Source organism: Brienomyrus brachyistius, unplaced genomic scaffold (assembly GCF_023856365.1).
Source record: "Brienomyrus brachyistius isolate T26 unplaced genomic scaffold, BBRACH_0.4 scaffold100, whole genome shotgun sequence".
NCBI lineage: Eukaryota > Metazoa > Chordata > Actinopteri > Osteoglossiformes > Mormyridae > Brienomyrus > Brienomyrus brachyistius.
In genome coordinates, this window is record NW_026042375.1 from 341,570 (window position 1) to 399,548 (window position 57,979).

General features: G+C 48.1%; 3 protein-coding genes and 1 non-coding gene across 9 annotated transcripts in view; 1 reads left to right on the forward strand and 3 right to left on the reverse strand.

The window, feature by feature from the left end:
• Nucleotides 1-935, reverse strand: part of dyrk3 (dual specificity tyrosine phosphorylation regulated kinase 3) — an 8,655-nt gene extending 7,720 nt beyond the window's left edge. The window contains 1 exon segment of the mRNA XM_049004317.1: nucleotides 1-935. This exon segment is cut by the window's left edge and continues 64 nt beyond it. The gene's annotated coding sequence lies outside the window, so the exon portion shown is untranslated.
• Nucleotides 936-5,283: 4,348 nt separating this feature from the next.
• Nucleotides 5,284-37,175, reverse strand: rassf5 (Ras association domain family member 5). 3 transcript variants are annotated; one of them, XM_049004314.1, is made up of 6 exons: nucleotides 36,531-37,175; nucleotides 22,386-22,507; nucleotides 8,556-8,657; nucleotides 7,966-8,218; nucleotides 7,633-7,748; nucleotides 5,284-7,095 (listed from the first exon to the last, which is right to left on the reverse strand). In XM_049004314.1, the coding sequence occupies exons 1-6, from the start codon at nucleotides 37,066-37,068 to the stop codon at nucleotides 6,952-6,954; spliced, it is 1,275 nt and encodes a 424-aa protein (XP_048860271.1). In that variant the 5' UTR covers nucleotides 37,069-37,175; the 3' UTR covers nucleotides 5,284-6,951. The 3 variants fall into 3 exon arrangements, with proteins under 3 accessions (XP_048860271.1, XP_048860272.1, XP_048860273.1); XM_049004315.1 differs by lacking the exon at nucleotides 36,531-37,175 and adding an exon at nucleotides 30,371-30,918; XM_049004316.1 differs by lacking the exons at nucleotides 22,386-22,507; nucleotides 36,531-37,175 and adding an exon at nucleotides 17,137-18,007.
• A 1,029-nt stretch (nucleotides 37,176-38,204) lies between these two features.
• Nucleotides 38,205-55,968, reverse strand: ikbke (inhibitor of nuclear factor kappa B kinase subunit epsilon). Of its 4 annotated transcripts, none has more exons than XM_049004275.1 (21): nucleotides 55,718-55,968; nucleotides 52,442-52,538; nucleotides 52,199-52,336; nucleotides 50,405-50,540; nucleotides 49,262-49,443; nucleotides 48,237-48,397; nucleotides 47,741-47,851; nucleotides 47,466-47,645; nucleotides 44,781-44,977; nucleotides 44,490-44,548; nucleotides 44,160-44,251; nucleotides 43,527-43,628; nucleotides 42,686-42,743; nucleotides 42,439-42,551; nucleotides 41,800-41,876; nucleotides 41,408-41,447; nucleotides 41,205-41,306; nucleotides 41,004-41,100; nucleotides 40,285-40,376; nucleotides 39,716-39,787; nucleotides 38,205-39,196 (listed from the first exon to the last, which is right to left on the reverse strand). In XM_049004275.1, exons 2-21 carry the CDS (start codon nucleotides 52,529-52,531, stop codon nucleotides 39,163-39,165), a joined length of 2,133 nt encoding a protein of 710 aa, XP_048860232.1. In that variant the 5' UTR covers nucleotides 52,532-52,538; nucleotides 55,718-55,968; the 3' UTR covers nucleotides 38,205-39,162. The 4 variants fall into 4 exon arrangements, with proteins under 4 accessions (XP_048860232.1, XP_048860230.1, XP_048860233.1 ...); XM_049004273.1 differs by having other exon boundaries at nucleotides 52,442-52,551; XM_049004276.1 differs by lacking the exon at nucleotides 55,718-55,968 and adding an exon at nucleotides 54,160-54,377.
• trnaa-ugc (transfer RNA alanine (anticodon UGC)) lies at nucleotides 46,940-47,011 on the forward strand. Its single transcript has one exon. It is a non-coding gene; the product is annotated as a tRNA-Ala (tRNA).
• Nucleotides 55,969-57,979: the final 2,011 nt, after the last annotated feature.

A 57,979-nucleotide genomic window follows, 5' to 3' on the forward strand; every position in this document is an offset into this window, starting at 1 on the left:
CGACGATCCAGCAAAAAAATCATCTAAAAGTCCAAAACAAAGCCCCCCCGGAACAGACAGCATTTAACCGGCTTTAGAAAGACCCTTTGGGTGCTAAATTATTGTCCCAGATCTGCAAAACGGCACCTGGGTCCACCGTATTTCCAAAGAAAAAACGTCCAAAGCCGGGGCAGATGTGGCTGCAGACACCTTCGACGATTTTAGGATTTAAACGGCTGCGGGGAGGCGCGATGGCCGGGAAGCCCCCCGACACAAAATGCGGGTTATGTATAGAGGCATTAAGGGCTGCTCTTCGCTAATCGGTAACGCGAAGAGCGGATACCGACCGCGGATTGAGCTATCTGCCGGCCGCCTGCGGTCGAGCCCCACCGTGTCGCCTGCTCGGACCGACGCTTCTTTTCCTTCTCATACGGCCAAAGTTCGGGCCGATCGCAGGCTGGGTCCCTGTCGGCAAGCAGCGCAGAAAACACACGCCGCCCCCCACCCGCCGGCTCCTGTCCAAAAAAAGTTTTACGTCCAGAATCTGCAGCGATATTGGCTCCGGGCGGTCCTCACATTCCGCAACTTTTCCTCTAATTTGGGAACCATCCCCGCAGACATACACATGCGGATTATCGTGCGGACACCAGCTCCCCGCTCCCCTCGCTTCCCGACACCTAGCAGGGATTCGCCCCTCTTCCGGACCCAGAAAGAGTTGATCCCCAAAACAAAAGCATGGGCTGGGACCTCGCGCCACTCCTTTACAGGCTGTCCATCCGTCACCGTTGCTTAAAGCATCTCCGGTCACATCTTGCTGCAAGAAACAGCAGATTTAATCCATCCCTCAGGAAATGCGTCGGTTGCAAATAACTCGCGATTCGGGTGCCAGTTGCTAAGAGCGACTTCGGGTTGTTTGGAGCGTCACCAGTCCCAAAAATATGGGAGGACGGAACGAACGACTAGGGCGTGGAAAGGGCGCCATTTTGGTTCGAACACGCAGAACTTCCGGTTTACTTCTATTGCAAATTACAGTCTTTCGCCTAAAACTACACGCAGTAAGGAGAGCCGTCATGGCGAATAGAGAGGGCGTGGAGATGAACATCCCATCCGAGCCCATTTGTAAGAATAGTAGACAGCTAACGACATAAAATACTCAAATGTTGTTTACATTATCTGCCCTCTTAAAACCTGAAAGAACATTTTTCCCCCCAAAAAATACTTAAGAATAATGCATAACCTTAACCTTAACAGGATCTTAGGATAAAACTATTTATAAATATGAAATGGCAATATGTAATCGTAGCTTTACACATTACTGTTTAGAAGCAGCTCATAAATCACTGACTTAGAGTAAATGACAGGTTATAATATCAACCGTGAGAAACCATGAGAAATTCATTGACTTGACTCATATGTGCAAATGTGTTTTAACGAGTTCAAACATCCCTTGCTAGAGTTAATATGCTATGTTGTGCTAAAGATAACTGTAACTGAACTATTTGACATTATGTTTGGGTGTTGCCGTGACAGACAATCTCAAGATCTGATCTGAATCAACGCCTTGGCCGCATGAAGGCCTCATGCGAGACAGATGGTTGGAGTTTGGCAGTTCACCCTGGCAGACGGGCACCGCGAGATTACTCCGTGCCCCCCTCCACGTGGGAGAAAGGCCGTGGCACCTCAGGCGGCGACATGTAACAGCTGCATCTTAGCCAATTTCAGTTCAAGTATCTCAAAACAAGGCAGTAAATCAAAATCAAATACATCCATGACAGACATACATGAACATACAGGACCACATCTGTAGCAATATTATTCCACCAAAAAAACTCAAAGCACAATCATACTACTGACCTATTGTAAACCCCATACTTAAACTGATAATTAAAATATGGAATGATTAGTGCACCCATTGTAACTATGACAGTGTATGCCCAAAACAAAACCAAATGTAAACCATCAATATTGGTGTATACATTTTTTGTAATGAAACACACAACTAAGCATTATCACATAGCAGACATAAATGATATATATGATGACCAATTTGGTTCTTTTTGGATATTTCATAGATACTCACATTTCTCTTTCACTTAACTTATATCTGCTAGTCTGATAGCACTGTTCTTATGGGAAGTGAGATTCGTTTCTAGCTTAGCAATAAAATCATGGACAATAGAACAAATGAAAATGGCTGGGTGACTATAACCACTCAAATGTTTACAAAAGTTTATGAAGGTACACTAAAATTAAAGCTAGGATTATATTTCCCTTGTGTCTAAATATAGAAAAACTTTGTGAGCTAAACTGCGAGGAGTATTGGAAAACTCCATATTTAAATAAACTTGGCTAATTCTGGCATCTTCGCTCCTCGATTGAGAGGGTAGTGGATGCTAATCTTAGTACTTCTTAAGAGGAGGAAAAGAAGCGCTTGCATTTATAAATAACTCAAAGGATCCCTTTTGGGCTGTGACCCTTGATGGGATTATCATTGTAAAATAAGTGGCGGAGAGATTCCTTGTCTGAAAAACAAAGAACAGAATGCCTCTACTGAATTTGGTCCTTAACATTATAATACAAATACTGAAGTTGTGTCACGGAAATTCTCCTTCAACACTAAATTGTTTCTGAGCTTGGTTTTTATAATCCACGTGACCTTGGTGACGGACATTGAACTGTACTGGCCCATACACTGAATCCGTGCCTTTCTTCTGTTCTTTTAAGGTTGGAACGGTGCTGCCCTCTGGTGGAATTCATTAATTAAAACGCTTTGTATTTCCTCAAAACCTGCAGCGATGTACTGCGTATACACAAGCTGAAAACTGTATTTGAGGTTCCTACATTGTGGATACGTATATAATTCAAGTTTGAAGCTAACCAAATTCTTTTTGTTGACGTAGTAACAACAAACGTTGTGCAGTCCCTTCCTGTCAATGTAATTTTCGGGAAATGATGCCCCGGAAATGTTATTGGAAAATTCCAGAATAGCATTGCTTTTTAAAATATCACCAATATACCTTATAATTTTAGAAATAATTTAGATTTGCCTTAAGATTGCGTGAGTGTGAATTCATGTCAGATGCCTGACAGTTGGCAACCATTCTGAAAACCCTCTACATACGAACGTTCAAGATGCAAAGTTTAAAAGATGTGAACGTGCATGTCCAAGAGATTAAAAATTGTAAAAAAAAAAAAAAATTAAAATTGTGCCAGAATCTCGAATTTCGTGGCAGCGCGTAAGTTCGTAAGTTAGTTCTCATCTCATGATACAGTTAAGTAGGCTCGCTCGCTATCGGTAACCAAGAAAATGAACTCAGTTGTTGATTGTTAAAATACACAGAATTCAACAACAGAAATAGAAACATTCACTTTTAAACGCATTATTTTATGTAAACATTTATATAGGAGTTGAGGATAGAGAGGTAGGCTAGTTCGATAATTGTAAACAGCGACACCTGCTGACGGAAAACAATGGAAATAAAAAATAATTCTCAATTGTTTCTTGTTAAGTGCGCGGTTATAGAAAATTAGGCAGCCAATCATATTTGAAAATTCAACAGCGCCGTAGCGGTAAACATGTCCGCTCATTTTCTGTGTTTTCCTCCACAATAGGCTGCATAGCCTAACTGATGGAACTTTGTGCAGGCAGGTCTGATAATCATGATAAGTGGGTAATCAAACACAGTTCTCCAATGGGAAAAATGTGCATGAAGGCAAAATGGATCACTTGAACTTGACCAAAATGATACTCCATAATACGTAATTACAATATCAAGATACTTTTTCAGGTTAAGTAATAGATATGCCTAGAGACCAGCTTTAAGTGGATGTAATGATTACATCACAGGAAATTGTGTTTGCAAGGCAGTGGCAGAAAAACAGAAGAAACGAACAGAGGCAAATGGGCAAAGACTCAAAATTAAGAAATAAAAGGTTGTGTTGTGCTGTTGGTTGCCAAAATAGAAATTCAAAAAGCAACAAGCTTCATTTTTACAGAATACTGCAGAAAAGAGGTCTAATACGGTATACTGAAGTAGCCCTACAGTATCCATCCATCCATTTTCCAAACCGCTTATCCTTCTGGGTTGCAGGGGGTCCGGAGCCTATTCTGGAAGCAATGGGCACGAGGCAGGGAACAACCCAGGATGGGGGGCCAGCCCATCGCAGGGCACAGTCACGCACACATGCACACCTATTGGCAATTTAGCAACTCCAATTAGCCTTAGTATGTTTTTGGACTGTGGGGGGAAACCAGAGGTTTCAACAGTGCTAACCACTGTACCACCATGCCCTAGCCCTGCAGTATAAAATAATATTTAACCCTATAAACAACCTACATTTTTACATAGACATTTTAACATTTTTATACATCCTTATAATATAATATATTGTAATGTTTATTTTTAATTAATCGTCAATTCTTACTGCTCTTACTGTAAACTACCAGTATTTCTTTTGGGATCAATGACACCTCTATCATCCTATCTATCTATCTAGAAATTATAAGGACAGCAGTAGTGGTTGTAGTCATGAATGGAAAAATACTCACCCAAGCATGCAGTACGCAGTCAGCATATAATTGTTTGATTTGTTAATGACAGCCCACATTTTGTAAAGTTGGGTTTTATGTCCTTGCCGCTGGCTAGGTAGTACGTCAGTCTGTAGTACACAAGTAATCGGACAAATCTCTATTCAAGGATCTGGACATAACCACAAAGCATGAAATCATAGGCCTTCAGTTTTCTGTTTGTGTACATGCTTGGTTTTTCGACCAGATAAATGATAAATGTCCGGTCGCTGTAACTTGGACCATTTAGTTGAGTCCTTGACCCACTGATCCAACAGTGGATCAAGGACACGCCATTGATAAACATTAGGTCTAATTTATTAATGTAACATAATTTATCTTTTGTTGGTAACGCATTAAATTAACTGGAGAAGTTGTCCGGATTATTTATATGATTTCGGCGCCCACACCTAAATACTGCTAGTTCTGATCTGTCTCTTTCTGCCACCACTTACACTCCGGCCACAAAACACATCATCTTTCTTGGCAAGCATTGGTATGATCAGGTACTTACCTTAAAGATGTATAAGCTCAAAGTAAAAGCTTTTGGGTGAAAAATCCGATCCACTGTGGGCAGAATTCTATAAAGCATATGGATAATGATTTTCATGGAGAAAAAAGATTAAATGGGTGGGCCAGTCTCACTCGATTTATCGCCACTAAAATACCTGGACCAAAAACATTTGGAGGTAGAAGCAAAAACAAGAAAAATATATTCACAAACCTCGCCAAGGCACTTATAAAAGGACTGACATTTTTATTTCATTTTAAACTTATACATCTTAACAGGTACATTTGTACACATCCAATTCCCAAAAACACGAAGGCAGCAGGGTCTGACTACCCACATCACCATGCTAAGAGTGAGATGGATAAATTACACCTCAATCTCTCCCTAGGTGGCTGGAAAGGGAAGGTCAGGATTGTCAGCTCATGATGACTGCCCCCGTCATCCTACCCCCGCAAAGCAGAAGGTGGACGTTGGGGAGTGATGTGTGGGCCCTGGTTTGTATAGACAGCACACATCCACACACTCACATCAGCAGTAGTGCAGAGTAGCACGCAGAGAAGCCTCCAGAAAGCTCAGGGGGGGGGGGGGGCACAGAGTATGATGAGAGACCCCAGAGCAAGCAGATGTGCCATAAAGGTTTCAGTACATCAACAGGCCACATCAGTCAACTTTATCTTCGAGCATTCTTGGGATTTCAATGTCTAGCCTTTCCTGCAATATGTACTGTTATACTGTATATGTGTATGCAAGGAATCATTAGCTTAATTCGTCTTCTACATGGTTCACAAAAATCCAGTTACATCACACACCCACTATTTGGAAATACTGTATATACTGGCCAACATCCCAGTTCTGTCTGTCAATGGGAGATGGGGTTAGCTTTGGTGCAATTTCCATCCGGTGTCATTCTGCTTCAGTGGGATTCGAACCGCAGTCTCCGTTACCGCCGGCGTGAAAGGCGTGTTTTCCTCCGCTCTATTCTGCGCGTAAACCACGCGCGACCACGGCGACCCGTAACACGGGCCTGCATCAGGCCACGGCACCCTGTCTAGGAGAATGAGAGGCACTGGCACCTAGTGAAGATGACGGGAGCCACGCTGAAGCTGTCATACGACACCAGGAGGAAGCGAGATGTTCTCAAGGTTATCTACAACACCCCTGAACAGTCAGCGTCTTACACCGATTGGTGCTCCCACACTGCAAGGGCACTAAGCAGGAAATGCAAATACAGCAACATTTATATTATATTCAAAATGCAAGACTCTGCAAAACTCATATTCATACGTCCGTCTGCATCCTGACAAATGTCAACATCTCAAAGGGTAAAATGAGTGCATCCATTGTTATATCGTTGCTATTAGGATTTAATGAAGTCATTTTTTTTTCAGTGCATCAGAGTGAAACAGAAAGCAGGTTGTGTTAATGGGTGCGTATCTTTGCTTTTTTTTTGGGGGGGGGGGGGGGGGGGGGGGGGGACGGTCCCCTGTGAGTTACTTCATGCCTTGTATTCCTGGAAAAGTTCTTGAGAGTGAAACGTGGCTAAAGATGCACACTGTCTTCCCTGCTTCTGCCGCTGTCGCCCCCATGCAGCGCAGGTCGGGAGGAGGCGTGGGCTGTACAGCCAGCAGCAAGAGCCGGTCGCAGGAGCAGCAGATTCGTAACGGGGGGAATGTCGGTCTGCAGCTCCGAGCAAACTCCAGTGTGCATTTTTAACTGCGGAGACATGCCTTCATTGGCATCCTGTCTCCTCCTCCTCTATCGGTGCCCCAACCAGTGACCTAGGAAGGGGCCAACCGAAAGTGTCCTGAGTAGATTGCTCCACTGCTATTTTCTTCCTCGGTGGAGCGTCACCTCAATGCCTTGCTGGGAGCTGCGTGCAGGGGAGGGGAGGGGCTTAGCCCAGCTTGCCATTCAGTGCCTCCTGAAGCTTCTCCCGGTACTCCCCGTACTTCTTCTGCACCTGTCGCACACGTTCTTCTTCCTCCCTTTCCAGGATCACCAGGAAGTTGTGTAGCTCAGGCACCGAGAAGGCGTGCCACTGCAGGCCAGAAAGAGGGAGGGGCAGGGCACAGGTGTCACTCAGGGTCTCTCCTCAAATGGGATGCTGACTACGAATGCCTCACATCGATCCTGCCATTCATTGGTCGCCATAATCACACAATCGCATGAGCCTTGGAACAGCTCATAACTCATTGTCATAAATCGTCATGACAAATACGGTACACAAAACACCAGTCGTTTGAGAACACGGACGTTTGTCATGATTGGTCTTTTAAGAACATATCAAGTCCCATAATTACTTTACATCGCATCTATTTAGCAGACGCTCTTTCGTCCAGAGTGACGTACATGTGAGGCAGATAGTACATCACCAGCACACAGCTATCAAAGAGACAACTTAATGTGGCAGTTTGCTTTGTCAAAGTACAAAGAATGTTTGAAGCCACTCTTTAGACAGTAAATCCAACCAAATCAGGATTGCTGTATAAATCCTCTAACCATTGCTGCAGTTGGCCGTGTGATGGAACAGCTCTCTCTCACCGGGCCGAATCTACCCCAGGAGAAGCGTACTGACCTCCACCTCCACCGTCTCATTCTCCTTCAGGACAAAGGTCAGGCACTCAGGGTCCGGGCCGGCAATCAGCCGAAGGTACAGGGGATGCTCTGAAATGGCCAGCTTCTGGAAGAGATCTGATCCCAGAAACCCACCCACAAACAGATGAAAACTCTGCTTGAAGAAAGGGCAGGGATTTAACCCAACATCCTGGAGGTTTGAGGTAGCAGCACTTCTCACCCCACCTCCAAGCCACACGACATGTAATTACTGTGGAATAACTAAGACCCCCTAAAGTTGTAGTCTGGCTTTACCACAACCTATATGAACAGACTGCAGAGAAGAGCGCCTCACCCTGGCCATCGCGGTGCATCTGGCGGTACAGTGCAAACTTGCGCGGGTTGTCTAGCACCATAAACTTGGTCAGCAGGCCCTGAATGACCTCGTCCACTGTGGTGGTGCTGCTGATGTGCAGCTGCTTGACAGCGTCTGACGGTAGGTAGAAGGAGGTCTTTCCCACGGCGTCAGCCCCACCCCCAGGCACGGTCACGGGACGCCGAAGCTTTAGCTGGACCTTGATGAAGCCCGTGTAAACACCCTCTTCATTCTGCAGGGAAGGAAATGCAAAATGGCTACCGGACTGCAGTAGAGCACACTGGGATTGCTAGATATGTGAGAGAGGACTCAAACCCCAAATGGCACGTGACTACTTCATCCTTACAGAAGCATCATTTAAAATATGATACAATAAGAAATGTGGATTCAGAACAAAGGGGGTAAGTGTAATGAACACATCGCACAGCAGACTCCCAACAAAACGCCTGGCAGTATAACCCAGCCCATGACCGTGTGGACATGGTGCTGGTTGGCATTCTGCCAAAGGCAGAGCCACCCCTACAGAGGACGCAATCCATGCAGGCACAGCCATGGAAATGGGATCTTACCAGCTTCATCCCATTCTCAGTTGCCTTGGAGTTGTACTTCTCAATCCTGGACGCAATCTCCGAGACTGACTGTGGTTCATGGTCCTCTTCTTTTCCTTCACTCTGCAATGTGACAAAGATATAAAATCAAAATGGGAAATGCTGGCAAGGACAAGAGGCCAAGAGGCACTGTGGCCATTGGGGACCGGGGGGGTGGGGGGGGTGGGCGCTGCTGAGTGGATCAGCTGCTGAAGGGGCAGTGCTCTTTGACCACAGAAGTTACAGATCTCCAGGGAGATAATCTGATAAAGAAGTCTCAGTACTCTCAGTCATTGCAGCAGAGATATGCAGGGAAGTAGTTCATTTGCACCCAAGAACACAGGGCAGTGCATCGAACATGCAGGTTGTGAACTGGACTGGGTCGGCGGCACAAGAGTCGACACCAACGCCGTGGGATCAAATGCGCTATTTATGTGTGGTGTGTTCCAGGATGGATTAATCAGCCTCGTCAGGAGGGTAGCCCCCCACTTAAAGTACAGGTGAGAGGGTGAGAGCAAACAGAAAAGCTGCCAGAAATCTGACTCGTACCGGTGCTGGCAGAATGGCCACCTGCTGGCAGAGCTGCTCAGTGACGTTACCCTATGACGGGGACAATGGGACCCCACAGAAAAGGACATCTTAGCCACCTGGCCTGTCAATACTGCCATTTAGGGCATCCTGCTTGGACAATTGACTAAATTGCCCCAACAAATCTACTGCCCTACTTACTGGAAGATAATCTCTGCTCCACACACTCAACCATAACCTGAAGGAAATGTTGCATGAATCGTGTGAATAATCCATAATATACAGTGTACAGTATATCATTTGTTCTTGTATACATCAATATTAAAGAATGTCTGACACTTGAACAGTGGACAATGTGAGGTAAGACTATAGCTCACGAAAGAGCTGGGACCACGTTCACCTCGGATATCCAGCCGATAACATGGCCTGATACCCCTCACGGACATCTGCTGTCCAGATATGGACAATAATGATCATTTAAAAATATCAGGGGTCGGACTAAGCTGTTCCTGATTCAGACTCCAGGGGGCAGCAATGCTGCGCTTCGGTTTCAGAAGATCGTTGTGCGATTTCACAGAAACCTGCTCAAACCATTTTCACAGGAACCGCTAGTCCTATACACAGAGCACATGACTAACAAGCGTCCCCGGCAGAAAGGCAACACACTCGTCCATTGAGTGACTGGAGGTCTAGGGTGGCTTTCCTGGAAAGACCCTAGAGTACCACCACCTTTCCGAGAGATTCCTCTTCTCGATTTGCATTTGCCCCTATTCCGTCCGTGATCTTACTTCCCCTTCCTTGTTTTTGCATTTCTTTTCACACCCGGAATCTCCCTCACCAAACAGGGCTGGATTGAGGGCAAACAAGCGGCCGTTGATGGCTGTCGGTATTTCCTCAACCGTTTCACATGACGCAGGTTTAACCAGAAGTTATGGGGTGTCCCAACAAGCAGACCAAAGCCACTCAGTAACAATTCACCTCAATTGCCCAAGGTTTTATCAAAGGTTGATGACATTACTCTCACATCATTGGGTTGATCTAGTCCCTGCTAGAGACTGAAGCTTTTTTTCATCCCCTGCTAGGATTTGGGGGGGGGGGGTGTGAGGTTATGATTTCTGGAATGACTCTCCTTTGCCCTCCCCTCAGGCATGGCAGAGTAACAGAAACAGCTTCTTTTCCAAGAAAAAAAAGATAATGCAGAACGACACAGTTTGACACCAAATGCTGTTAACGAGCCGAAGACCTCATCGGCAATCTGGCTTCGTCTCCAGGGTGCAGCCGAGAGTGAGGCTGTCCGCTGGACCGGAGCGCTCCGTGTCCCTTAGCAACAGGGAATCTGACAGCGAGTATTTTTAGAAGCCAAAAGCATCCCAGGCGACGTACGCCAACCTTCCGCGGGAAAAGCTTGGGAAGGAAATTCCGACAGGATCAGATAGTGTTCACAACCCTTCAGGGGGGGAAAGACCACGAAGGCAGGTCTAAAGTAACAGCTGTCCTTTGGGTGAAGGGGGGCGGGTCCACAGGTTCCTTTTAGGTCTACTGGGTGGTCGTGACCTGAAGAGTATATTTTACTAAATAAAAGATCCGCCGATGCACTTCCCATTACCATTGATACTGCAGGATCATGGTGGAAATAGATGTTTTAAATGCCGCAGTGTTAAAGAAATCGCTCATTGTACTGTATTAGTACTGAAAGAAGTGCTTTTCTGCCCTGTGAATACAGCAACAATTATAAGCTTTATCTCCTGCCATAATTATGTGAGCCTTAGTGGGTATTTAGGAGTAGAATGTGTGCAACCATGACTAAATAAGTAGGAAGGTTAAATGTCACGCTAGCATTGCTAAATGTGTGGAAAAATCATCTTTAATTAGTCAGCCGCTGCAAAATGCCAAACTGTTTTACTGATGAGGTACAACTCAGTGATCTGTGAAGGGCCACGCATGGCTGACATCAACCTCCTCAACTTTCTCTTAGGAAGGACCGGCTGCTGAGGATGGACAGGAATGGTGTTTACAGGTTTCACGTTTACATGAGACCCCTGAGGTTTGGGGGCCCGTTTGCCACAAACAGGCAATACGGGTAGGGGAGGGGGGGAACTGACACCCCTGGCAGTGGTCGAACCCAAAACGGACGTCGGAGTCGATGCACTGGACAGTCTGGTTGTACAGGTGCTGTTGACTGGGACCGCAATGCAATGTGTGGCAAGTTAGATTTTTCAAAGCAGCTGAAAGTCGAAGACCGAAGACCGAAAAGCCGAACAATCAGACACGGATAACGTCAAAATGCCAAGGTGGGAGGTTCACGCTGTCTGTTCCTTTAAAAATGCCCCAAAAACGTAACCATCCCGACTCGAGTCCATCTACTTCCACCTTTGTATTTTTTTTCCTGCTCCCTCTTGAGAAAATAAGCTTCCTCTCTGACAGCAGAAGTTCCGCCTTTGTGGCAGAACAATGCAATGACCTCTACATGCCCAGCTCAGGGAACCAGGCAAACTTCTGCCCAGTTTCCTGGGTGACATTCCTGTGGTTCAAACGGACGCCATAAGCCACACTGCACTGCCAGACTGCAGGACGGGGGCATAACATATGTCCCACCTGGGACGGTCACTGCAGTGACATCCTGTGGTATGGGAGGCGAGAATGCAGCCGCATCACCAGCACTGCGAGTGGAAGGGGTGACAAGGCTTTGGTCACATGGGGCAGTGGAACTTCAACATACGAGTCTGTGCCCTTTGCTCTCAGTAGTTCTTTAAATGAAACTGAAAATGTCTGCACGTCGTGTACCTTCAAGAACCAGCAAAAATCATACCTGCAAACCACTCTGCATGGCAAACAGCTCTAATGCTGAGCCCATGGATGCGAAATACCTTTCAAACTGCTGAGCCAATTCACCTGTTTACAGACAGTAATTGCTCTGTATAACTACAGAGTTGTTAAAAATCTCATGGTCACTCTTCTTCATATTTGGGAGCTTCTGTTGACTACAGTCACCCCAAACGCCATCGGTCGTATAAAAACATTTGTTTTCCGCAACTGATGTTGATGCAGACTGCCGGCTTTGTTCTTGCAGGTTGCTGCGATTGCATTCGGCATGAATTCGACTGCGGCTGAGTTTGCGGCCCGCCTGCTGCCGTTTGTCTGACTGGCACTCCGGGGATGCCGGTGTGGTGGGAGGGAAGGCCTGCCTTCTACGGGGAAGCGCTTTTGATGAAGCAGAGAGTTCTCACCCGCCCTTTGTCTGTCAGCAGACACCCCCCTTTCGGCATCCATGGCCAGACAGGCAGGGGGGCAACTTCAAACACTGCTTGAGCCCCGCCTACAAAGACTGAGGATACAGCATGGAACAAGAAGACCTATCAGCTCTTTTGATCAGTGTGGAGAATGCTGTGGGGCCTCTGAGAGAAGTCCTTCATGTCCAGCCCCTCTGCGTCTCACTAAAACAATCCCAAAACAGAATCAAAACACTTACAAACAGGAGCCACACCAGCAAATGCAGCCGGTATTGACTTACCCTGCCTGCATCTGGACAACCAAACAGACCCCTTTACGAACTCAAGGCCTTTAACACTGATCAAACAGCCTGCGTTTATTTTACTCTTGTACCTGACCTTGGACTGGTCTACATGAGAGGGTAATTCCAGGATTTCAAAAGTTTACAAAAAAGTCCTAATGAAAATAAACGCCGACTGGCATTTTAAAACATTTAATTGAGAATGACGACTGCAGATGAAGGTGTGTCTCAGAAGGTCTCACCATATTACGGGGCTCAGGTTGTATTTCATGACCCCTTGCTTGACCCCAAACTGAGACGTAGCTGGCTGTAAAATAGCTAAACGTGTTGTGTTCCTACAGCCGCGGCCTGCCACACGCTGCACGTCCTCCCACACGAACCAGGCCGGCCAAATGGGGCCTTAATGACCCAAAGATCCGCAAAACAGACGAAGCCGTCCGCTCGGCCCGCTCCGTCCGAAGCCAAAGCGGAACCGCTGCTCTTCTCCTTGGATCCTCCTCCTTCCAGATAGCTGACCAGCTTCCATTTACAGGGTCTTGCCTTCCTGCAGGGAAGGGAAGGTGCCAGCAGCGTGTGCAGTGGGGGGGGGGGGGGGGGGGGATGGTGTCGTGTTCAGGGACTCGCACGTGCTAAAGGATGCGGCACTGTGACTGTGCAGTTCAAAAAGCACAGCTCTTGGCCTAAAATGAACCCCAACCCGACACACTAATGTAATGGCTGAGCACTGCTGCCCTATCACTCCTCACAGGTCTCTACACCATCCGTATCCATTATCCTCCTTATCCATTATCCTCCGTATCCATTATCCTCCTTATCCATTATCCTCCTTATCCATTATCCTCCTTATCCATTATCCTCCTTATCCATTATCCTCCTTATCCATTTGTATGATACTGCTGTTATTTTTGTCTATGGTGTTATTCTTGTTGCCGAATTTGTTTTACACGACCCTACTCACCACCAGGCAGCCCGTCACACACAATCCTGCCGGCGAGTAACATCCCGCGACTGAATCTGGCCTTTCCTGACGGAGCAGCTTTCCCTTGATCTTTCTGCAGATGACCAGCAGGGGGAGGGAGGGGAAAACGATGCACTAGCCCGATCAGGGAAGCGACGTGCACCCTCCGGTAGAGAAAAGTCACCACGTGTCCATTTCTGCTGCCATCGTTTGGCATGGAAAAAAACAGGGAGGAGTTTGAAACGATAAAGAGACGAGGTGGAGGCTCTGAAATCCTGGAACGGAAGCTGGGACACTTTGCCTCATTTCCTGTTACTGGAAGCCTACGTGTAGCGAGAGAGCGTGCGAGTCACACTTTTAAAGACGGAGAAACAGGAAGCTGTGCAAAGAGCAGGGAGGCCTGCCTCGCAGGGCTCAGATCAGCGGCTGCCAAATGACCTCGTTTCGTTAGCTAACGAGCCCCAAAGCTATCCTGCAACAGGAATGTATCTGAAATGCGCAGTTATGCACCCACTGTACTGTGGTCATGAGGCTGCCCTGCCCGTGTTCCCCTCATCGGCGTGCAGATGCTCTTCCTCAGGATCCATTCCTAGTCGCCCCGCCCAGTACCTTACGTTTAAACAAGGAAGCACTTTCCCGCACTGCTTGGATCACTGCACACTGAACCCACAAATACTTGGACGAAACTCACTTCCTCCTGCCGCTAGAGAGACTTCCTTTTTTACTTGTCACCTGCGGACACCCCCCGCCAGCGGTCCGGAACCCGCTGTTTCCATGGTGATGAGCTCGGGTGACGTGGGTGCTGGGACATAGCAGCGCAGACAGAGATAAAAATGCAATGTGTGGGATGCCGTAACCGGCTTTCTCAGTTCAGTGTGCTCGATACAAGAGACCTCTGGGGAGAGGCGGGGCTATTGAGTGCTGCAGTGCTCTGAATGAGCCCCCCCACACACGTCAGTCGCCTGTCAGCCAGCCAGTGTGCAGCATTGCTGTAACTATGTATTAATGGCCATGTCACTCGCTCCAGTTGTTATGCCATGAAAATAGGGCACTAAGACGTCTGAGCTTGTAAGGAGATTATCATCAATAAACTTTGCTTGATCACCCCCCCCCCCTGTAAAAAAATGGCTAAAGAAAGGCGGAGGAGCACATTGCAAATTTGCCTCAGATTCTATCTTGAACCCTCCTGCCTGTAAGATGAACATTGCTAACTAATTCAGAAGCTATCAGATGTAGCAGCTACCTGCACTCATGTGCATTCGTAAGTGAAACACCGTATCCTAAACTGGCATAGGCAGGTGGGCAGCCCTTGGGCTAACTGAAGTAAAAGGGGCTGGTGAGGGTTTATTGGTACTTGGCAATCCCCCAGCTCCACCTAGTCTCACGAAAAACCACCACCCCAAGGCCATCCAGGCATGCCCTGCAGGACAGGGCTCATCAAGACCCTGAGGTCATCCTGGCATTCCCGGCAGGACAAGGCTCATCACAACCCCGAGGCCATCCAGACATGGCTCTGAAGGAGCTACTCCAGACATCTTCCAAAACACCATTCGCTGTGGTCCGTTTACCTCACTTCCCTCTGCCAGTAACCAAGAGAGACTCGTTTTAAAGAAGAAAAAAGCCATCCCACCTCCAGCTCCACCTCCATCCTCACAATGGCCCCCGTTTTCACAGAAATCGGTTTTCAGGATGAAATCTGGAGCCATTTATAACTTTGAAGACAATCTCCTGGGACAAAGGACATGGTGGTGGCTGATATTTAGCCACCTTGAAGGGTGTGCAGAAGGTCAAGCCCAAGCCACAAGACTCTGGTGTGAATAGTCATGGTGACGCAAGATCCCCCTTCTGCTGATTCTCACACAGAGAGAATGTATGCAGCTAAGACCAAACTAATAGCAGATCGTAGAAGAGCTTTGGGTTAAAAGAGAATATATATTATGCCAAATAATTCCAAATTAAATGTTAGGCAGCGTTAATTAAATTATGGCGTTTCACACTTTTGCACTAGTATACATTCCTGCTGATCCCGAAAACATTTTTTTTCTTTTGATTTTAAGGTGAGGGGCTTCCTGCTGCCCCCTGAGTCCCTTCTGATGTTTCAGCTTTTATAGAATGACATTTGCATATTTTTCTATTCACTACAAACTGAAACGTTTTCTTGTTCCTGTAATGAGGTGTGATCCTGTAAATGTGTCCTCTGCGGGGATATTAGCAAAGTGTCACCCCGGGGAATGTTTACAGACGCGTCTTTTGCAATAACTAGCGGCCGCAGGACGGCGCTTCTGGGAACGGTAAAGCGTCCATACAAAACCTGCTCAGCCCCCTCCCAGCCCACGGGACAGTGAGCCGCGTGGCCTGAATTATTCATATGCAGGCCACGGAACACATGGCGTGTTTCCGAAACCGGAGCGAGAGCGTTCGCGGGTGGGGGGCATCACAAAACAGTGACTGGGATGTGGCAGACGCAGATATGCACAAAGCCACGCAAACAAGTGGTGGGACGCACCTGCCTGTAATGCAGAAGGAAGAGAAAGTAAGGGAGTGTCAGACCCTATCTGTCCCAGTCAGCCCTGGTTTCCTTCCTATATTGCATGTGAAGGCAGTGGAGCGGGGCTGGGGGGTGGGGGGGGGGGCGGCGGCGGGAGAAGATTAGGCATCTTGAATGTTGTGTGCATGGGAAAGCCAGTGCCGTGGGAGGGCTGGCATTTTACCAGCGATGGCAGGGTTAGAACAGCCTCCTCCGTCTCGCTCAGCGCCAATTCTCTCACGCCTCCTACGAGAACTGAAGCGAGGCGGCGATCACCTCCAAATGCCGGACAACAACGGGGTGTTACGCAAACGCGCATGCGGTACGTTTGCGAAACGAGGAGCCGGGCCTGCGCAGAGCGCAAGAAGCATCCTAACTCAGAGGCCCAATGACCCCACCGGAAACTGCGTGTCACCACACACAAGATGGCGTGCAGTGCAGGTGGGAACGTCAGGGCAGGGAGACGGACCCCCCCGCCCCCCCCCCCGGCTCTGAACTGGGAGAACAACATGTCAGGCACACCATCATGGTCAACACACTGCTTTTTCCCTCACATGGCCACCGGTATCAGATGCTTATGGGAAGTGGGTGTGGTAGACACAAAATGAGAGTATGTTCTGCTCTGGTGGAGTAACTTAAAGAAACTCTACACATCTCATGTGCTCGCTAAGTGTCAGATGCTTAAGGGAAGAACCCTCTTACCATTAGTAAAGCCAAAATATGAGAAGTTAGATTTATGTCAGAGGAAGCAGTACACAGGCTGCCTGTATCGATCTGAATGTAACGCTATCCAACCTCATCCCCCCATGAACCAGAACAGAATTCATTCATATGTGTAACAAAAATATACACCTGCTTGATAAAAGCCCTAAAATTCCAAAGAGTAACGTCACACAAATACACTGAGCTTCCTGAGCTCGCACTGGATCCTTCCAGAAATGAAGCAGGCGCAGCTAAATTTCAGTTTAAGCGGGAGGCACGGCGAAGCCCGGCCGAGTCGAGACGCGCGGCGTTAGCGTCGCCCTGCACGTCACCGTACCTTGGCCCCCTGTTTTGCCTGCCCTTGCCGGAAGAAGGTGGTCTTGGCGGTGAAAAACGTGAAGTCCTCACTGTCTTCATCCAGACTGCAGTATCCGCTGCTCATGCTGTTGCTCCCGGTCATTTAGACCAAATCCTCGTTGCCCCCCCCGAAGCAGATCGCCTGTCTTCCGCCAGGTCTGTCAGGGCAGCCAGACTCACTGGGATACGGAAGGACCGCTGGGGGAAAACAGGACCAGGAGATGGTGCCACCACTCTGATCAAGGGTTTGTGATGAGCATCAGAAGCGGTGCCAGGGTCTCAAACCGTGTGCAGCTCACGTGCAGCTCCAAGCCTCCCCCACTCCTGAGCCTAGCAGAGGCGTACTCCTGGTTTCCCCTGGCAGAACCAAGCCCCGGGGCAAGCAGTAAGGTCCACCACGGGCTCTCTCAGGACGGCCAGTATGAGCCACAACGCGCAATCTTGGGAAGGCTTAAATGGTCCACAGCGCAGACTCTCCGGATGGCTAGAACGGTCCACAGCGGGCAATCACGGGGACTGTCGGAGCAGCGGCATGTGTGGGAGAGCAGATGATAAACCGCGAATCGCGAGACTGCCGCCGTTTGCCTGCTGCTGGAAGATCCGTGGCTGCAGAGGCTGATCAGATGCAAGCTGCTTCTTCTTCCTGCTTCATAATTAGAGCGAGCCAGGCACAGTGGATGCACCACTCTCTCTCTTTCTCTCGCTCTCTCTCTCTCTCTCTCTCTCTCACTCAATAGCTCCGTTTCTCTCTCTCTCTGCCTCCCTCAGCCATCTGCCTATGAGCAAGCCTGAAAGTTTACACAAATAACCCCCCTGCTTCCTGTATGCGATTGCTTTGAGCTTACCCGTCACCACTTCCTCTTAGATAGACAGTGGGGGGGGGGGGGGGGGGGATGTGGTTCATGCAGACAGACACCTGATACGCGAAGCTCTTGCAGAACGGTAAGAAGACACCATATGCGTGAAACTGGTCTGGAGAAGGGCTCTCTCTCAAGAGAAGGGAGCCTCTCTTGCCCGTTACGGTTTTAACGAACGTACCAAGGTCCGAGGAACTACCTGACTGTCAGTCTCTTTCCTGTTGTGACCACAAGCAAACCAAAAGCTACTGCTCAACAAACCGCTTGTGTAAGGTTTGTATCAGCAGGCCGGTTGCCTGGGTAACATAGAGACAGTCACCAACTGTGAGAAGCGAGTATGAAATGACGTGGCCATATCCCGAAGCGGACCATCCACAGTGCCTCATGCCAGCTACCCGTCCCGAGCGGGAGGGACATCGGCCTGCCATCATTCCCACCCTCCACACGGCCTCCACCTGCCTGCCACTAAGGAGTGACGGAAATATAAATCAGGAGACCAACACCGGCCGTAAACATTACATTAGATGCTTTTATTCAAAGTGAAGTACAATTGAGAAAGCAGCACCGACGAGGTGTCAAACTTCAGTCCTGGGGGGCCGGAGCCCTGTGTAGCTTAGTCCTCTCCCTGTTCCACCACAAATGATTCAGCTCAGGAATCGTGTGGTAATTAGCACAAGGAGTGGAATCTGGTGTGTTAAATGAGGGGAAACCCAAAACTGTGCAGGGCTCTGACCCCCCCAGGACTGGAGTCTGACACCCCTGTTCTAAAGGGATGGAGGATGTGGGCCCGGATCCCAGGAGTGTAGTTTACGCTCGACACCTGAATGACGCGCTTAGCAGTAAAGTGAAGAAGTGCTTAACAAATAGAGTTTAGCTGCAAAAGAATGTTTCTCCGATCAAAACCAGCAGCAGATCAAGCTAAAATTTACCGCCAGTCCAGTATCTGACAGCAAATCATATGCATTTCCAAAGCTTAAAGAGGACATCTAAGCTAAGCTAAGGATCAATATCTACCTGGAGCTCCAGTGACTGTGGCCGTTAGCATAATCGACCAGCGAGGGGAGGGGGAGATGGAGCAGCCCAGCGTTGCTCCCAGGGGGGCGCTGTTCAGGGCCCGGCGGCCAGCTGAGATGCTTGTTCCCAGCATCAATAGCTTCCAGTTAATCAAAGAGAGCTGTGCAGCTGAACCTCAACACCCCATAGGGGGGGTGGAGGCGCCATCCTCCCTGAAAAATGGAGGAATCGATCCCAGCTTAGGCACAGACACTGCGATTTGGAAGAGACAGGGCGACACGAGATGCAGATGCATGTTCCCCAACACATCCAAAGCCTGCCCCAGGCCGAGGGAGGTCTTCTGGTGACCTGCAGATGCAGACCGCTGATCAGGGATGGTAATGTTGTACAAAAGGGTCAAGCTAATCTGGCAAGGGTGTTAGCTGGGGGCTCACAGTCGATCCAAAAAGGCCCATTATACAAACTCCGCTAATCGCTAAGCTCAGATTTGATCATTATTTCTCTTTCAATTCCCCATTGGCTGGTGAGATCGATGGTGGCCAACGGGGGGGGGGATATTGACCAAATAAACAAAAGGTGATGATGATGTCACATCAGTCATAGTCAGAGCTCAGCGAACAGCAAGCCAGATTCGGAGCACAAAAAGGGCGGAGCAGCGAGAGTGGTACCGGTCCTCATGGAGAGTGAGGAAGCAAGCCTCCTCCCAAAGGTCTGACACCTCACGTTTAATTATTAAGACAGTACATCTCTCAGGTAGCTGGTGCGCGTCATTAGCCACGAAAACGCAAGACTTTTAAACTTTAAAATGGGGCAACAAGATCCAGTTGTCTTTTGTTCCATTCTGTCGGCTGGTCCTGGATGCGTTTCATCCAAGGGAAGGGTGACCTATATCAGCGGGGCCCAGGAGGCAGCGGCCTGTCTAATCTTCCAGTGAACAGCAGTGTCATGATCTGCCCACCGACGTGAGACATAGTGAGGCTGTGGTCCGTAAGCAGGCCCAGCTGAGGGCTGTCATCAGCAGAAACTGACATCAGGCTTTTACATGATTTTAGAAAAATCAACTCCTCTTTTAAAAGGGGGACTTCAATAGAATCCAACATCTCCATACTGCTGTATCACACACCTCAGTTTCCTGCTTGTGTTTAGCGTGAAGCTTTTCATCAGCGGACATGTACTTCTGACAAGCTTATGGTCCCTGGCAGTCGTTTAGCTTAGCAGACGTCGAGCGCCAATCACTTAACACACTTCAGTTTTTTATAGCACAGCTGATTCCGGCTCCAAATAGGTTTGTGTAACTATCATAACAAAATCACCCTGTTACATAAACTTTGAACAAAAAGATACTGTCTAAGGTAGCTGATTACCTGAAGCATAACACAGCCTCTGACTGGAATAATGGTTGTATATCTCAGTAGGCTAAGTATCTGTCCCAGGGTTCAGAAGATTGTAGGTTCAAATCCTGTTCCCGGACGTGTAATCATAGCACTTTCAGGTATTTATGCAAATCAATTAGCCTCAATGCTCGAGGAATTATGTACCCTGGCCGACCCTGTGCTCTGACCCAAAACCTTCCTCACTCGTACGTCACTTTGAAAAGTCTCTTATAAACGTAAATGAATAGTAATTTAGACTCTTTGAATAGAATACAACTCTTATCCGACACAGATTCCAATGTAAACAGGAGACCATGCGTCTCCTGAGGATGTCAATGGGTGAAAATGCGCATTCTGTTTCATGGTGTAAGCAGTGTGATTTCCCCTGGATACACAGAATAGTCTAGTTTTGTCTCTGCCTCGCATTAGACAAAAACAGCTGCTAAATGCAAATACAGTAATTAAGCATGTTAACTGAATAACATTTTCCTGATTTGAATCTTTAGAGCAGATCAAATGATAAGTTCCCCTCCAGCATTTTTTTTGATTGAACAGATCTGTGGAGTGCGTTTCGCCTTATGCCTGGTTGAGCTGCAAAATTAATTTAAAAAGATCAGCTTGGCAGCCCCAGGGCATCTGCAAGCATGTTTGAGTCACTTGTTATATGGATGAGTGTGGGCCCCCTGCACCTTCAGGTCCAACGTTAAAAGAAGACCCCCCCCCCCTTCCCTGGGAATGTTTTTAAAGAAATGACTGTTCAAATGCTAACAAGTCAAGGGGGCTTTGTCATACCATGCATGTGCAGGTACACGGTTGCATAAAATAGCGCTCCCCCAGGATAACAGGAAAAGGCAGACAGTGAATGACAGTGGGAGGGTTTTCACAGCACAGTGTGAAACTGCATGGGGGGACACAGGGGTTTATATACATAATTAAATGATTACACGCTGAATAAATGGATATATAACAGTGTTGGTACAGCAGGCCATCTGTACCATGTCCAAGCATGTTTGGCCCCCAAATTCCACTTTGCTTGAATAGTGTGATTGCTCTGTACATGATGTCAATGATGCACCTGGCACAAGCATATGCCTATGTACACGATACATGAACCGGACCCGGAAGGAATGGATTGAGTAGGCTGTACAGATCGGGTAGCATCAAACATTTAAATATGGCGGCAAAGGGATTTCTCTGGTCTATGGGAGAGATGCCGTTTTTGTAGTATTCACTCTGGGGCGGAAGTCATGCGAGTGTGAGCGACACACATGGGCTGGGGAGGGGGTGGGTGGGGGGGGTCAGTGGTGACAGAAGCTTGTTTACTTCTCATGATGCAGATCTAGCCACATGCATAAGCCCCCTACCTCTCGCGCTGTTGCTCGCTGCTCTGTGACCAAGCTGCTAACCTTTATCTGCTGAGTGTCTGACACACACTGTGCTTAAGGGAAAGGGGCTTATCGTCTGGGGGCCTGATATCAGATACGCAGACCAGGTCTCCTCCTCAATGACGGTACACTCAGCCGCTGCTCTGGGTGTGCTCCTCGAGCAGGACACATGCATCACTGCCGATTAGCAAACACTGGCAACCTTTCAAAAGTTCAGACCACCCAATTTCCTTGTGCCGTTTAACACGCAGAGACCTGCCACACTGCCCATTTTTGGCCAACCTGTGGAAAGGCGTCATTCCTGTGGTGTTATGGGGTCTTATTCAGGATGCAGACCCACCTCCCTCAGTCCATGTGGCCGTTGTCAGCAGACAGCCACACTTCACCTTTTTTGGGGGCGCAGAGATGGCTGCCAGTTGAGAATCTGTTACGCTGCCGTTGGCTATAACGCCCACTGCCCCACCAACCTCCGAGTTACCAGGATCCACACCATCAGGGATCCACACCATGGTTTCGTGGAAGCTTTCACCCAAAGCCACATACATGTTTTAGGTTCTGCGACCTACTTAACAGGACAGCAGCTGTGGGGTTCGGTCTCACCTTGTCCTGGGGCTGGGGGGGCGCACGCCGGTGGGGTAAGGAGGCTTCCGATTGTGTGTCGCACTGGTTGCAGTCCAGCTGGATGAGATCTTTGCACTGCAGGTGACAGGTGTAGGTGCAGTCTGAAGGGGGGACAGAGAGGACCAATCAGAGACGTAGAGACAGGCGTGGTTTTCGAAATGCCACGGGCTGGCACAACTTGACCCCATCATCGTTTTTTTTTTGTTTCTTGTTTTTCATATTCCAGCGATTCCAGTAACTCACTTTCTAAATGTTATTCAGCGGCGTGGGGAAGACCCGTGCCTGTTTCCATGGCAACCACCACTCCAATCTGAGCATTACAGCACATTAACCCCCATCATTCAGCTGAGGCAGAGAAGACATTCAGAAACACTGCACAACCACTGTACGGCGCAGTGCCATTTTTTGGGTTGTTATTAAGGTGATTTTGAAAAGATCAATGGTTGGAGGGGGGGGGGGCGCATATCTCAACCAAGCTCATTCCTAGGCTGACTCTGCAGGACACCTAGAGGTGTGCAGGGGGACGTGCCGCTAGTATCATCCCTCAGAAAAGCTGCTTGGCTGGCTGGAATGAGCTTGGGACCCGGTAGCGGGCGCCAAAGGGTTTGCGACGGTATCCGGAGACACCCCAGGGATGAGGTGTGATCTGCTGCCTGGACGGGAACATCTAAGCACACTCACTAAGCACCACTGATGGCACAACACCAAGAAAACCCATCAAATCACACCGAACTGCACCTCGATTTGATTAAAGAGGCCCACGCTCCGAACAGAGCGCCAACACAGGTAAGAAGCACCTCCAGCTACAAGGCACCTCCCCAGATGGATGCCTGACTGCTTCAGATGCTCCTTTGTACCTATGGCCATCCGACTGTTCAGTGCTTCCAGTCTCCATGTTTCTAACTGTACCGGACCACACATGTTCTTGTTATTTGCTTGTTTCTGGGTCCTGGGATCCATTTACTCCTACAATGCTGCTGGACAACAAAGAATTCCTCTTGGGGGTTCAGTATAGCTTCATCATATCAATGTCTCAGATCTTCCCCTAGAGGCCACTTTGCTCTCTGGCTCCATCTTGTGGCGCTTTATGGAAACATCACAATACAAAAAGCTGCCGTTTATTGAAATAAAGCCCGGTACTGGTTCACATCTGTAATTCAGGAAATTTTTTGCTTCTTCTTGTATTTACATAATTTAGCCACTTGATAATCATTCAAATGCCAAATTAGCAAATCAAGCATTTCCATCAGCCGTCTCCTTGGAAATGTGTCTGCAAAATGCCAAACAGCTGCAGAGCGAACAAGTCGGTTTTCAGAAGCAGCTCACCGTGGCCACCTCCGAGGCAAGTGTAAAGTTAAATTGCTAGCTACTTAGTTTCAAATAAATAACTCACCAACAGGGGTCACTGTATTTCCTCCATTGCAATTCTAACGCAGTTCATGGAATTCCAGACGACAAGCACAGTTTTATACAAAACACTAAATGCAAACAAACGTCCCCAAGGTATGTCCTGCAGGCAGTGTACATGAAGAAGACTTTATTTAGACTTCTAACCTCTCAATTTTCCCCTCGGAAGGTTCCAGCGCAGCACACAAGGAAGAATGAAATGAGAAATTCCTCCTCAGGGGAAACCACATCTTCGGTAGAAAAACACAAGGCAGAACCCACCAGGATTATAAGGGAAAGTTTTCCCCACCAAATGCAGGCTCTTTCATATTCTCAGGCCGCCTTTGTCAGAAAAAGCCACATTCGAGGGAGGTTCCACTCCCGAGGGAGCTGACCGTTTTGGAAAAGGGAGACTGCTACCGATATGAGCAGAGGTCAGTCTTTGCATCAGCCTTTCGCGGGTCAGGCGGTCTTTGGGGCAGACGTCCAAACAGAGACAGACACACTGTCCTTTTTGTACGTCCTGGCCCTGCTCCCGACCTGGGTGCTGTAAGGTACAGCGTCTCGCGTGGTTCTGACCTCACGGCCCAGCGTAAGCTGACCCCTGGGGGGTTCTGAGCGAACAAAAGCTTAAATAAATGTTTTAATGTATCGCCTTTCAGAGCGGAGCTGCCCATGAATTTCAGGGACGACCAAGTCACAGGCGGTCTTTAAGAAATTCTGATTTTGGCACTGGAGCTCGGAATTTGCCATGGCGAGAGGGGGGGGGGGGGGGGGGGGGGGGATGGTGGGGTGGAAGCAGGGAGTTGGTTCCGAGAGCGAGTCCAAGTTAAACAGGCGGGCAGGAAACGTGCTCTAAGATGCGTTTACGGCCACAGGATGGAGCGTGTTTGCAAGCCTGCCCTCTGCACCGCCTGAATTCACACCCATCTGCTACCTGGCGATCCCAAACACCCCTGCTGAACAAACACCCCAACCCTGAGCGATGCGGGGGTGGGGCCTGCCGCCACCTGGCACGAGGGCAGGGCACACTGCTAGCAGCTGAGCATGTTTGCCAGGCTCCACAGCATGCCAGGACGCATTCTGCAGGCGCGACGAGCTAAAACCCCAATGCGGCATCATGCCAACAGCATGCGTCACAACCTGACCTACTGCACTTCAGGTACAGCTGGGTGGGGGTGGGTACTAAAGATTCCCCCACGCAGACGTCTATGCAGAATTGACAGGCTTATGGGAAACGCCTGGGCGGGACATGTGGGTGGGCGAAACATCGCCATTTGTCGTTCTGATTCAGCCATGCCCCCAAAATATGGATCATCTTACAGGGTGTGGGTGGGAGTTTCCCCTGAAAGAACTCCCACGACACGATGCCGTCTGATTGGATTTTGTGCCCTACCCCAACCCCGACTTCCAGTTAATGTTTACATACAGTTGGCAGGAATCAAAGAGACAGACGCAACCTGACGAGAATTTTTTTTTATGGTAACAGGACTAAAAGAAGCAAAACCAAAATAGGACTAAAAGAAGCAAAAGCAAATTCTTTTAATCATACTTTTAAACGTATAAATCGACCAGGCGAATGACGGGTTCAGCAAAACCCAGCTTCATCCATGCTTCACCGTAGGGTGGAAAGTACGCGAGTGCGGGCACGTGTGTGTCTCTCGACACGGCGGAACGATGGTTTTGTGATGAGCTGAAGTAGCACTTTTAAAAAGTGACTGTAGAGAGTCACCACATGAGCACTTTCACAGGACAAAGAAGCAGTCATCATCTGAGGTAACTAGAGAGGCGGGAGGGCAGGCCGGAGGAATTTCCCTGTGCTATCGGAAACTACAGGGAGTTTTCTCTTTAGACAAATGCTCATACACGCCACAACTTGTTGCGCCCCGTCCACACAAACTACCTCGTGTGCTTGAATAACACTTCCTCCTTCCAGATTTCAGATCCGCAGAGTCAGGTGCGGCTCGTGACAGCCTGCCCCCTCCGGCCGGCTCTCCGCGAACTCGAACCCTCTCCCCAGGGCTCTCCGTCTTTTCAGCCTTACATGCCTGCCCCCTCCTTCCTGCCATCGCTTAGGCCCCTCGACAGGAAGGACAAAGTCTGAGGGGTTCAGCCAAGGGCAGGTCTTTCGTAAAGGACCCTGACACCCAAAGGAGGTTCTTTATAAAGACCCATCATATGGCACAGCCTGGAATTCCCAGCCGTGGATGAGAGGAGTCAGACTTCAATGTGGGGCTCCAGGACACACCACACTGACACACGGCCACCACCGAACTTATGGTCAGCCTGAGTAAAGCTCAAAAGGGACTCTGCCTGCTCTCACTAAGCGATCCACAACACTTAGAGTTCCCACCAATGGTATCTTTACCTGGGATTTTTTTTTTTTTTTTTTAGAGATGGCCTCAGGGTGAAAATCTTCCACCACGACTTGGGGATTTACTTTCAAACTGTGTGAAGAATTTAGGAAGGCAAGTCAGAACACCTGGAGCGGTTTTGGGACAGGTGGGACTCCACATATAAAAGATTTTTTTTTTTAATGACCTTGCTGGTAAAGCTATTATGAAGCTTTTACAAACTGTACGAATGCTTTCTGTTTAGACGAACAACAGCTTCTCACAGCTGAAAAGCGGATTAAATTCAAGGCTTCATTTAAAAACAAAACCTTCAACAGAGTCTTGAGTAATTTGCCAACAAGCGCCAGAGTATGATGTGGGGAGAAATGCAGAGAAGCTCAAGGACTAGAGGAGGGGAAAACGGGCCGGATCAGGAAGAGCACTGGGCAGCCGCGGAACAAGGCTCTGAAAGGGGGAACCCCGAAACAATACCAGCAGTTGGCCCCCATTCCTCACCAAGCAAAGACACCTGGTAGACTCCCCCAACCCCTTCCCTTTCCAGTCTCATCACAGATTGTGAGCTGGTCCCACTCTGGTCCCAGACCACCTCACACACGGATCTTGACAATCTGGCCGTGAACAAGCCTGCGGAAAAAAAAGGCTGGAAACAGCAGCTGAAGCCAAAGTCAACAGGTCCGGTCTACTCGACCCGATCGGGCAGGCGGCTTGCACACACAGAGGGTCCGCCGGTCGGTCAGCCGGCCACCCAATCCCGGACATCTGGGCTCCCACCCTCACGTGGACCATCTCCTTCCTGCCGCCAGTCATTCTGGAACCTTCCATTCCCAGCTCATGGGAAATTCGGGAGGGGTCCTGATGACACCCACCAGCAGCCAATCACCAAGATACCAAATCCAGCGGCGTTATCTAGCTAAAATAAACAGCCCATGGTGGACAGTCAAACCGCCTGAGAATGCGCTGCAATATCTATCCCAGTGCGTTACAAGAGCCACTGTGTTACATAAGCCACAGTCCAACTCCAGTGCGTGTTTTTTCTTGCGATAATCGCATCTCGCTGTTACCCTCCTGTAGGTGAAACAGCTCAAGTGGACCAAGGCCAAGGACCTTAGAGCATGAGAGCGGCAAAGCGTCCAGAGGCAAGCGTGGAAGCGTACAAAACGGAAGGAACACAGCTCGCCATCACCATGGAAACGGAGTCTGACTGATGACACCGAGCGGGAATCCGTGAGTCGACACTCCGCGATGTGACTGCGATGAGCATCAGATGTGGGCGTGTCACCTCAATCCACATCACCACATCAAACGTCATGAGAATTAGCCTGTACGGAAACCCGGCAGCGGGGGCCACACAGTATGTGAGGTTCACCATGGTAAATCCACTCATCTGATGGATGTTTTACCCTTCTGTGGGCAGCAGAATGTCACCGAGTAGCAGCCGCGTTTCTGGTAACAGGACAACTTGTCCCGTGCTGCCAACCGCTTATCTGGACCGGACTGTGGACGAGTTGGTTTCAGATGTCGGCGCTTATTTAAACATTCCCACTCCATCTCATCCCTGGCGTAGCTGCCGGAGAAACAGAGGTAGAGGAAAAGAGAGGTGGGAAGAGCGACATCACCTCCCGCACCGCGGGGGAAGCCCTGGAGCGTTCAGACATCGTGTTAAGAGAGAAACAATAAAAAAAAACCCTTTCTGTCAGCCGGCAGGTGGTGGTACATCAAACCCAACACAGCAGGGTACAGTACGGACACTGAGCACACGGAGGAACACGGACATCTGAGTGATTCAGCTAAAACGCTGCGTATCCGTTTCCACTGGAAAACCCCGGAATGCTCTTTCCTTTGACAGGGACCAAGAATCCAGAGCATATCTGCTGATGTTTTGTTCTAATTGAAATGTCCAACTTCACTACATGTCAAACATGCTGTTAATGATTAAGACCCATTTGTCTTTAGACTGTACAGCTGAAAGGTACAGTGGGACTCCACAAAGCAGCTACTGACCACAAGTTCTAAAAATATGTCTGTGCTGACGGTGGACGCGTGTGGGACGCGTGAGGGACGCGTGTGGGACGCGTGTGGGACGCGTGAGGGACGCGTGAGGGACGCGTGTGGGACGCGTGTGGGACGCGTGAGGGACGCGTGTGGGACGCGTGTGGGACGCGTGAGGGACGCGTGTGGGACGCGTGAGGGACGCGTGTGGGACGCGTGTGGGACGCGTGTGGGACGCGTGAGGGACGCGTGTGGGACGCGTGTGGGACGCGTGTGGGACGCGTGAGGGACGCGTGTGGGACGCGTGTGGCGCTGTTGGGCATTTCTTTTCAAGAGCAGCCCGTGCCTTCGCCATATGAAAACCCTGAAGGCTAACTGGCCAATACGATCGTCCTCTGCCCTAACTGGCCAATACGATCGTCCTCTGCCCTAACTGGCCAATACGATCGCCCTCTGCCCTAACTGGCCAATACGATCGCCCTCTGCCCTAACTGGCCAATACGATCGTCCTCTGCCCTAACTGGCCAATACGATCGTCCTCTGCCCTAACTGGCCAATACGATCGCCCTCTGCCCTAACTGGCCAATACGATCGTCCTCTGCCCTAACTGGCCAATACGATCGTCCTCTGCCCTAACTGGCACTTTCCACTTGCATGTGGAGCTGTTTCATATGACTCTGGTTTCTTTTTGGAACCACAGAAAGCCAGTCCTGACCAGCGCCGCGAATAGAAAGAAGCCAAGGCCTATATCTGGCCTTATATTTCTCCCATGTTAGAGGAGCAGGGAGGTTGGAACTTCAGCTCAGTCACATGACCAGCGACCTTGAGGCAACGGCCACAGTCACAGAGGAGTTATGGGCCAGCGGTTGGTTGTGCTGGTTGACACTTTGGCTGGCTTCTCAGGTCTGATAGCTGACCCAATGTGATGCTGTAGGAGGATGAATGGCAAGACTAAAAAGCAGCTCTCTGTTTAAAGACAGGGAGAGATGGAACAACTGAACTTGTCCTGAAAAGGACACTTCCTCCAGGTGTCCTTGACACTTGGATCTCCAAGCTCAGGAGATGTTCGGCCACTGAAGAAAGCCTGCTTAAACACTTGAACATCGTTTAAAAGGCTTCTCATACACAGATCTCCCAGTATGTTCGATTCACCATGGCACGGATCCAGTATGTATTGCAGGGTCCCTTGAGGTCTCCACCGAGGAACATGGGAAGGGCAGCCGGTCGGATCTGATGGCTATTTTCATACTACTGGAACGATCTCAGTATGACATGGACACCTCCCCTGATTCTGTGCCTCTCTTTCCTCGCAAATTTTCTACTCGCTCTTACGACGAGCAGAAATCGGGAAGTTCGAGTGCTATTCTGGTCTGAGATCAGTGTAAAAATACCCTAACCTAAATAGGAGTTCTCTTCAAGGGAGCCAGAAAGTCTCCCCGATGATGTAACCACGCTGGTGCCATGCTCACCATACTGATGGCGCTCTCAGGTCCCAGACAGGCAGCAAGCCGTCATCAGCATCTCACTGGATGACACCTCAGGCCTAGGTGAGCCCACCCAGCACTGGCATGTAGCCATGTAACACTGTACACACGTTAACACACGTACACACGTGATGCATATGAGCTGGGCTTAGGGTGAGAGGCTCAGCCCTGGAGCTGGATAGAGGCAGGTGCTCTCTGAGCTCAATAAAATACCCGGCATCTCCCTCTTCCAGCTGCCGTACCGGAAATGGTAACCGATTCCGCGTTCCATTTTTGGTTCCTCCAGGGGATGGAAGCCAGTTTGCGTCAGCTTCCAGCTCGAACCTGAGCTCCACCGGGATGAACTCACAGCTTGCCGATCGATCGCCATTCTCAAGGATGCCACTTGCACTGCAGCCCAACATCCCTCTCTTAGAAATATCGCCTTGCAGTGGCACAACTGTCACCGAAATCAGCATCGGCATGTCGCACAGCATCACTGGTGTTCAATAACAACCCCTCCCAACACGTACGCAGATGCACACATTGGAGCAGAATAAACGTGAAATAAAGGTGGAGGGAGAGACACATCAGGGGCACTGCAGGTCTACAAGATCACTGCCCGGACACGTATCCACGACTACAACCCACCCATCCTAAAGCCTCCATCCTGCTGACAAGTTACAGCCCCCCCCCCCCCGATACTGCAGTGGCCCCCTCCTGACGGCTCACACGGACATGGTATTCATGCACATACACAGTCAGCCCCTACCTGACTGCATCAGCGAGTGGCTGCTGCTGGAGCGGCGAATCAGCCGCAAGCCCTCCGACCACGACCGTGACTTGGGCAGCCGCCGGAGGAGGCGGGTGAAGCGCCGGGAGACGTGGCCGAAGCAGGCGGCGGCAGCGCCCGCCTCGGCGCCCGACTGCTCCAGTGTCATGGTGGGAGGTGCGGCGGCCGCTATCTGCCTTTGGCCGGGGCCATGGTGGAGCTCCGCGGGGGCCGGCCACGCCACGCTCGCGATGGGGTGTGGGCTGCGTGCTCAGGGGTCTCCTCTATGTGCACCATCGCAGGCGGCCGGTGAGTCCGACGGCGCCGCCCCCCCCGGCCCACGCTCGTGCACTCGCACCCTCCCTGCAGCCCGGTGCTCTACCCGTCTGCTGCTCGATCACGCGCACGGCTCACTGCCTCTGCGTCGGCCTGCGCACTGCGGCTCCCACACAAACGCCCGCACGCCCGCGCTCCTTAAAGGCACAGCGGCAGCTGCTCGTCGGCTCCCTCTCCCCCCGTCGCACGGTCTACTGCAGCATCCTGACACACGGTGCCGTGACCGCAATGAGTGACGCGTCCCTCGCAGGCTATAAATAAACACTGACGGGGGGGCCCGCGTGAAGGCCGTAGGCTCCGCCTCCGACCGGGTCCACTGAGCTCCCACAATTCCGTTACAGCTTGCTTCTTCCCTCTTGTTATTTCCACGGTAATTACACACCAAAAGGATGCAGCCCTCCCTTCAGCCTCTCTGTGTTATTTTTGAGTGCAGGGTCTTCAACACAGATATGGGTCACACACAGAGACACACACACACAGGGAAACGAGAGCAGGGCATGGTCCAGAATGACTTGTGTGCACTGGCATCTCACACACACACAGCAGCAGCAGCAGTCAGAGGTTACCTGACACTTTGGGCTGGATGACACCATCAGGAGGCTGAATCACATGACCGAATCTCAATGCAGTACCCCTGCTGCTGTGATCTCACCATGTGCAACAGGACTGCAGCTGTGATCACAGTCAATGCAGATCATCCACTGCCGCTCCCCCCCCATCACGCCCCAACCTGCCTCACTTATGTGCTCCACTGTGGCCTTGTCCACCCTCCCGGCCAGTGTGAGGACAGCCAGGCCACAGGGGGGCCCGTCCACATCCACACACCAACACACGCGCACGGACCTGACCTTTGACTTCCAAGGGGATAATAGGCGGATTGTGACAACGCTGATGTGGAGATAAATCGCCATAACAACACTGCACTGTCCCACATTTTTAGGTGGCAGAAATACACAAGCAGACAAGGCATCACTGCTCCCACAAATCTTGTTGTGCGCAGCCCTCACCTCTCCTCTCTATCATCCCTTCCACTGCCCCCCCCCAGCTTCCTGGTTCCAGTTGGGACAGTCGGGTTCATTGCCGCACCCTGCATCATCCATATCGGGTTCCTTCCGGACAACTCCCACACAACTCCCCTCCTACGGAGGGGGAGGGGGCTCATGCCCCAACTTACAATGTCACCAGTCCCAAGAGGAGCCTGGGAGAAGCAGGAAGTGACATCACTGGGATCCAGGCCCGCCTGGTAGTGTGCCACATATTCGTTCTACTTTGCTGATTTCGCTCGGAGTCAAGGGCTGATGGGAAAACAGGAGGTGCCCTCACTGCTGATCATCAGGCATTTTCAGCCATAAGGTCACTTTGCCTGGAAGACGTTTCCATCAGGGAACATTCCAGAAGGAGCACTGACAGTGGGAATACAGCATGTGGTTCCCCCCCACCGTGACTGAACTCTGCTGCACTATGCAGTGACAGGTACGTGAGCCTGACTTTCTCCCAGTGTCCGGGTCAGGCCTCATTTAGGGGTCAGGTTACAGTCCGGAGTGTAGCAGGCAGAGGTGCAGTGACTCGCTTACAAGTCACGCTCTGGGAGGCAGCATGTGATTACGGTGTTTGTAAATCCCTCACTTAGTCATGTGACAATAAGCATGCTCTTGTTACACGCGTGTGCCACGTCCCCGGAACACCCTGCTGCCCCTGAGCCGGAGCGGTTAGCATGTAGCCTCCCCCCGTGTCACTCAGACCTTTAATTACAGGCTAATCTGACAGCGAATCCACCTGCAGGACGGCCCCCTTGCTGGATTAAAGGCAGAAGAAAAACCACTCCTGATCTGTCTGGGTGGAGTTTAGAGCTGAATTAACAGGATCAGAGCACCGTTTTGACGGCAGGTGAGCCCCCCCGGGGCAGCACCCACCACCCTGTGCCAGGTTTAACGACCAGCCGTGCCAAATGAAAGCCCGCCACAGGTGGCACCCGATCCGCCGGGACACACATGGTCACCTGCTGCCAGGGCAACTGGCCACAGATGACAAGCATGCTGTGAAGAGGAACCCGAACGTGTCATCACTGACCCGCAGCCCCCACGCAAGCCTGAAATTAGCAGCGGCTATCGGGGAAAGAGGAAGTGCTGAAGGTTGCAGCCATAATGCAGCTCGGTCTGGCAAGGTTAGAGAGACAATGCACAACTTCAGCAAGTATTTATATCCTGGGAACTGGGAAGTGCCCCTGGGCGCCGGCAGAGCCAATACAGCCAGCAAACCTGTGAGGCTGTCATTAGTGCCACGTGATGGTGCCCTGTGCTTCGGCAACGCGGGGTTAAAGCTCCAGTCCCTGTGTTTCGTGTACAGAATCATGCAGTGGAGGCCTGTGAAAGGGGGCAGAATTAGTGAGGCGCAGAGAGGGAATGGAAGCTGTGTAACACAGCTCTGTCCCTGTGTCAGCGGCCAGGTGCCCCAGGGACCTCACTCAGCAGAAGGGGGGACAAAGGGCCTCGAGGGATTATGGGGGAAAAGCTCATTAGCGCCAGACGTGTGCCAAGAGATTCCCTGTACCGAGGCCAGGCATAACAGGGACAGCAATGGATGGGCGAAAAAGGGGGGGGCTAAACAGAGCAGGAGGCTCCGCCCCTTTTTAAACAGCGAGGAATCATGCGTCATTTGCGGCGAGAGGTCAAGCTGACAGCAAGGCAAGAGAAGGAAGATGCGACTAAAGGCGGCCATATTAATAATATCACACTCATAAATATTACATGGATGGAAAATGATATGAAAGCAGAGTGTAAGCCACAGCTGTAATTACGACATTAAAATTTAAGTACCGTTCAGTTAATTTAACGTGGCTATTTTGTCTTACCGACAAAATAGCGAGACAACCTAAGAAAGTATTACCTTAAACAGAGGATACAAAATGCCTGTTAATGATGTTATTAAATATATGTATGTATATATATATATATATATATATATATAAATATAAATAAAACTGTCTGAAAAAATGCCGGGAATGTGGGACAGTGGCACAGATCACTCTGCGGACGTCTGTCCAGCATCCTGAGCTGAATCCTGACCGGCCCGTAGCCGGTCTGATGGGGGGGGGAGAGGGGGCTCATGTTAACTGGGACAGTGTAACCGAAGAACCCCTCCCTGCCGAGGGTGTCAGGCAACACCAGCCGAGCCCTGAGCGCCTGATGAACGGCGGGTCAATGAACGGGAAAGTATCGACCCGCCGGCCTTTTCAGAACGTCAGGCGAATCGCGGTGTGTCTGGGCGCAGATATACGGGTCCGTGATCGTGGCAGGCAGGCCCACAAGGTTCTGCCACAACGCTGATGCGCCATATCAGACAATACATACATCCCTCGTTTACGCCTATTTTACTGACACTCCTCTAGGGGGCAGAATTCCCTCCTAGCAGCTGAAGGAGGATCGGAAAGCAAGCAACCCGCTTCATTCTGCAGCGAAAACAGGTTACGTAAAATACTTGCACTTTGACTTTCTCAGGAGGGTGCCAATCTTCTTCCAAAGCGGGGCAGATACTAAACGAGTATGTTTAACAGGGCGGCCGTGAATGGCGGGGGCGGGGGGGTAGGGGTGCTCGTCTCTCTGCGCTCTCACATCTGCTCCTGAAGACCAGAAGTGCCGACCACACCCCCACCTGGCGCCGACGCTTACGGCCAAAGGGGAGGGGCTAAAGCACACCCCCGAGATGGCCCCACACATGCCCACATACACAATCAGAAATATGGAGCTGAGCCAGGCAATCAGGAACACGCCCGTGCTTGTTATCTCAGCCTTCCTCCATATCGCATACGTATAAAAATACAGACATTCAGCAGCTGGCCAGAACAACATTCCCACACGGGCAAGAAACTCATCAGGAGGGCGTCTTTCCCCTTCCAGTAAATTCTGGGGCAAACTGGCATCTCTAAATCGCCCAGAGAGTGTGACTGCCTGTTTTCCCTGCGATGGGCTGGCATCCCATCTAGGACGGCCTCTAGCTCGTGAATCAGGCTCCAGGCTCCGTGTGGATAGATGGCATCCTTGAATGTGAATTAGAACCCAGGGGATATTAAAAGTGTTCAGCAGTCAGGGTAGGATGAAAACTTGACAATCATACACTCCAGTCAGTAAGAAAAAAAACAGACAAAGGACAGCAATTACACGATGTGACATGCTAATGATGTCATCAGTAATGTTACCACCAGCAGCCGTGTTCGGTGACACATCTTGTGACATCAGCACAGTGGGTGCTGTGTGGAAAGCACATCATCGTCAATGATAAAAACCCAACGAGGTCACATTCCCCACCACCAGCCCCTGCCCTGCAGTGACATCCACGGCCCAGCAGGAGAATGCAGCACCAGACTATTACCCTCACTGTTAACCATGAAGACCAAAGTCCTAAGGTGGGCCTCCAGAAAGCCCATCTCCTGAAGCACCATGCACACCACCGAAAGCACCGAATGCAACTGCACTTTTCACACCAGCCACAGCCACAGCCACAACGAAAACAGTAAGTGACTCTACATGAATGACGCCCAAGTAAGAATGATACAGAACACTGACAACCAACCAGAACATTAAAAACCATGGAATTCACTCCCAAAAGTAGATGCCAGTTTTTCAATTTTTCACTACAGAAGAGGGCATTACACTGGATCACTGGAGCTGCCCCCCCCCACCCCACCCCACCCCACCCCAGTGCTTCATGATAAATGTGTACCCTGCACTGGTGCGAGCTATAATGGTCTCCAAAGTACAGGGCAAATGCAGGAACATCTCTCCCTCCAAGCCTAAAACAACAGCCCGCCCGAAGATGGGCCACCAGCCTCTCACTGCTGTCGTTAACGGGGTGAACCACAACCCAAAGGCATGCTGGGAAAGCTGCTACACTCAAGTCAGTGATAAGCAACTAAAACCAGTCACAGTTTGTTGAAACTGAGGCATGCATTCTTCACAAGGGCCGCCATCAGAGCAGTGTAAATCACATCAGTTAATCTGATTTAGCAAATATTGCTGTAGCGTTCACTGCATGTTACAACTCAAACAGTGACCTGACACCAGATGCTGGATGGTGAAATCTCTGTGCAAAGAAAAAAAGAAAGAGTGGAATCTCTAAGGATATCGCCAGAGTTGAGGACTGGAAAAAACATGCAAGGACATTCACCTCTGGATTGATCGGGTTCAAATTCCCTTGGCTGCGGCAGCTGATAGTGACAGGGCTTAAGTGTAAATTTAGGGTTCATTTTTAGGACATTCCCAACGCATCCCAGCCATACCAAAGAGACATGCCCAGTCTCTACATTTCTGCAAACCCACCATGGTCTATGTTTAAGTCTTACAGGCATTAAACACGCAAAGAAGAAAAAAAGTACTCTCTGAAATGACCCGCATCTATCTAAACTCACTCATAGGTCGGCCAACAGTCACTCATCAATATCCTGATTAACCATTTACATCCGTTTGCCTCGAGTGGCTTAAATAGGAAGAAACTCAGATATTGATATTAATGTCTTACTGAATTGCTTTAATCATTCCCGTCATATAGTAAAACGTGTGTCGGCAGTCCTATCGATGATAATGTCTAACCCCGAGTCTGCAGATTCGACAGGATTGTGGATGGATCTCGCAGTCAGCAAAATATCTTTTTTTAACAAATTTATCATATTTCCTTTATAATTAAATACGCCGCCTCTCGCCAGTGCGATTTTGTTTTACCTACAGTATAATCGATGTCATCGAAACATTAACCTTGCTTTCATACACACGTTTACATTGCACTTATAAAGTGTATAGACACAGACCCGCAGTAATCCCCCACACTCACATCCGACACTTCAGTGCGCTCCCGCTCACTCGCCAGTTACAAGCGTCGCACCAGTCCTGCTCCACCTTCTTCACGATGAACATATGTCCCTCTCCCTTCTCCTTCTTCACTCGCGGGTCCTCCTGGCTGAAGATTGACCACGCTTCTCTCCTGGGCGGATCACTCTTCTTCCTGACCACCCCAGACCTGCCCTGCGTCACCCGGTCCCCGGCGCACCAGCCGCCGCCGCCGCCGCACAGGGAGCTCAAGTCCAGGTCCCGGTGCGCGGCGAACTGGGACGAGGGCCTGGCCGTCATCTTTTCATGGCAAAAGAATTCTTTCGCAATCATGCCAACCTCGTTCCGCGACTCAGAGATGCAACTAGACGGCGCCGCATCACTGGGCACCGCACGGTGGCCGGGAAGGTGATCTAAGGATGCAGGCGATGCTGACGGCGCGGATTCCCTCTTCCATACCAGGCTCCGCCTTGATCGCGTCTGAGACGATTTGCCCACGATCGCCGTCCACCCTTCGCAGTAAATCACGGCTCCGGACGCCATGGCCGGGTTGGTAATTATAAACGTAATTTAAAGCGGAGCAGCAGCCGACAGGCACAAAGTGACTAATCCTCCCGAAGCAGAGAGACATAAAGCGCAGAGGACCGGCCAGACCCACGCTCTTATAGAGAAACGCCCCTTCCTCTTTACAGCTGCGCCAAAAGGGTCCGGCGAAGGGGAATTCTTCGTTTCATTTTTATCACGTTTTCGTATTCAGAGAGGGGCTTCCTACAAGTGTAAAACGAATTTTAATGATAACACAGAAGTATAACTCACTATGACGAGATCGATTCTTAGTATCCTATTACAAACATTGAGCCTTTAATATGGGAAAAAGCTACACAAATGAAAATTACAGTTTATTTGTTGTTTTAAATTGTTTAATTTCTTAGCACACTGCGTAGCTGAAATAAAAGAGTTGGCTAGATCACTATAGTTTAGGAACTTCCATCGCCTTTTATGTAGAGGAAACGCAGAGCCAAATAAATAAGTCACGCTTTTTACCTACAGATCACTTACCGAATTGTTTACATCGCCCACATCCGCCCCCCCCCCCCCCCCCCCCCCCAAGAATGACTTTATTATGAAGCATGATAATTGTATTGATTGCATTACAAATCTGGGTAGATATTTGGTGGCGTCTGTTAAAATTCAATGTCAGTGAGTTAATCTATTAGGTTGCCATGTACACATTTATTTCAAAGTCACCAAAAAGTCCATTTGTTAATGACGCGCTGAGCCGCTGAAATCCCCCGGCGGCTGCGAGGCGCCCCGGCCCGCTGCGCCCCTGCCCTCGGAGTGACTTTACTTCTGATTTGTGTTCATTTTTGCTTTAATGATAACGCTTGTGTTGTTTTATACTCGTGCTTGACTTCGCCTTCATGTTGGTTATAAGCCTCCTGCGTCGCTTTTACTATAGTGATCGGTTATATACCGCTGAACTCTGTGGCGGTGTCTCCAAAACGGAAGGCTGACTTCGGTATTTCACTCAAAGTTGGTCTTTTGTTCCCTAAATATATGTATATCTCCCGCTAATAAACAGTAAAAATCCCCCGTATTTCAAACATATAAGCTGCCCTTTGAAGTCATACATAAGCAAAGAATCTGCTAATTTAAAGAATCACTGAGGCAATGCGATGTCGTTTTACTGAAAACTTCCTTTTATTGAAATAACACACCTTTACAGGTTTATGCAGGGGCGCCGCTAGCAATTTTGGGCCCTATGACAAAATATGAGGTTGGGCCCCCCTACCACACCCATTCAGATCTCTGGGGGCCCCTAAAGGGCGTGGGCCCTTAGAATTGTCCCAACTTTCCCCCCCTTAGCGGCGCCCCTGGGTTTATGACGCACTCTTTCTGGTGTATTTTCGCCATCGCTATTTTGATTAAGCTAATTTAATCAACATGAACTCAGAAAGTCTGATAGCATCACAAAACACAATATCTCTACCGCACCGTCAATACATTAAATATTACAGTCTTACGCCTGTGGTCATAAATGACGTACAGAGGTAAAAGAACAACCTGGAATAAAACAGCACGTCTCTAAAGCTTCAGCTAAACAGGGCACCTTGATGCATGGCTGCTGATTCAGATGGTCAAGTCCCTTGAAGGATATTTGAAATTTCCACCTTGCATTCAATTACAAAGCAGGACTCTTATTGAACATGCTGTCCAGGAGATTGAGGGTTATTGCAGAAGCAGGGGCCAGTGAGCACTCGATTCTCCAGGCAAAATGAATCCCCTGTTGGCAGCTTTAAGACCCAACTGGGAACATGAACTACAGTCAAGCAATAAAGGGCCATTGTGTAGGTTAAATGGATAGAACCATCAATGCTTATAAGAGTGTTCTGGAAAAATGCTGATGTCATTTCTTTGGGAGGGAGGTCAGTGGTTTGAAGAGAAGGTTGAGGGTGAGACAGTAATATTTAGACATTTAACCCAAATATATTTTATTAAAGAAATTACGGAGGCATATGTCTCTGAACACTGTGACCTAATCTCGTGCCGCCCATTTGACCTCTCCTTGCGACTTCCAGAACGTTCTTCCATCATCTGCGGACCTTTCTCCATGATGACCCACAATCCTGTGTGCAGTCAGACCTCTGGACCTTTGTTCATCACTCCCAAGCTGCAGAAATGGCAGGGATACACAGCACTAAAGAATCTCCCCCAAATGAACAAGGTTGAAATTTCAGATGAACAATGGATGCAACAGGTCTAGCAATCGACTTTGCTCCGAGACCAACAACATGAACAACTGATTCAAGATAACAAACGACGACAGGGATAACACTACTTTGCTTCTTCCGCCATCCTCTGGGTTTTTCCCTCGCGGACCTTTCCATGTATCTCTGTAAACGTGTGGCCCAGGCCTGCAGTATGCAGAACTTGACCTTCTCACATCTCCTTATGATATATTGCTACATCTGCTGTTTTGTGAATGCAGCTATATAAAAATCAAACTGAGAAAATAAACTGGAGTGAGAGAAAGGTTCCTTTATGCTTTTCTGTGTTTCCGCCCACATATTCGAAAAACAAACTCATTCTCCGAGCAGTTCCCTTCCGAAGCACAGGTTCTATAAAACAAAAGGTGATTGTCGGGAGGCTGCGCTGGCAGACGGCAGTGCCGGCCCCGTTGACACCGTACCTCTCAATGATGCTGTTGTTGTGCTGTAACTCCAGTGCCACCAACTGCATCTCGTCCTTCAGCTGGTTCATCCTACGACAGGAGGGAGACTCTCAGCTCCGTGACAAGCCTCGCAAATGGAACGGTGCAGCAAAATGAGCGAGAGACTGCCCAGTTTGTCCATGAAGGGTTAGGTTTGCATTTGGAAAATCTTGACGTTGACGTTATGTTGTGTTGGTCAGTCGCCTCACATAAGGGGGTGATGTGTGGTTCAGCAGGTTAGAATGCTGGGATCATCGGAAGGTTTCTGGTTCAAATACCGAAATCTGCATGGTGATTTCAGCTTTTGACCCTTGGACAAGAACCTTGACCTCCCATTGCTCCAGGGACTGTCTGACCCTGCGTTCTCAATCATACATCACTTTGGATAATAGTGTCTACTAAATAAATTAAATCTACAACCTATTACTCTTAATACATGACTTAATTAGGACCGTTAACCCATTTCACCCTTTGGGTTGTACGACGCCCCTAATTCCCTTCGTGGTCGCTGCGCTTAGGGACACCCAGCTGACCGCCGTCCTGCCCACCTCCGGATCATGTGATCCTTGTCCCGCGGACAGTCTGAGGGCTCTGTCACCGCCTGCATCTGCTGTAGCCGGAGCAGGGCTCTGTCCAGGACCTGGGAGCAATAAAGCACAGGATCTGCTACTAAAACGTCATTTTCACAGATGTTAGTTTCAGCAATTCCTCTCTCTGTGAAAACTCACGAAAACAAACAAAGCTTTTGGTCAGTATCATGGCAAGAGAGATGAGATGCTGTTTTTCAAGGTCGTGGCAAGTAACTGCATGTCCGTTGTCCTTTTAATTAGGTGTGTTTTTCACGTTCCTTAAACAGGCAGGATCCCGGCATCAGGTCCCCAAACGTAAACAGACATGAGTAATCTTTATGGGCCTGATTATCTGGCCGACTCGGCCTCGGCAAATCAACACCAAGGAGGGCTACTGAATGCCTAGCTAGGTCTCTCCATTTGCCTCCCACCAAAACACACCCAGCGGCAGCTTTTACTACTACTCAAACCATGCATTTGTCTAGGGCCCCTGAGGCCACCTGTTGGCCATAACCAGTCATTACACTAAATATCACAGAAACAAGTGCCTTATTTAGGAGACGCTGAAGCAGTGTGTCCTGCTAACCTGATCTTCTGACTGTATTTGCCAGCAATTAATTTTTGAAACATCTATGGAGAGCGCAAATGGAGACCCCTGAAACCATAAAGAAACATATTCAGGGCTGGAGGTAGCTCACCTTGCTTTGGCACTGTTCACACACTTGTAGGTCCTCCATGATCTGAATGAAGCAAACGCCATAGTCCTTTAGGTGCAGCTGGATCTCGTGGAGCTCGCTGCAGAATGGGAACGGCCACACAATGGTGCACTGGTCATTAATTTGACAAATAAGGAAATCCCACACCACAAACCGGCTGGCAGGAGGTTCAACGGCGCTCACCTGGTCCAGGCTCCAGCTAAGGCCAGGACATCATGGTATTTCTGCGAGCAGACATCCCGGAAGAGAGACTTCACCTTCTTGATATTGTTGGACAAGTTTATCCTGCGAACAGAACCACGCGAGAAACAAGCCGGCGATTTTGAAAAGCAATCATGCGAACACATCAGCTACTGGCTTTTAAAAACACTACGTCCAAGCCTTACTTCTCAAATTTGTGAATCTGTTCGTCATTGTAGTTCAGCTCTGTACGGGAAAAGAAAATGAAGCACAAGTTCTTTGCTGTTTTGCTATACATTTATGTTCGGAAAAGTTTGAAAAGAGCTTATCTCAGGAGGGTAAAATTTACTGCCCTCTGGCATTACGTGCTGACACACGCGCTTTGCGCTCCAGGGCGCCGGCCTGAAATTCTCATTTTCCTACTATCAGATAATGCAGGCAGTAGCTGCACTGCTTTCCTGGCATAATGGCTGCAGTAAATCCAGTGGTGTGATCGTCTAATCTCCCCCTGGCAGGCTTCGCTGCAGAGCAGGGTCTCATTTCAATTAAAAGCCATCCTCTAAGGAGAGAAAATGCACCGTGGAGTAGGTACACTTACTGCCTACAGCTCTGTCCTTCCTGTACTGCTGGTGCACCTGCGTGATCTTCTCCAGCAAGACCTCCATCTTCTGTATGCTGAAGCAAACAGAGAGGGTCAGAGATTAATTGTTAGGAATCTTCTGAAGCACCCCAGCTCTCCACTGCCAGGCCTTAACAACACAACCACATGCTGCAGCGATAACACCGATAGGCTTTGTGTTTGACGCCCAGAAGGAGTATTCTTGTTGAGCCCTAGGGGGCACTGTTTAGACAAAATTGCTCCATAAATACCTATCAATATATATGTAAATTCATTAAATATCCAGATGGGGAAAATGGCAAAATACTTCTGTCTCACAAGTCAGACAAGAAAACAAAAAACAGGATCCATCCATCCATCCATCCCACTGCTAATCTTGGACAGACACACAGAGGACCTGTAGCCTATCCCAGGCAGTGTAGAGCAGCAGAATATACACTGCATGGTATGGCAGCTAAAGCAACACATCACTGCTCGAAATACACACTGGAAATGTGCTAACAGATCCATCTCAGAAACACTTCCTTGTGCAGTGCATCCATTCAACTGCCCCGCTGACCTTTAACCCCTGTACAGCCCATTCAGATTGGCCACGGCCTGCTGACACACATGCCTTACCTTTTGTCTTCGGCCAGTGTCTCCATGCGCTTCGCCAGCTGCACGTGCAGGTGGTCCAGCTTGGTGTGAAAGTCCCGGATGCTATTGCAGTACACGGGAAGGTCCTCCTGTATCTGAAGAACCAGGGCCACCGGATCAGTACCAGCTCCATCCCGGCACATCCCCCTACCCCGGGAGGAGCATATGACCCATCCCTCCGAGCGCTGGACTCCCGGTGTATATGACAAGGAGAGCAGCGTGTAATCACCAGTTTTAGCTTCTTCCTGTTGTCCATAAGGTCTGGCAGGTCCCCATGAGACTGGCCCCTGAAAGGAGAGGATGTGGGACAGTTTTATCTCTGCCATCCAACTGGTGGGAATTCCTCTGTCTGGCACGGGTGAAACCATACTGCTTATGCTGAGGGGGTCAAGGCTTCGCGTTTGCCAGAGGCTGAAAGACACCTGCCGAAATGCCGCATCATAAGGGCTCCAGGAGCATCACTTAATGCTTGGGGGGGTCCGCCTTGATATATTTTGTTGACGTGGGAATGGGGAGTTTTCTATTAATAGTTGTGTGATTGGCCCCTCAACAAAATAAAAATTTGCCAGCTGGGAGAGGATGGGGAACGCCGATGGCTTCAACAATGACCATGATACGGATTTATCCAACCCCACTATCATACTATCCGAGAAAATAGGTCAGGTGAATAGCTGAGTATGTTAGGCATTAGTGTTCTTGGGTGGAAGGTTGTGGGTTCAAATCTCATGGCCACCGCAGTGATTATATCAACACAAGGTCCTGGCTGACCCAGTTCCCACTGCCTAAGCTTTTGTGCACCGCTTTGGACTTTAAGTGATTATCATGTGCGCTTAAACGGTATTATTCTGAACAGGAATGGCACAAGTAGAGGGTCGCACTAAAGAGAGCAGCTACAGAATCATCGCATGTTTTGGTGCAGGTTTGTTATATGCAGCTTACAACAGCAAGCTGCAATGGCCCAACTGATACAAGTGACCTCCTTCCCCATCTGAAGGAATGTCCCCGTTCACAGTTTGCCGGGGTCTTGCAAACCAAGGGCCACCCGCCACCAGTTAATCCATCGCACTCACAACTTGGACAGCTTGTCCTCCACCTGCAGACAGGAGACCAGCTTCATGTTGACGATGCTGATCTTGTGCAGCGTGCTGTTGCATTCTGTAAGGACCATCTCGCTGGAAATGGGCACACAAACCAGGCAGTCAAAACGGGGCCTTTCTTCCCACTGGCACAGAGTTGGCACTGCAGCAGGTGGGGAACCTGCCAGGCCTTTGGTTAAATGCTAACAAAGCTAGTTTGTGCTCTCATGCGACACTGATCAGCCTACAATTCTAGAGCTGTAGGGAGAGCAGTAAACATTCAAGGCAGTATTACTGTAGCCATGAGCAATAAATTAATCTCAACTGCTTTAACAAAAAAAAAAACACAAAGCTCTACAAAAAACTAAAAAACGAAACCATTAACTCTAGACATCCCATCTGGAAATAAGCACATGATACGGACAATGTTAAATTTTGTATTTTACATGCCAGTGATAATTTGCAGCAAAAGCAGAAGGTGAACGATCCTAGGAATCAGGATCTGTCTACCCTAAGAACAGACCATAATTGATGTTACCTGGGTGACAGGGAGTTACCCTGGCAACACGCACTTCCTAGGTGTTTCATTAAAACATCATCACCCTCTTCTTGTACTCCCATACTCACAAGTAGCAATAGAATCCCTGTAGAATCAGCTCCTGACACTTCTGTAACGAGTGGCCTATCCTTAAATACTGGTGGATGATACCCAGGACGGCCTAGAAGTGAGACCACGTGATCAACAGTCGGTTCTGAAATAAGTCACAAGGGACTCTTGATTGTCCAAAACTAGTTCCTGAGAACCAGGCTTCCCTTCACCAGTTTGCCCTACCTGATATCTCCTTGGCCAATCATATACTAAATGAAATGGTGCTCTTTACAATCTGAAAAACCAGACTCGGCTTCCTCTGATACGGATCACAACGTAACGCGTGCTCTGGCTCGGCGATGGCCTACCTTCGAAAAGCTGGAGTCGGCTATGACGTCGAACTTCGCAGGCATGCTCGGCATGTCAGCTGCAGGCAGAAGAAAGGAATACAAATCAAGGAACTTAGGCGTGCAGCTGTGATCGTTTTACGGGCTGCCTGGTGGCCCCCTCTGCTCCTAAGCACGTTGTCCATACAGCCATTAAGCTTCCCCAAGCCTATCCACCTGACCGTAGTCTTAGCCAAGCCCAGCATTCCAGCTTAGTCTCTTCATCTCAAAATTTTTTTTCTTACAGTAAACATGGGCAAGTGTTGGTCTTACGCTCTTTGTGGGTCAGTCCCACTATCTTCTCCGGCCGGCGGCTGAATAGGAAGATGGGCCGATCTGTTGTGGTCGGCGGGAAGTTGACCACCTTCATGGAGGGTTCCAGAATGAGGCTGTGTCCTTGGAAGAGGTATTGCTGGAACTCAGGGCTAATCTTGGTCTGCCGCTGCACCTCCTCAAAAAAGATGGAAGCCCTGGAATGAGGCGACAGAAGGAAGGTGACTAGATGAATGGATCCAGAAGACAAACCTGGTTATTATGTTACAGCTCATTCTGGAGCACTGTTGCTTTGCTGCTCATACGTTTTAGTGCAGTGCCCTTGGAGGCCCTCAGACAGGCCACATTACTGAAGGACTCTGCTCTGGTCTCACCTCCTAATGCTTATGCCGAGAGACAACTGCCAGCCTGAACCCTGGAGGCTCTGTCCGGAGACACCACAACCCTCACGGACCTCCCCCTCCCCCAGACCCCTCACTGTTCCAAACACACTGTGAATACCCCCCTCCCCTTATAACTAAGCAGGTTCCCTGGTTCCTTCCTACATTTGATCCTGCAGGTACACAGATTCATTTTACAGAGATGTGTACATAAATTCCTGTCACACCGCATGAACACAGATTCATGTGACACTGCATGTACACAGATTTATGTGACACTGCATGTACACAGATTCATTTCACAGAGATGTGTACAGATGCATGTGACACTGTATGTACACAGGTTTATGTGACACTGCATGTACACAGATTCATTTTACAGAGATGTGTACAGATTCATGTGACACTGCATGTACACAGATTTATGTGACACTGCATGTACACAGATTCATTTCACAGAGATGTGTACAGATTCATGTGACACTGCATGTACACAGATTTATGTGACACTGCATGTACACAGATTCATTTTACAGAGATGTGTACAGATTCATGTGACACTGCATGTACACAGATTCATTTCACAGAGATGTGTACAGATTCATGTGACACTGCATGTACACAGATTCATATGATGCTGCATGTACACAGATTCATTTCACAGAGATGTGTACAGATTCATGTGACACTGCATGTACACAGATTCATTTCACAGAGATGTGTACAGATTCATGTGACACTGCATGTACACAGATTCATATGATGCTGCATGTACACAGATTCATTTCACAGAGATGTGTACAGATTCATGTGACACTGCATGTACACAGATTTATGTGACACTGCATGTACACAGATTCATTTTACAGAGATGTGTACAGATTCATGTGACACTGCATGTACACAGATTCATATGATGCTGCATGTACACAGATTCATTTCACAGAGATGTGTACAGATTCATGTGACACTGCATGCACACACATTCATTTCACAGAGATGTGTACATATTCATGTGACACTGCATGTACACAGATTCATGTCACACTGCATGTACACAGATTCACTCTACTGCTAAAGAGGAACACTTTTATACTATTATACTTATGTACATTGTGATCCATTTATATTTTATATATTGTTAATAGCCATATACTCTCACCTAGAGATATTTATTTGCTTTTCCTCATACAGTCTCATTCAGATACATAGATGGTACAACAAAAAAAAATACATGTAGACCAGGATATAAATGACAATACTATTACATTTCTATATCATAATGTGAAAAATCCAAAGGTGACATTACAATAGCACTACACTGCACACTGCAGGTCTGAAGATATAATATGAAATATAAAACTCAATGTAATTCGATTGTGTCATGATTTTTAATAATCTATGAGGACCTTTAATGACAAAACGATTGATTTCTACTGCAATTTACAACACTGCAATCTATTACGGCATCGACAAAAATAACAACGCCATGGAAGATCACACTCAGTGTTTACTCCATTAAAAGTTGGTGAAGCGTTTATGTGCACATTAAATTCTGAAAAGTCAATAACGGAAAAAGGCAAACACTGCACTTTCAGCCCTGACGATGTCTGAGCCAGGAACAGGTTGTGCTGCAGTGACTGTACCTTCCATACATAGCTACAAGGGTAATATTCCCTAGCATAACCACAATCTCTCACTCATTTAATAAGTAAATTGTACACATTCACTTTTGTGATGCGTCCCTGGTCCCTAACAGTGGCCGCGTCTGTCTCTATGGGGGATGTAGCTCAGTGGTAGAGCACATGCTGTGCATGCATGACATTCTGGGTTTAATTCCCAGCATCCTCACTCTAACCACTCAGCAAACTGTCTGATATACTGTCTGTCTCGCTTGTACATCTCTTTTGGGGGTGATATGTGGGTCATCAGGTGTGCCTGTAATTGGAAGTTTGCTGGATCACATCCCATGGTCAGCAGAGTGATGTCACAATTGGTCACGTGAGTAAGGCTCACCCCCCCTCCCCCCCATTGCTCCAGGGAGTATCCAACCCCAGTTTCTCAATCATACGTTATTATGGATAAAAGAGGATGCTAAATAAACACTGAACAAACCACACTTTTGCTCCCTCCCAGTTTCCAAATCACTTGTACCTGGTATATGGTGCTCCTGGTTGCTTGTTTGTTTGGTTCAAGTGTACTGGGAGCCGGGAGAGAGAAAAAATGTGGAGAATCACGGGGTCCCTGAGGACTGGACTGAGAAATAGTGCTGTGAGGCAGAGGTAGGTCATGGGCCTGGACTCACGTGTTGTAGAAGTGGATGTAGATGCGAAGCATGGTGGCTTGCTGAAGGGAGAAGACATGGACGGGCACGCGGTGGAGGATGCCCGTGGTCTCCGCGAAGAACTGGTCAAAGCCCCAGCATTTATCCTGGTTGGCTTCCAGAATGTTAGCAAGTACTGGGACCAGCTGGGCCTTGAGGCCCCTGGAGAGCCAAAGAAGGAGGAGGGGGGGGTCACTGAAGTTGGACAGTAAGAGGCTAAGGGAGAGAAGAATGTCTGGGGGGAGGTGGGCACTCACTCAGAGAGCTGGCAACAGGATGGCAACTGGTAGCTCCACTCGATGGGACCGTCTTTCACCCTCTGTACCCCAGCAATGGCCCCCGTCGGCTTCTCAGTGGTAATCTTGTACCTAAAGGGCATGAAACAGAGTACACCTTCTGCTGCCTCAGGCCAGCCACCATCGACTACGCTGACATGGATTACGGATGCTTTCAGCTAAAAGTAGTCCTTGATGTGGGGGAAAAACCAGGCGCCAGAACTGCCCTCGTTATTCAGCGCCGGCACTCTGAAGAAACAAACGAAGAGCTGCCGCTACCATGTATCGACGGGTACAGGCCCCACCTCATGCGCTGACTATAAGCAAAACGCTTTCCAATATACAGCAGGATTCTGGGAAACCGAACAAGGTTTTATCAGCAGGAGCCAGGTAGTTGTTGAAGAGATCTGAGCACTCTGGTAAAGACGGGATGAATGCCAGTAGGGGGTGCTGGGAGGAGGACCCAGGAGCAGCCTACATGATCTGTTTGTTGCTGCGTGGGCCCCCAAAGGGCACGAAGGGCAGGCTGCCGGTGGCCGCGTGGTAGAAGGTGACCCCGATGCTCCAGAGGTCCACGGTGACGCCGTAAGCCTTCTGCTGGGGCTTCCTCAGGACGGCTCGCTCGTACATGTCAGGGTGCTGCAGACACAGGCAGGGAAGTAGGAACTCTCCTCAGCTCTCTGTTCTCCTCACTCTTCGAAGGAAAAGCACCCAAGAACATTCCGCAGAAAATGTCACTGTTTGGTGAACTGTGAATACTAGGGTTGTTGTATTGCTGTACTGCATTTTCACTTTCACAAAGCAAGAATTTCCCAGAAATGGAGAATTGGAGCCTGTCCCAGGAATCTCTAAAATTGCCCAGAGTGTATGATTGACTGTGCATGTGTTGCCTTGTGAAGGACCCATCCAAGGAATCCCCCAGGCTAGTGCCCTATGCTGCCTGGGATCGGCTCTCATCCAGCCCCTACCCAGGCTAAGTGGTTAGATGATGGACAGATTAATTAAGAACCTGAAAATGTTTCACAGTATCACTTTACTTTAGGGGGCACAAATACACACTGCTCTTACTTGTGTATTAATTAACCACAAAAGTCTTCATTACATACTGGTCTCATGTTAATCCATCATTAATGAATCACGATGCATCTTTTATCCCAAGCAGTTACTGTATGTGTCACCATACCTGTTAATTCTGTGAACCCTAGTAAAGGAACTCCTGAAGGAACAAGCAATGAATAATACATGTGAAATACTGATCTCATGTTTGTCCATCATTAATGAATCATGGCACCTCTTGTATCTCAAGGAGCTACTGTATTTGTTCATGATTTGTACTTCAGCAGTAACTGAATTAATACTATCTGTGTTTTTAAACAATGATATAAAACCAAACTCGCGATCTGAATGATACGGCCTGCATAGGTCATGACGACAGCCTCGGTCGCACAAGACAGCACCCTCTTTCCCAGCCTTCAGAGCGCCGCGACCTCTGACCTCCCTCACCAAGTACTCTTCCGTGCCGTAGATGGAGAGGAACTTCTCATCATCCTCCAGCTCACGGGCGGCGCCGAAGTCTGTCAGCTTGTAGACAGAGCGGCCATCGTCACCCACCAGACGCATGATGTTGCCCGGCTTGATGTCCCGGTGGACCACGCCGTTCTCCCGCAGGTGGTTCATGCCATGAACTGCACGGGACACGACAAGTACAAGTGGCACCACACACCTTATACCACACGTTCACTTTGGGGATCAGTGAAGTATTCTCCCCTATGATTGGGTGGAGTTGGGCACAAATCCTACATAAGATAAGATAAGATAAAGATAAAGATAAAGATAAGACAACGATAAGGATAAGATAAAGATAACGATGATAACGAAAAGATAACGATAAGATAACAATAAGATAACGATAAGATAACGATAATCCTTTATTATTAGTCCCACAAGTGGGAAATTTGCATTGTTACGACAGAAAGTGGACAGTACAAGAGAGTACAAGCAGCAAAAATGAAAAACAATAGGATAAAAACTATACATGTACAGAGTGGATATATAAATATAAATATATGCACAACACTGTGGAATTGCACTCAAAGAAATATTGCATTACATTCTATTACTTAAAGAGCTTTAATGTTTTAGCTCATGAAATCATTCACAGATTATGGGCTGATGTGTTGCTCTGTGGGTTTCGGGTCTGTCTGTCTCCAGGAGACTCAAATCCCAAGGCCAGATGAGCAGTCATGTCACCAGCGGGCCTTTGAGCAAAGGCCTGCAACCCCAACCACAGCAGGGATGCTAGATGCTGCCTGACACTGATCTCTGATCCCAGGCTCTCCTTACTTATGAGAGACTGTCACTCTGTCTATGGTTCCCACAGCCATCCTGCTCCAGCCTGCATCTAGGAATCTGTTTTTGCTGATTAAAAAAAATGCTGTTTTCTCTGAGAAGTGCAATTAAAGAGAATGTACTTTATTGATCCCTGGAAAGAATTCTTTCATACAAAGCTGTTTTATAAAGGACTTAATGAAACTAACAGCCACAACCCTGTATTGGATAAGTGAATAGAAGATGGATGGATGGATGGATGGATGGATGGATGGATGGATGGATGGATGGATGGATTCTACAAAAGCTGTTACATACCAACACACTGCAGCATGATGAGGAATTCTGACTCGGGCAGCCCGAAGCCATTCACCGGTTCCTCTAGTAGGCTGAGCAGACTGCCCCCAGAGCAGAACTCCATCACCAGCACCTTCTGCTTGGCGTTATGGTGCATCTGACGCACGGGAGATAAGAGCAGATAAAAGCCAGATTCCACATGGGCCACCTGACCAGCCAGCAGATGTTTTTACCCAAACTGCTTCACGGCTTTTGCATTCCACACTTCACCAGAACTCCGAGCTGCATATGTTACCATGGTGATCCATGTTCAGCACCTTTTCCAAGGAGAAAAGCAGCAAGGTCACCACTTGGACTCTGACTCTGAGTGCGTAACCCCTTGCAGAACTAAATCTGGACTTTATGGAGCTTTGACTAAACAAAGACAAGGGAGCGCAAGGTTCCACCTGCTTTTGCAAATGCAAAGAGCAGTAAAAGCCAGAGCAGCTTGTAGCTGAGAAGTGAATACAATCACTCAGGGTTCGTACACCACCTCCCAGTAAGACACTCACCAAGCCTGGCAAGCGAGGTCTTCAAAAGAGACTGACATATAGGAAAATATTTCCAAAGAACATGCTTAGGTGGTGCAATGCCACCACCCAAGAGTAAAACCTCTTCATGCAACTGCAGTCCAGACACTCCATATATTCACTTCTATATTCATTCATGGGTATTAGCTTTGGTTAGGGGAACACAGAGCCACTGCGTCTGGACACACCACCATCTTGGGTAATTCACGGCTATTAGCTTTGGTTAGGGGAACACAGAGCCACTGCGTCTGGACACACCACCATCTTGGGTAATTCACGGCTATTAGCTTTGGTTAGGGGAACACAGAGCCACTGCGTCTGGACACACCGCCATCTTGGCTCATTCACGGCTATTAGCTTTGGTTAGGGGAACACAGAGCCACTGCGTCTGGACACACCGCCATCTTGGCTCATTCACGGCTATTAGCTTTGGTTAGGGGAACACAGAGCCAATGTGTCTGGATATGCCATCATCTTGGCTCATTGTCAGGAGATACATCACCTGCAGTTAAGACTAAGTAATCCATCTGAAGCTAAGCAGGTTTGGGCCTGGCCAGCACTTGGATGGCAGACCAACTAGGAAAGCATGGTTGCTGGCGGCAGAGATGCTGGTGTGGCCAACATGGGAGCTTATCCTGTGAAGATCCCAGTGCAGTGATGGGGACACTGTGGTAAAAGTGGCACTCGAAATGTAAAACCAAGGTCCAGACTTTCTGAGATCATAAATGATCCCTGGACATGTTGATAAAGAACAGGGGTGGTACCCTGACACCCAGGCTAAACCGCCTGTTGTGGCCCTTTCAGGTCTGGCCTCCCAATCTTCCCCCACAGGCGAATTCTCTGTGGCCCTTTCACCACCAGATAGGTTTACGTGATTAAAATGGTTCCCCACTGGTTCTGTCTTGAAAAGTGTTATACAAGTGTTAATTTCAACCGTATATACTGTGACAATACTGTTTACAAAACTGCTAAATTGAATATATGATCGCACTACTGCACGTTAGTTTACTCTTCAACTATATACATTATTTATATATAATGAGTGACATTTCCAGAGAAAGCACACAAGATTTGAATGTGCATTTTCAATAACAATATAGCTATTATATTCTATAGCTAAGAAGCAAAACCATTGCATTTCTGGCAGGAGAGGCAGTAGCACCCATGCTGTCCATGATATTGAAACACCAGAAAGCAACACGCTTGCGCCAGTCTACTGGAGCGGCACGCAGTTGCTGCGGCCTACCTCCTCCACTGCGAAGAGTTTGACGATGTTGACGTGGTTGAGCTTCCTCAGCATGTCAAACTCGCGCATCTGCACCTCGTATGGCCGGCTGTAGCTCACATTGTTGAAGACCTTCACTGCGACCAGCTCCCCCGTTTTCTGAGGAACAAGGGACAGAGAGGACTGGCTGAGTTACTGAAATCAAGGGCAAAGTGATGGAATCGGCAGTGGACACAGTGTACTCCCGCATTTGGAGTGCTGTACCTTACTGCGGGCCTTGTACACACTGGCCGTTGCTCCTTGTCCCAGGATGTCCTCCACAGACCAGAGGTAGTTAACTGTACTCTCCAGCATTTCAGCACTGCATAAAAGAGCTACAGTGAGAACATATGGTGAAAACCAACATTAACAAAAGAATGAACACATAATGGAGACATCATTCCCATATGCAAATAAACAGTTAGCACTAGTTTTGCTGCGGTATAAATTGTATGGTATATGACTTGGCATCAAATTAAAGGTATTGGCCAATTTTATACAGTTTCATACACACATAAACAAACATAACAATTAGCCCCTGGCATCTGAATCTCTTAGCAGTTAAAAATCCACAAGATGCTTGAAGTGACGAAAAACAGGTGCCAAACCTCCCCTAATGAGAGGTACTGATGTGATATTGCGTACTGCTGAGTTGGACAGGGCCAGTACAATCATAACACTACCATCCATCCATCCATTTTCCAAACCGCTTATCCTATTGGGTCGCGGGGGGGTCCGGAGCCTATCCCGGAAGCAATGGGCACGAGGCAGGGAACAACCCAGGATGGGGGGCCAGCCCATCGCAGGGCACACTCACACACCATTCACTCACACATGCACACCTATGGACAATTTAGCGACTCCAATTAGCCTCAGCATGTTTTTGGACTGTGGGGGGGAAACCAGAGTACCCGGAGGAAACCCCATGACGACATGGGGAGAACATGCAAACTCCACACACGTGACCCAGGCGGAGACTCGAACCTGGGTCTCAGAGGTGTGAGGCAACAGTGCTAACCACTGCACCACCATGCCGCCCCCTCATAACACTACATTTTACATAAATCGTTTTTCCACCTAATGTCTCTTCCACCTGTCTAATATTAACATCAGGGTGAATAATTTCTGTAAATTGTTCATATACATTTTTAAGTGTTTAAAACAAGGTGTACTTTTGATACACCGGTCCTCGTGCATGTGCCAGGTCCCATAGTTACAATGTAAACAAACCCGTAATGCTATAAAGTGAATTTTTTTGTTGCATTATTCAGTAATTTTGCTATTAGTTGACGAACCCTTCTTTGAAAATCAGTCACAAGTGTTTGATTGTAATATTCTTCAAGGATATTATAGGTCAGAGTAAACTTTTTTTTAATGTAAATCATGTTTGCATTTTCTTGCGTTTATTAACTGAACACACGAGCTATGTATTTTCGCTGGTCTTTGAAGCGTTTTCAGCGTGGCTACGGCTGTAGCACCGTGTTACAGCTGCTCACACCCGAACAGCGAGCACAATCACCTGGATTTCACCTTAATACTGCTGCCTTTCACTACACGTCGCCTTTAGATGAACCATTATGACAACGCGCGTTTCTGCCGAGTAAGATCGAAGTTCTGCTCATAAGGAAAGCAGGTTCATAAAGTGGGGAAACGTTAAAAAAAATACTTGTATCTATATATTCCGAGCGGAGCTGCGGATCTTGTTCAAAATCCAGCATGTTGCAGCTGTCCCAGTGTAACCAGGCAGATACCCTACCGGTCCACGTCAAGCAGTCCTACATCCTACAATCGTAACTGAGCAAGTATTGTTTATAGTAAACTACGCAACAAATATATTTAACTCCTTAGCATTGCTACATATTTACTCCAGCAAGGGAACTATTGCGCTCTATATAATATATAGCCCAAGTTTAAACACTTTGAGTTTAGATAGGAGCACTTACCTTTACACGCTGTTAAAAAAAACTAACGCTTCTCTGCTCGCCTCTGTCCTTCTTCAGAAAGTTAAGTCTACATGCAGGTCAGAGGAAACTGACTAATTCCTGCCAGACAAATAAGTGAGATCTTAAAAGGCGCTAATCCGCCATCGGTGACGCAGATGGCATAAATATATTTCCCATCTTCATCTTATTTACTGTAGCCGCAAAACATGGCAGCAAAGACGAAACATTGTCTTAATTCGGGGTTTTTTTTTTACGAGGAAGTAAAGGTGTGGCAATATTTTGCTTTTCGGATTTCCTGGATGTTCACATAATATCATTTTACACTTCATATCTGCCTGCTCATTTTTACAGCTGCAGTGTAAGTTTACTATTATTATATTCCGTCGTATTACCGTTCAGTCGTTTAAATCTGGTTTCATTAGTAAGTTGTACTGAAAGGTACATGATGGTTTTTAAAGTAGATCGACAGTTAGGCCTAGTAATATTTACTATAGTGTCTCTATTCAACCTTAGATTCGGCATGCATTTTTTGCCACGTGACCGTGATCTAAATTGCGTAATAAATTAAATTATGTTGCCAATGCAAGGTGATCCAATGCAAAAACAGAATGATAATGGTTCTTGTGTATACGCTTAAAATGGTAATATTTAGAGTACGCTGCCACTACGCATGACTGGTGTGTATTATATGAAAAAAAGTAAATATCCTGCTTTGTTTCCGTTAAGCCTCCTTGCTTTACAGAAATAGTGAAATCAGCCGAGATTTTAAAGACAATGACCCGTCAACATAACGGGATATGATTTAGTGGAACACATTCTGGATGTTGTGTATGGTTACGATGTGGGCTAACGACCGTAAGGGTGTCACTTTGGTGTCACAGGGAGCTGCAATAAAGGGCAGTGGGCTTTAAAGACAGAAAAAGCACAACAAAGTTTCATTCGGATCACGAGTGTCCTGGATCAACCAAAATGATTGAAAAGCTACACTGACTTTGTTGTTAACACAGAAAGCTCTTAAAAACCTAGCAACATTTTTACTGAGGACCTATAGTGCTTCACATGATCCAGTTTGGTGCACAATGGTGTGGTGTGACGTCACACGATCACACTTGCGGGGCAGCTGCACGAAGCCCCAGATCTGGCGCGTGATCGGCGTTTGATACGTGATCACCAGATGAACTTCCGGCTGACAGGGGTGTCAAACAGGCGAATGCGCAATGCACTGGCTATATATTCAATGTGTACTTTCAGGAAGAGATCGATCAATCGAGAACGAACATGTTTTTCTTTAAACCGGGGGTAAATTAAATACATCTCGATTAAAAGACTAGTTTAAGATTTTTGGAGTATTCCAAAGTCCACATACAGCCTGTCGGAAATTTACTGGTGTTTTCCAATACTAGGCCTATTATTACTATTATGTTAACAAATGAATCGTGGTTTAAACCTACTGATTTGGTCTGTCCAAGTAAATTTGTTAGTAAAATAAATCTGTCCAAGTAAATAAATTTGTTAATCACAAATGATTTCTATAATGATTATCTGTGACAATGCTTACCGGTGAACACGCACACTGCTACAAGGCAATCAGGAGGTGCATTGAAGGCGATCTTTGAGAAAGGATTACATCCAGGCACAAAGTTTCAGGCATAAACTTTAGGTATACGTATATATACACACGCAAGCTCACTCGTCATCTCATCATCCACCCTTTCTTTACTTCCTGCTCCTGAGCTAAACAAGATTTTAAACTTTGAAAGTCAGGGACCGACAGCTGAAGCAACTTTCGGTTTTCGTTACGGACTTCCTACTTCAGCAAGTCAGATTTTTTTTAAAGAGAAATGCAAAGCATCACTCACTATAATGCATAACCAAGACATCCCGCGGATATAGGACGTCAAGTATGACATAAGAATCCAGCAGTGGAACCTAAAGTTAAAATGTGCATGATTATTTATTTGCCTAGAGAACTTAGAAATAGGTTTATTACATCATTGATGTCACCCCACTCATTTAGGGGGAAACACGATTATTGGAGGGGGATTGTATTAGCCGGTTTTGATTTATTGAGGGGGTTACGGTCCCCCGTCCTCCCTGTAATTTATTTCCATGCCTGTAGCGCCACCTCGCAGTACCACGTTAGGTGTGCAGACCGTAAATACAGAGCCGAGTCATTCACCTTGTGTGGGAGTTTGTCCTGGGGAGGGTCGTCTTCACCTAACATAAATAAGCGACTGCCAACAGGGTGTTGTCCGGCCACTGAGAACTTTATTTATTCCCGGACGAAATTCTGGTGCATACAGCAGTAATGTATGTAAAGCGCAGACAAACCTACAGCATAAAATAAGACAATGTGCAAAGACGGCATTCTGTGTATAGTGCGAATGAACTGTTACAATAAATCCTCCGAGGTTCTGCTGTCACACCACACTCTCAGATAAAAGGGTAAAAATGTGTACCCTTTTAAGGTACAGCAATGTACTCTGAGGAACATCTCAAAGGTACAAACACCATGTCCCCCAAAGCCCATTTCTGTACCTTAAAAGGTACATTTACCTACAGCTAAGGGTACAATTGGCAGACCCTTGAGGGTACAGCTCAATGGCAGGTGAGGGTACAAATTTTACCATTTTTTCAGGTCTATATGAGTGCAGGTCAAATAACACTATCATCAAAAAAGCACAACAGCTGATCGACACTGCTACGTAGAGATTTTAGGTTATCTTTATGGGTATTAAAATGAGATAATGTCTGATATGCTTGGAGGTGTTTCAGTGTTTTGGGGTAGGGTTGAAATGACTTCCTCGCTAATTGAGCGGCTATCGCTGTTATTTATAATGCTGAGTTGTTGACATATGCGAATTTATATAGACCCCCTCACTTCAGATGTCGATCTGCAATAACAATCCATGTTTTAGTATGAAATACAGTCCTCATTTATCATTTAATGTGATGATGAAGACGGAAACGCATGTGAAAAAAACAACTCGGGGATAAAAACAGGCTTTAAAAATTAGCGACCTATATAGCGGGTTAGCTATGTAATAAAACGGATAACAAAACGCGGATTAACTTTGCGGCTCATTTACTTTTAGGAAAGATGCCGCCGTCTTTTTATTTTAAAATTCCGATTAATCGCTTTGTCTCCATGGACTATTTTTGCTTTGCAGATGGCGAACTTAAAATGACCTACTTGTGAGCTGCTCATGATTTGGACAAGTTAAGGATAACGCTTGAGCGTACTTAAGGAGGCCAGAAGCTTCCACTGGCTGCAAAGCGGCTTTGTCCAAGCTCCATGTGGGCGCGGAAAGGTGCCCCCTGTTGGTCACTAATGGGAACGCCAGCGTTCTCTCACTTTCCCAGTGTTAAGTATTACACGCCGGTTTTATTTCTATGGACATGGCAAGAGGAAGAAATTCCACAGATATGCAGATTTGTATATTTCTTAGATCAACAAATATACGCTATTCCCAAAGCACGAACCACTTATAAGTGCGAAGTTTCCCTCTAACCTGATTCCATGGTGCCATTTCATTTAAGGCACAGTGGTCTAAACCTGGGGTGGGTGGGCACACGCCTCCCCCAGTATTTCATTTGGATTCATTCATCCCCTCAATAAACAGACCTTTATATTTAAATCATTAAGTTGTGTCCCCCATAGTCTCAAACTTGGTCCTGAGTTATTTACTTAAGTGCTTGTTCATCACCTGTTTACTAACTGCAGACTAAACTAACATAACTTACCAATACTAAACCCAGCGAATGTAAACAATGAAGATGTAACTGTGTTCTGGCCATGTTGTTTAACTATAAATAAAAG

Excerpts from the sequence above, each read along its gene's own strand:
- ikbke (XM_049004275.1), bottom strand. The coding sequence starts at position 52,531 with ATGCTGGAGAGTACAGTTAACTACCTCTGGTCTGTGGAGGACATCCTG. Across the intron at positions 47,852-48,236 it reads CGCAGCAACAAACAGATCAT|GTACAAGATTACCACTGAGA; the intron begins GTAGGCTGCTCC and ends CATGCCCTTTAG. Across the intron at positions 47,646-47,740 it reads TCCTGTTGCCAGCTCTCTGA|GGGCCTCAAGGCCCAGCTGG; the intron begins GTGAGTGCCCAC and ends TTGGCTCTCCAG.
- rassf5 (XM_049004314.1), bottom strand. The coding sequence starts at position 37,068 with ATGGCGTCCGGAGCCGTGATTTACTGCGAAGGGTGGACGGCGATCGTG. Across the intron at positions 8,658-22,385 it reads CCCCCCAGCCCCAGGACAAG|AGTGAAGGAAAAGAAGAGGA; the intron begins GTGAGACCGAAC and ends GTCACATTGCAG. Across the intron at positions 8,219-8,555 it reads CTGAGAATGGGATGAAGCTG|AATGAAGAGGGTGTTTACAC; the intron begins GTAAGATCCCAT and ends CCTTCCCTGCAG.